Source organism: Moschus berezovskii, chromosome 1, assembly GCF_049115385.1.
Source record: "Moschus berezovskii isolate FMDL1 chromosome 1, NW_MosBer_1.0, whole genome shotgun sequence".
In the NCBI taxonomy this organism is placed as follows: Eukaryota; Metazoa; Chordata; class Mammalia; order Artiodactyla; family Moschidae; genus Moschus; species Moschus berezovskii.
Window position 1 is genome coordinate 12826897 of NC_142460.1, and position 72089 is coordinate 12898985.

Here is a 72089-nt window from a genome sequence, read left to right on the forward strand (position 1 = left end):
TTTTGTAGCAGGCAACCCTGGGCTTGTTATCATGGTGGTGTGGTTCCAAGAGGGAGAGGGCAAGAGCATCAATCTCCCTTCAAGATCAGGCCCAATACCCTCACATGATTTCTCAGCTGGCGTCTATGGCCACAGAGAGACATACACCCATCTGAGACTCGCTGGAGTGAGCTGCAAAGGCACATGATATGAAGCAGTGATCCAAGGAGCGAATAATTGGGGTGGGCCCTGTTTAGAATCAATCTACCATGCAGTGTGAGGTGGTCTCTTTTCTTATTCTTGAAAATATTTGAGGTAGAGTTCAAAAATATATATATACAGCTATACAAAATTGTTTAACATAATAAACAAAAATATAAGATTAAGTGTGGTTGGCAGAATTCTAAGATGGTCCCCAAGACTCCTGTCCCTTGGTACACATATCACTTCTAATCTTCTCCCTTTGATCTTGAGAAGGATCTGTGGATACGATGAGAGAGTCACTCCCCTGCTTGTTACATCTGATGGCAAAAGGGGTAGCAGGGCTATTTACCTGACTGTGTGACATGATGTAAGGCTGTCCGGGCAGGGCCTCCCTGGAGGCTCAGTGGTAAAGAGTCTGCCTGCCAATGCAGGCGGCACGGGTTTGATCCCTGGTCTGGGAAGATCCCACATGTTGTGGAGCAACTAAACCTGTGTGCTGCAACTATTGAGCCTGTGTGCCCGAGAGCCTGCGCTCCACAGTAGGAAAGGCACTGCAGTGGGCAGCCTGAGCCCCGTAACTGGAGAGGAGCCTCCACTCCCTGCAACTAAGAAGAGCCTGTGCAACAACGGAGACCCTGCACAGCCTGTACACGCGTGTGGGTGTTCACTGGGAGGACTGATATTGAAGCTGAAGCGCCAGCGCTTTGGCCTCCTGATGTGAAGAATTAACTCACTGGAAAAGACTCTGATGCTGGGAGGGATTGGGGGCAGGAGGAGAAGGGGACGACAGAGAATGAGATGGCTGGATGGCATCACCGACTCGATGGACATGAGTTTGAGTGAACTCCGGGAGTTGGTGATGGACAGGGAGGCCTGGCGTGCTGTGATTCATGGGGTCGCAAAGAGTTGGACACGACTGACTGACTGAACTGAACTGAACTGAACTGGACTACTTTAGACATTTCCAAAGGCCGTGAGATATACCAGTCTGGTGAGCAGAGGGAAAGATGGGATGGAAATGAAGATTTCAGTTCAGTTCAGTCGCTCAGTTGTGTCCGACTCTTTGTGACCCCATGAATCACAGCACGCCAGGCCTCCCTGTCCATCACCAACTCCCGGAGTTCAGATAGGTAGCAACTCAAACATGGGCGTGAATGAGACGGCTGAACGGGAAAGCCTCAGAGGAGGGGGTTTTGGAAGAGGCCGCGAGATGCTGTGATTATGGGAGAATCTACAGCCTCAATTTGAGAAAGTCGTCAAGGAGACCCTGGACTGGGAGGAGGATCATGTTTCAGGTAGGGCGAGCAGCCCAGAGAACACTGAGGCCAGGAGGGGAAGCCAGGTGAGCTGGAGGAGGAGGAAGGGGGCAGCTGAAGCACAGGAAGGACAAGAGAGCGTTTCTGAGGATGGCAGGTGAAGGTCGTGGACGGAAGCATCCAAACGGGACAGAACCTGGCTTAACTGTTTCCTGTGTTGCCCGTTATTAGCGTTTCAGTGCTGGCTTACTTTCGGAGTTGGCTGTAGAGCAGGTGGCTCTCCTGGACTCGGGACACAGGGTCTAACGAGCTGAAACCAGGAGAAACTGAAGACAGAGGCTGGTTTTCAGTCCGGCAGGCGCCAGGTGACGCTGCTGTTCCAGCTGACAGAAATGATCTGTCCCCCTTGTCAGGTTCTTCACTGACCCCAGATCAGATCCTCATGCCTAAATCCATGACTCTCCATGGGAAGCCACAATAACACCTGAACCCAGGATCAGAACTCTTCCCCCCAGCTTGCTTCCTTCACTTCAGTCACTCAATTGTGTCCGACTCTTTGCGACCCCATGGACTGCAGCACGCCAGGCCTCCCTGTCCATCACCAACTCCCGGAGTCCACACAAACCCATGTCTATTGAGTCGGTGATGCCATCCAACCATCTCATCCTCTGTCGGCCCCTTCTCCTCTTGCCCTCAATTTTCCCCAGCATCAGGGTCTTTTCCAATGAGTTAGTTCTTCACATCAGGTGGACAAAGTATTGGAGTTTCAGCTTCAAAATCAGTCCTATCAATGAACACCCAGGACTGATCTCCTTTAGGATGGACTGGTTGGATCTCCTTGAAGTCCAAGGGACTCTGAAGAGTCTTCTCCAACACCGCAGTTCAAAGCACCAATTCTTCGGCTTTCAGCTTTCTTCAAAGTCCAACTCTCACATCCATACATGACCACTGGAAAAACCATAACCTTAACTAGACAGACCCTTGTTGACAAAGTAATGTCTCTGCTTTTTAATATGTTGTCTAGGTTGGTCATAACTTTCCTTCCAAGGAGTGTCTTTTAATTTCATGGCTGCAATCACCATCTTCTGTGATTTTGGAGCCCAGAAAAATAAAGTCAGCCACTGTTTCCACTGTTTCCCCATCTATTTGCCATGAAGTGATGGGACCAGATGCCATGATCTTAGTTTTCTGAATGTTGAGCTTCAAGCCAACTTTTTCACTCTCCTCTTTCACTTTCCTCAAGAGACTTTTTAGTTCCTCTTCACTTTCTGCCATAAGGTTGGTGTCATCTGCATATCTGAGCTTATTGATATTTCTCCCGGCAATCTTGATTCCAGCTTCTGCTTCCTCCAGCCCAGCGTATGAGCTGACTCTTATTACCAGCCTGCAGAAATACATTCCCAGGCCTTGTTTTGTCTTGGAATTCTTGCATAGATGGTTGGGGCTAGCACACTTTGAGGACTCTCAACCTCATGAAGTTAACAACCATGATGACTTGGAGGCCTAAATCATCTGCTGGGAGCACTGCCAGCTATGTCAGTTAGCGCTGGAACTAGGATGAGGAGCTGTGCACAGGAGAACACAGCCTGGAGAGGTCCAGAACCAAAGCCAAGCCCAGAGGACCAGAGTCCCGGGTCTGTGAACTTGAGTCTGCAGATCCAGGCTCGCAGTGAGAAGAGACAGAAACAATAAGTGATAATAACCAAAATCAACATTTTGAGAGCTCATCCCGTGCCAGAACCTGTGCTAAGCTTACCCTATGGATCCCATTTCGTTTTCATAGGAATGTTCTGAGGCAGGTCTTACTGTCATCCAAACCCTATGGATAAGGAGACTGAGGCTTAGGGAGTTTAAATAACCGACTCGTGATTATGCAGCTGGCAAAGAGCAGAGTCGGATTGAAACCAAAGTGCTCTCAACCAGAGTCTGCATTTATGTCCATGATGCCATCCCCCGAGCTGTGGCTGAGAATCCTGTGGGTGTTTGGGGTCTTCTTCACCAACTAGCAGCTTCGATACAGATCTTGGCCGATGTCTTGGTGTCTGTGAGAAGCTTAATGACATCCATTCTATTTCCATTGCCTTTGTTTATGGCTCCAAATAGAATTTCAGGCAATGGTTCTGGGAGCGTATACCTGTAAAGAAGATATTGAGATTAATGGGGTAGAAACCCAATTTTAAATCACGTTTTATTATATCACAAGGATGCAGAGGATTTTGTGGAACCCAAAGATAGGCATGTGGCTGAGACTAAGAAACCAATGCAAATGGCCCTTGAGAGCTACCTGGATAGTATCTGCGAAGCCTACCTTTTGATTTCAGGCTGTCTGTCTCTACCTCTATCTGTATACCCACTTCTCTCTCTCTTCCTTTGTCTATCAATCTCTTTTTCTCCATCTCTCCAGACAGATTTTCTTCAGCCTCTCTAGTTGTGAAGTGGGGGCCACAACCTTGATCCCTGATAGTTCTGGAACGTTACCTCAGTCTCCAAATGTGGCCCCCCAGACTAGCAGCATTAGCTTCACTTGTGAAATCATTCAGTTCGGTTCAGTTGCTCAGTCGTGTCCGACTCTTTGTGACCCCATGAATCACAGCACGCCAGGCCTCCCTGTCCATCACCAACTCCCGGAGTTCACTCAAACTCATGTCCATCGAGTCGGTGATGCCATCCAGGCATCTTATTCTCTGTCGTCCCCTTCTCCTCCCACCCCCAACCTTTCCCAGCATCAGAGTCTTTTCCAGTGAGTCAACTCGTCGCATGAGGTGGCCAAAGTATTGGAGTTTCAGCATCAGTCCTTCCAATGAACACCCAGGATCGATCTCCCTTAGAATGGACTGGTTGGATCTCCTTGTGGTACAAGGGACTCTCAAGAGTCTTCTCCAACACCACAGTTCAAAAGCATCAATTCTTTGGTGATCAGCTTTCTTCACTGTCCAACTCTCACATCCATACATGACCACGGAAAAACCATAGCCTTAACTAGATGGACCTTTGTTGGCAAAGTAATGTCTCTGCTTTTTAATATGCTATCTAGGTTGGTCATAACTTTCCTACCAAGGAGTAAGCGTCTTATAAATGTAAAATATCAGGGCCCATCCCAAATCAACAGAATCAGAAGCTCTGGGATGAGGCCCAGCAGTCTATTTTAACAAGTCCTTCAGGTCATTCTAATGCATACATAGTTTGAGGACCATTGGTTCTTATCTTATAGTTTTAGCCATCTGGAGAAACACCGATCAATTTGCACTCCCAGAGTCAGAATTTTCAGCAAAGGGTCATGGGCACAGCTTGGGTCTGGTATCCACCTCTGCACTGATTAGCTGCAGCCTGAATGCTGGGTCATGATGTAACCTTCCTTGATCCACTGCAAAACCCCTGGACAGATGTGGAGATGGGAGCTGTTTCAGAAAACAGGCAGTTTGGAAAGAACTGGTGTGCAGGAAGACGTGGACAGAACCAGAGAAATGACCAGACTGCAATACCTAGAAGGCGTCCCTGGTGGCTCAGATGGTGAAGGATCTGCCTGCAGTGCAGGAGACCTGTGTTCAATCCTTGGGTGGGGGAGAGCCCCTGGATAAGGAAATGGCAACCCACTCCAGTATTCTTGCCTGGAGAATCCCATGGACAGAGGAGCCTAGCAGGCTACACAGTCCTTGGGGGTCACAAAGAGTTGGACAAAACTGAGCATCTATCACTCAATAACCTAGAACCTGAGACACCTTATGGACTGGGCATAGCCATGATGGGAGTGGTCAGGGAGGTCAATGGAACCCAGGTTTCTGTTTGCCTGGGGGCAGCCTGTGGGACCAAGGTCCATACTGTTACAGAACTTGGGTTTAACCATGCATCCCTGCAGAATCCAATACTGACAGACAGTTGTTGGGTGGAAGAAAAGATATCTTTATTGAGGAAGCTGGCAATCTTGGGGAAAAGGTAGACTCATATCCCAAAGAACCAACTCCCCATTGATGATCAGGGGACAAGAGCTTTTAAAGGGGAGTTTCAGGGGGTACACAGGCAGGGGTAGCGTAGGGGCTGCATGCAGAACCACACCGCCAGCTCCACCATTCATCTTGAGATTTGTCATGCGTAGTCTGATCAGCATCACTTTGATTGTGCTGACTGCAGTTAGTCTTCATTTCCAGGGTTGGTTTGTTCCCAGTTCCTTGAGGCCAGTTCTCAGAATTGTGTAAGATGAGCAGTTGATGTCTTGGCTACAGTCTGGTCATCATGCTGTTAGCTTTTTCCATCTGGTGGGGGTTTTGGTATCTGCAAATCAACTGAAAGAATATGGCTCAGAAGGTTATGGATAGCTCTTGAGGAAGAACTGAAGGTCTCTGACTTTGTTTAAAGGCTAAAGTCATTATATTGTCTTGTTTTTCTGCTTTCCGTCGCTTCTGCATTCCCCCCTGTTTCTCAGATTAAGTTTATTCTTCGGCTAATTTTTTTCTACAGACTAGAGGCAGGTGGAATTCCATGGGTGTTGGGGGGGTCCGTCCCAGGAAGGCCCCATAGGGCCCTGCTCTGTTATAATACTTCCTAAGTGATTGTCTTGGCCATGGTCATGGTGTAGAGCATTGAACTTCACACTAATTCATTTCTTGTCACCTTGTATCCCTTTTCCCTGAGTGGTCTCCATCCTGGTCCTGAAAGTTGTATTATAATAGTTACAGCAGCAGTTCTCAAAGTCTGGTCCCTCAGACTATTTCATGCACTGTACAGATCAAACTATTTTCACAGTAACACTGAGGTTTTATCTGTCCTTTTCACTGTATTGCCATTTGTATTGATGGTAAAATTGCTGGTGCCTCAGCGCCAAGACTGTGATACTCAAATTCTATATAGTAACGATTGTATTCATCACTGCCAGGCCCTCACAGTACATGCTTTTGAAAGTCAGTTTCACTGAAAAATGTCCTTGATAAAGAAATATTAACAGAAAGCTTACTCTCCCGACTCGTCCCACCCTGGAAGCTGCTGTGTAGAACAGGGTGCTCAGCTCGGTGCTCTGTGATGACCTAGTGGGGTAGGATGGCATGGAGCAGGAGGGAGGCTCCCAAGGGAGGGGATGTATGTGTGCTTATTGCTGATTCACTTCATCATACAGCAGAAACTATCACAACATTGTAAGGCGATTAATAAAAGTAGAAATTTTTATCAAATTAATCAATAAAATTAACCTAATTAAATTTCAGCTGTTGAGTGCATATATTTTAATGTTCTTGGGCTTCCCTTGTGGCTCAGTGTTAGGGAATCCACCTGCCAAGGCAGGACATGCAAGAGATGTGGGTTTGATCCCTGGGTGGGGAAGGTCCCCCGAGCAGGAAACGGCAACCTGCTCCAGTGTTCCTGCCTGGAAAACTCCAAGGACAAAGGAGTCTGGTGAGTTACAGTTCATGGGGTCACAAAGAGTTGGAAATTACTGAGCGACTGAACACAAAATGAGAAGTGTCTGTAAAGTACTTTCCCCGTCCTGAACTATGAAGATTGTTTCAAGAAAGAGTGCACACTGTATTATTTGAGCTGTGAGATGAATTAACCTCTATTTTTTTTGGCTGTGCAGCTTGTGGGATCTTTGTTTTCTGACCAGGGTTGAACCATAACCTTCAGCAGTGAAAGTGCGGAGTCCTAACCACTAGACCACCAAGGAATTCCCAAATTAGCCTCTTTTTCATAGAAAACCATTTCTTTATTTTAAAGAATGACTGATAGACAAGCTATAGTAGTCAGCAGGCATTTCCTTGGAAATGAAGTCAGAAAGCTTGTCACTTGAAGGAAAATAACTGTCGGTATTTGAACTTTCAAGTGAAAATTAGAATTGTGAAAGGCTTGTGTCCATCACCATGAGCCTGACAGTGCCCTAGTACTTCAGAACTTGTTTTGATGAACTCTGTGGTGAATTTAACCAGTGTGATTTTTGCATATCGTCTAATGCTGTGTCAACACTTGGAAGATCTGTATAACTCAATGAACCAATATTTTCAGAAGGACCAATTCATGCTACAAAGTTGTGTGTGGGTAAGAGTCATTGACTTCACATTCCAAGATGTCTGGCTCTAGGTCAGTGATCACGTTTTCGTGACTATCTTGGTCGTGAAGATCTTTTTTGTACAGTTCTTCTGTGTATTCTTGCCACCTCTTCTTAATATCTTCTGCTTCTGTTAGGTCCATACCATTTCTGTCCTTTATCAAGCCCATCTTTGCATGAAATGTTCCCCTGGAATCTCTCATTTTCTTGAAGAGATCTCTTGTTTTTCCTATTCTGTTGTTTTCCTCTATTTCTTTGCATTGATCACTGAGGAAGGCTTTCTTATCTCTCCTTGTTATTCTTTGGAACTCTGCATTCAGATGCTTATATCTTTCCTTTTCTCCTTTGCTTTTTGCTTCTCTTCTTTTCACAGCTATTTGTAAGGCCTCCTCAGACAGCCATTTCGCTCTTTTGCATTTCTTTTCCATGGGGATGGTCTTGGTCCCTGTCTCCTGTACAATGTCACGAACCTCCGTCCGGAGTTCATCAGGCACTCTATCAGATCTAGTCCCTTAAATCTATTTCTCACTTCCACTGTATAATCATAAGGGATTTGATTGAGGTCATATATGAATGGTCTAGTGGTTTTCCCTACTTTTTTGAATTTAAGTCTGAATTTGGCAAAAAGGAGTTCATGATCTGAGCCACAGTCAGCTCCTGGTCTTGTTTTTGCTAACTGTATACAGCTTCTCCATCTTCGGCTGCAAATAATATAATCAATCTGATTTCCGTGTTGACCATCTGGTGATGTCCATGTGTAGAGTCTTCTCTTGTGTTGTTGGAAGACCAGTACATTCTCTTGGCAAAACTCTATTAGCCTTTGCCCTGCTTCATTCCGTGCTCCAAGGCCAAATTTGCCAGTTACTCCAGGTGTTTCTTGACTTCCTACTTTTGCATTCCAGTCCCCTATAATGAAAAGGACATCTTTTTTGGGTGTTAGTTCTAAAAGGTCTTGTAGGTCTTCATAGAACCGTTCAACTTCGGCTTCATCAGCGTTACTGGTTGGGGCATGGGCCTGGATTACTGTAATATTGAATGGTTTGCCTTGGAAATGAACAGAAATCATTCTGTCATTTTTAAGATTGCATCCAAGTACTGCATTTTGGACTCTTTTGTTGACCATGATGGCTACTCCATTTCTTCTAAGGGATTCCTGCCCACAGTAGTAGATATAATGGTCATCTGAGTTAAATTCACCCATTCCAGTCCATTTTAATTCACTGATTCCTAGAATGTCTATGTTCACTCTTGCCATCTCCTGTTTGACCACTTCCAATTTGCCTTGATTCATGGTGATGGAATTCCAGTTGAGCTATTTCAAATCCTGAAAGATGATGCTGTGAAAGTGCTTCACTCAATATGCCAGCAGATTTGGAAAACTCAGCAGTGGCCACAGGACTGGAAAAGGTCAGTCTTCATTCCAATCCCAAAGAAAGGCAATGCCAGAGAATGCTCAAACTACCGCACAATTGCACTCATCTCACACGCTAGTAAAGTCATGCTCAAAATCCTCCAAGCCAGGCTTCAGCAATATGTGAACCGTGAACTTCCAGATGTTCAAGCTTGTTTTAGAAAAGGTAGAGGAACCAGAGATCAAATTGCCAACACCCGCTGGATCATGGAAAAAGCAAGAGGGTTCCAGAAAAATATCTATTTCTGCTTCATTGACTATGCCAAAGCCTTTGACTGTGTGGATCACAGTAAACTGTGGAAAATTCTGAAAGAGATGGGAATCCCAGACCACCTGACCTGCCTCTTGAGAAACCAGTATGCAGGTCAGGAAGCAACAGTTAGAACTGGACATGGAACAACAGACTGGTTCCAAATAGGAAGAGGTGTACGTCAAGGTTGTATATTGTCACCTTGCTTATTTAACTTATATGCAGAGTACATCATGAGGAACGCTGGGCTGGAAGAAGCATAAGCTGGAATCAAGATTGCTGGGAGAAATATCAATAACCTCAGATATGCAGATGACACCACCCTTATGGCAGAATGTGAAGAGGAACTAATAAGCCTCTTGATGAAAGTGAAAGAGGAGAGTGAAAAGGTTGGCTTGAAGCTCAACATTCAGAAAACGAAGATCATGGCATCTGGTCCCATCACTTCATGGGAAATAGATGGGGAAACAGTGTCAGACTTTATTTTTTTGGGCTCCAAAATCACTGCGGATGCTGATTGTAGCCATGAAATTAAAAGACACTTACTCCTTGGAAGGAAAGTTATGACCAACCTAGATAGCATATTAAAAAGCAGAGACATTACTTTGCCATCCAAGGTCCGTCTACTCAAGGCTATGGTTTTTCCCATGGTCATGTATGGATGTGAGAGTTGGACTGTGAAGAAAGCTGATCGCTGAAGAGTTGATGCTTTTGAACTGTGGTGTTGGAGAAGACTCTTGAGAGTCCCTTGGACTGCAAGGAGATCCAACCAGTCCATTCTAAAGGAGATCAATCCTGGGTGTTCATTGGAAGGACTGGTGCTGAAGCTGAAACTCCAATACTTTGGCCACCTCATGAGACGAGTTGACTCACTGGAAAAGAGTCTGATGCTAGCAGGGATTGGGGGTGGGAGGAGACGGGGACGACAGAGAATGAGATGGCTGGATGGCATCACCGACTTGATGGACATGCGTTTGAGTGAACTCCAGGAGTTGGTGATGGACAGGGAGGCCTGGCGTGCTGTGATTCATGGGGTCGCGGAGAATCGGACACCACTGAGCGATTGAACTGAACTGATCTGAACTGAAGAGTCATTGAAAGTGCAAGACAGACCAATGGTTTTGATGTACAGAGTATGAAAGCTCATTTGTATGGTTTCAGATTTTAGACTATAACTAACTTTTAAGAAACTACCACTTGTTGAATTTTAATATAATATAAAAAAGAAATACCCACAATTATCTCATATCGCTATTAAAAGCCCCCCTTCCAATTACATATCTGTGTGAAGCTGAATTTTCTTCATTACTACAATTTTCTTTCTTACTTCAACCAAACAAAAAAGCAAAACATATTTAATGCAGAATCAAATATGAGAATCCAGCTGTCTTCTATTAGACCAGACACTAAAGAAATTTTCATAAATGAAAAATAATACCTTTCTTCTCACTAATTTTTTTGTGTGGAAAATACAGCTATCTTTCATAAAAATGCTATTGATGTTAACAAATAATGGGTTTGCTATTGTTTAAAGAATGAAAAAATAAAAACTTTTCAGTTTTAATTACTGCGGTAAATACTGATACATATAACCCATTACAAATTTTTTGAGGTACTCAACAATTTTTATGATTGTAAATGGGTTTGAAGACTGAAAGGTTTGAGAACCACTCATTTGGAGTACACCTGAGCTATCATAACTGGGAATCATATACAGAAAAAAGAATGGCAAAGTGGTTCAAGTAATATAGAAATTTCTTTCTTTTTAAGCAATAGTCAAGACATCAATAGGGAAGGAGTCCATTGCAAGTAATGGCTCTGTTCCATGAGTGTTTCAGGGTCAGATTCCTTCTGTCTTCTTGCTCTAGTATCCTCTAATCTGGCGTCTCTGGGTGGAGTTTAGCATGTCTATGAACATGAGTTAGAAAACGTCTAACAGAAAGTAGTGTTTTCTTTAATCATAGGCAACAACCCATAGTGATATTTGCAAGACTAGTGACTTTGTCACCAATAGAAGGCACAGGTATTATCAAATAACATTATAGTTAATACAGTTATCCCAAACTACCATTTATATGTCTCACTTTAAAAACATAAAGTCTATAAATGCATAGAGTAAGGTATTATGTATTTATTCATATTTTATTCATATTTCATTTTGATTGTTTCCTTTATAAGTCTTATGATTTCAGTATAATTTCCTTTATAACTCTTTGTATCTTGATGTATTTAAGGCATCACCATGTTAAGGTTTTGGGGGGTTCACTAGCATGCCAAATTGGTCCACGATACAAAATTGACAAGAAGTCCTGTTCTAGGGTCAAGATTGGAGAAGGCAAGATCGTAGACGGAACGAGTCCTTCTGGTGACGTGCCCTCGGTACTTTCCGCTTACATGCCACTCTTGGAATCTTAGTCATGGGGCCACGTCTAGCTCGGAACGTGGTTTCGAGAGGGAAGGTCGTGTGCTTGCTAAAGCTCGAGAATGAGTGGGGGTTGGATTGCCGAGGGAGTCGTGAGCAACGGGGCTGAGGACAGTCCGTGGTCTGCTCCCAGGGCTCTCCGGGCTCCACTTCTCTGTTGAGTGCCCGCACTTTGTCCCTCTGCTGCTCGTCCAGCCCCCAAAGGCTGTTCTTCCTTCTCAGTGATGAGCAGGCCTGTTCCTTGCTTGTCCACCCAATCGTCTTCTCAACAGTCAATGGAATGAAAAAGAATGATGTTTTGCCACTTGCAGCAACGTGAATGAACCTGGAAGCTTAGTGAGATAAGTCAGATGGAGAAAGACACCGAATGTTTCCACTTGTATAGAGAATCTGAAAAACAAATGAACGAATATAGTAGAACAGAAACAGACTCAGATACAGGGAACGAACTAGTGGCTCCCACTGGGCAGCAGGGGAGGAGGAGCCCCATAGGGGAAGCGGGTTAAGAGGGGCAGACGCGTGGGTGTGAGCTGAGCTAGAAGGATGTCACGCACAGCACGATGAATACAGCCAGCATTTCATAAATTTATATAGAGCATGATCTTTAAAGATCTCAAGTCACTGTGTTATACACCGGAAACTAACATAATATTACGGTAGCTGCACTTAAACCAAATAAAGAAAACTTGCTCACTCGACAGATCTCAGTATATATATGTGCAAAGACACACGTGTATGTGTATATATAGTCTTTAAAACATAGTCAGGATTGTTCAAGTTCAATGCAGTAAATGTCTATAGTAAATACCTCAATCCATGTTAATTACCTGTTAAAATCCATTCCTATTGAAAAGAACATGCTAAAATTAACAAGCTGATATGTCAAAGTTAGAAAGGCTGGCAGGATGATCTTAAGACATCCTCTCCAAATAAATGCTTATTAACTACAAAGTGACAATATAGTAACTTTCCAGGAGAGAAGTCTGGTAGACAGTACCTTACTCAAGGCTACGATCACTAACAATAAGACAGTAACGGCGTGTACCCCTTGACACAGTACACTAGCAAGGCGCAGCATCTGTACGGTATTCTGCGCCTGAATCCACAACAGTAAGGTCATCATGACAAAAGGACCAGCAAGTCCAAACTGAGGGCCGTTCTACAACAAAAGTGACCCATGCTCTTCAAAGTGTCGAGAATGTGAAGACAGAGATGGAGGAGCCGCCACAGGTTGGAGAAGATGAAGGAAGCAGCAGAAACCGCAGTGAGAAGCACAGCATGAACTAACATGGTGTTGTCTTAATTTGACAAAATTTAAGTAGGGTCTGTAGCCTGATAGTATTGTAACGACGTCAGTTTTCTGGGTTCATTAATGGTACTGTGATAGTGTAAGATATAACATTGGGGGCGTCTAGTTAAAGGGCATATGGGAACTCTCTGTATGAGTTTTGCAGCTTTTCTGTAAGTTTAATGTTATTAAAATAAAAAGTTAAAGAAGACGGGCAGGTGCAGAGATCAGGCTTCCCTGGGTGGTGGCACTTTCCTGGGGTTTTTACTATTGAGTGAGGGTCAAGGAGTAGTGTATCTCCCATTTAAAGCTTTTGAAGAGGCAGCTCCAACCACGCTGTCTGTGGCCTCTGGGTCAGAGCTCCAGTGAAGCCGTTAATTCAGGCAGCGTACAATAGAGCATGAGCTTCTCTGGCTTCTCAGACAGGAAAGAGTCTGCCTGCAAAGCAGGAGACCCAAGTTGGATCCCTGGGTGGAGAAGATCCCCTGGAGAAGGGAGTAGCTTACCCACACCACTATTCTTGCCTGGAAAATTCCATGCACAGGGGAACCTGGCGGGCAATATAGTCCATTGGGTTGCAAAGATTTGTCCCTGACTGAACGACTAAACACCACACACACACACAGTAGCACATATTGGTTAGAATGACATGCTGTGGTATCAGAGGTGTAGGTTTCAACTTGGTCCCTCCTCTTAACAATTGTGTACTTTTCCTAAGGTACTTACCCTTTCTGAACCTCAGTTTTCTTATCTTTACAATGGGAGAATATAATATGCATCTTATAGGGTCATTCAGTTCAGTTCAGTTCAGTCGCTCAGTCGTGTCCGACTATTTGCGACCCCATGAATCACAGCACACCAGGCCTTCCTGTCCATCACCAACTCCTGGAGTTCACTCAAACACATGTCCATCAAGTCGGTGATGCCATCCAGCCATCTCATTCTCTGTCGTCCCTGTCTCCTCCCACCCCCAATCCCTGCTAGCATCAGACTCTTTTCCAGTGAGTCAACTCTTCGCATGAGGTGGCCAAAGTATTGGAGTTTCAGCTTCAGCACCAGTCCTTCCAATGAACACCCAGGATTGATCTCCTTTAGAATGGACTGGTTGGATCTCCTTGCAGTCCAAGGGACTCTCAAGAGTCTTCTCCAACACCACAGTTCAAAAGCATCAACTCTTCAGCGATCAGCTTTCTTCACAGTCCAACTCTCACATTCATACATGACCATGGGAAAAACCATAGCCTTGACTAGATGGACCTTGGTTGGCAAAGTAATGTCTCTGCTTTTTAATATGCTATCTAGGTTGGTCATAACTTTCCTTCCAAGGAGTAAGTGTCTTTTAATTTCGTGGCTACAATCAGCATCCGCAGTGATTTTGGAGCCCAAAAAATAAAGTCTGACACTGTTTCCACTGTTTCCCCATCTATTTCCCATGAAGTGATGGGACCAGATGCCATGATCTTCGTTTTCTGAATGTTGAGCTTCAAGCCAAACTTTTCACTCTCCTCTTTCACTTTCATCAAGGGAGAATTTAAAGACATAATGCCTCTGAAGCCAACCAATGTTCAATAAACAGCTATTGTTAATGCGCTGTAAAGAGAAGTCTGGAAAGAGTGGGACAATCACTTAAGCTTTAGCGAAGCATCCACATAAGTATTTATAAAGTGCTTCAAATATACCGCGTACGCTCCAAGTGTACTTACCATTAGTGTAAGGTCATTGCAGAGCTTTGGGCTTTAACTAAACTTATAGCACTGCTGGGGAATCTAATTTAATCGAGATGTATTCTAATTTGGGTTACATTTTTTTTCCTAATTTAATTCCTCATGCCTTGTATTTTCACATAGTTGTTAGTGTATAAATTATTAATTGAGTCACTTTGTTTGATTATATTCTTTCTGGCATTGCTCATCAGTGCTAACATGTTTAAATATTGGTCTCGGTGGTTGCTGAAAGCAAAGTTATATAGGAGGGAAACACCCCCGTTGACCCAAATCTAATAAAAGGGCTGCTTCGTTTACGCGGCTTCGCCACATAGAGCTCTGGACCTTGTGTCTGGCCACCTCCGCCTGCTGGCTTTAGCAGTGCAGTCACCCAGTCTCTTCGAGGGTCTAAAGCAGGGGAGGAGTCTGGGATGCCCTCGGAGCTTGCTCGCTTTCCTGCGCTTCACGCCTCCTGCTCCGCTCCTCGGGACCAGTGCAACGCAGCGCGCTCTCTGGACCTGGGCCAGTCCGCAGACTCTCACAGGCACACGGCAGCAATCGGGAGTGAGCTTTCAGGAATTCTGGCAGCAATTTGACGGAGCAGTCTCATGTTTGTTCCGTAAAACCAGAAAAAGGGTTTGCATTTCTGTTCTTCACTTTTTCACTTCATTTTTCAGGTAATTTATCATTATTGTGTTTGACAAAAGCGTCAGTCTGTGACAGGCTGGATACAGGAAAGACAGTCCTTGGTCCTTCCTCGCAGAGAAGAGGCACCAGTCTAAATCAGAAGGCATACCTGCCAAAAGACGACCCCAGTGTGCAACTGAAGGTAATCAGTAAAGAGGAAGGCACAGGCATCTAGCCCCACACGCTTCATACACGCAACTTGAGCGAAGGTTACCAACTGCCTGGAAGCATCTATGTACAGATGAGGAGTATCTGTCTCCATGAAATTTCCTGTAGCTTGTGACTCTGCCTAAGGCTTGGGGTGGGCTAGGGGCTGGTTTTCTGTCCAGGAACTTTGTCCTAGGGAATATAGTAAACCGACCTTGTAATAACTCCCACAGTTGTCTCCTGATGGCCCCTTTGTTCCTATCTTGGCCCACAGTTTCTCCTCCACACTATTGTCAGCATAGCAGTCTTGGCAAAATGCAGCTTTATCTTGTTACCCTGATGCTTAAAATCCCCCAGGGACTTGGCATCATCCGCAGGATGAATTTCAAATTCTTCGGCCTCCTGTCCCAGGCCCTCTGTGATGTGGTCCTGGTTATCTGTCTGGCCCCTGCATGTTAGGAAGCTTTTCCTTCCTTGTCCAGATCCTCATCCCTCCTTCTTTGAAGGGCCATCTCAAATGTCACCTTATCTGTGAAGCTTTTTATAAACAACCCCCTCACTCACTCCCTGTAGAATTGACCCCTTCCCCTTTTATGCTGTCTGCTGGTTTCTAGAACTTCACCGGACTTCCTGAGTGAGGATTTGGAGATCAGATTAATCATAACCGGAAGATCTTGTATTTACTTCTTAAATTGAGTTGGGAGTTGGGTGCTTCTCTCTGGTGGGGTTTGTAGGGGACACAGCGGACACTGATCTCCATGAAGTTCTGGAGGACACTGCAGATGTGTCCAGGGCAGTTCCCCAGCACCAAACGCCTTGTGGTTCTGGAGGGGAGCAGGTGAGGATGGTCTGCTTCTGGCCTCGGCTGTGCCCTGACTGGGGCTCTGTTTAAGGAAGGCGGTTACCCAGTTGGGTAATCAGGTTATGATTTAGCTCCCCAGACTAGTCATTTAGCTGTTTGCCGAATGACATTCTAAGACACCCAGTGGGTGTAGAGTAGTATTTACTTTTGTAACACACTCTGATGAATTAACTTTCGTGCACTCTCTTTTAAGGTTTAGGAGCTGTGTGCAAGGTTTCCTGCGATTCAGTTAAATGCAATGTCATGTGTGTAAAACGGTAAAGGCCTGTTGAAACTCTTATTCTGCGGTAGTTGATTAGGCATTTGGTTAGACACTGTCTGATATACGGAAACAGTCCCCACGCAGTCAATATTTGCGTGTGTGTATTTGAAAGAATTTTTAACTTTTTATTTTATGGTGGAATATAGTTGATTAACAATGTTGTTAGTTTCAGTTGTACAACAAAGTGATTCAGTTATACATATACATGCATCTATTCTTTTTGAAACTCTTTTCCTAATTAGATTTTTAGATGATATTGAGCAGACATCCCTCTGCCATACAGTAGCTCCTTATTGGTTTTCCGTTTTAAATACAGCAATGTGTACATGCCGGTCTCAAACTCCCTCACTCTCCGCCCCTGCTTTTCCCCTGGTGACCGTGAGGTCTCAGTCTGTGAGTCTTGCTTCTGCTTTGTAACAACGGTCATTTGTATCCCTTGTTTCTTAGATGTCATGTGATATATTTCTCTCTGACTGACTTCACTCAATGTGACGATTTCTAGGCTCATCCCTGTTGCTGCCAGTGGCATTGTTCCGTTCTCGTCAATGGCTGAGTAATCCTCCCTTGTGTACACGTGCCACATACTCACATATTCTTCCGTCAGTGGACATTTAGGTTGCTTCCATGTCTCGGCTATTATAAACAGTGCTGCAGAAGGCAATGGCAAGCCACTCCAGCACTCTTGCCTAGAAAATCCCATGGATGGAGCAGCCTGGTAGGCTGCAGTCCGTGGGGTCACTAAGGGTCGGACATGACTGAGCGACTTCACTTTCACTTTTCACTTTCACACATTGGAGAAGGAAATGGCAACCCACTCCAGTGTTCTTGCCTGGAGAATCCCTGGGACGGGGGAGCCTGGTGGGCTTCCGTCTACGGGGTCACACAGATTCGGACACGAGTGAAGTGACTTAGCAGCAGCAGCAGCAGCAGTGAAAATTGGGGTGCACGTATCCTTTTGGACCATGCAGCAATATTTGGATTTAACAAACATTTGCTCATTCAAAATCCAATTATTTATTAATAACTTGACTACCATTTAAGGTTGGCTTGAAGCTCAACATTCAGAAAACAAAGATCATGGCATCTGGTCCCATCACTTCATGGGAAATAGATGGAAAAACAGTGGAAACAGTGTCAGACTTTGTTTTTTTGGGCTCCAAAATCACTGCAGATGCTGATTGCAGCCATGAAATTAAAAGACGCTTGCTCCTTGGAAGGAAAGTTATGACCAACCTTGATAGTATATTAAAAAGCAGAGACATTACTTTGCCGACCAAGGTCCGTCTAGTCAAGGCAATGGTTTTTCCCGTGGTCATGTATGGATGTGAGAGTTGGACTGTGAAGAAAGCTGATCGCCGAAGAATCGATGCTTTTGAACTGTGGTGTTGGAGAAGACTCTTGAGAGTCCCTTGTACTGCAAGGAGATCCAACCAGTCCATTCTAAAGGAGATCAATCCTGGATGTTCATTGGAGGGACTGATGCTAAAGCTGAAACTCCAATACTTTGGCCACCTCATGAGACGAGTTGACTCACTGGAAAAGACTCTGATGCTGGGAAAGGTTGGGGGCGGGAGGAGAAGGGGACGACGAAGAATGAGATGGCTGGATGGCATCACCGACTCTGTGGACATGAGTTTGAGTGTACTCCGGGAGTTGGTGATGGACAGGGAGGCCTGGCGTGCTGTGATTCATGGGGTCGCGGAGAGTCGGACACGACTGAGCGACTGAACTGAACTGAACTGAACTGAACCATTTATTAATAACTTGCTCACCACTGATGCCAGAATATATTGTGTGTTCAAGTTGAAAGTTGAATTTTAACTTTATATACCATGCAGATTGCAGAGTTTTTCATATTAGATGGACATTACCAACTGTCTGGTCCAATCTCTTGATTTTTTTTTTTTTTAATGAAGATTCTGAGTGCCATAAAAGTGAAGTGGGTTGCCTGAAAGTCTCATATCTATATATTGGCTGAGCTATACCTGGAACCCTCATGATAAATATTTGGGTTAAATTATTTGGTAAAAATATATTTCCTGAATAAGTATCAGGATATATGTCTTAACCAAGGTAATCCTCTGGTGTGTAAATTTCTTAATGAGAAAAGGCTTCCAGAAGTGTCATATTTGTAACGCATTAAACAGAGAACGTTCACTGATGAAAACCTTGAGTCTGTCCTGGCCTGTCCGGTTTATCTTTCCTGTGGAATAAACAGCCCGGAAGGAAGATGTCTGTGATCTCAGGGTTGGTGTTTATGTCTTTGGTGTGATTTCCTGGTTCTGTCCAGCTTCCTTTTACCACCAGCTCTCCTCTGCCGGCAACCTAGACTGACACAGACCAACTTACGCTGCCAAGTTGCCAGTGGGCGTTTGAGTGTTTGCCTTTGCCTAGAGGTTGACGAGTCTGGAAAATGGAAACAAAAGGGTGGAGACCTGAACATGTAACGGGAAGGGCAAGCGGTCGGCTCAGCTTACGAGCCCCCTTCCCACTGAATGCAGTCCTGACCAGAAAGTGGCCATTTGGTCACGAAATACGCGTCTGAGTCCCTACGCCCTAACCCCCAGGCCTTGCTTTGTGTCTGGTTGTGGCCACCCCACTAGTCTTCACCAGTGCAATGTGAGTAGGAGTGATATATTATTTTCAAGTCAGCATTTTCCTTTCTGCTAGCTGAGCGCCCTAGACCATTGTTCCCCAAACTTTTTGGCAACAAGGACCAGTTTCGTGAAAGATAGCTTTTCCGCAGACCAAAGGAGTGGGGGAGGACTTGGGACGATGGTTCCGTCACTGTTACATTAGCTCTACTTCAGATTATCAGGCATGAGGTCCTGGAGGTCGGGGACCCCTGCCCTAGGGGATGGGGAACCCAGTGATGGAAGGAACCCAGGTCCCTAAAGCACCACATGGAGAAGACTGGCCTGTTAATTAGAGGAAAACCTCAGGCTTCTACATGAGAAAAACAAAAACAAGAAACCTTCAAATGTGTTTGAGTCTTTACACATTTTTGAGTTTGTTACAGCAGCCAACACTCCTCTCAATAACACAGAGCCTCTAGTTCTTAAGAATCTTGTTTCCGCTTTGAAGTTAGACATTCACCTAAAAATTAGTTCCATTTATTTTTACAAAATGTTTAATTGAGCACTCCAAGTGTTCAGAGAGGTCTCAATTTTCCCCGAGAGATTGATAAAGCAAAATGGATTGAGACAGTTGATGAAGCATCTAATAAACGATTTACTTACTTGTCTAAATTTTGCTGATATCATGCTGTTCACTTCTAAATAAGTTCACTTTTAATTTTGATATTCTTGTATAGATGTGAGGAATGTTGTTCTTTGAATATAGACTGTGATTTTTACATGTTATGCTCATTTTATGGTTGTATTTATTTACACTTCACTTCTTTCCTAAAGAGTTTGCAACGACGTGAAAAGAGACAGAAACAAGGGTAATAAAATAGAAAAACAGACGGGAAAGTACGCTGACTTCCAGCGTTCAAGTGGCTGCTGTGATTGAGTTTGGACCTTAAGTCTAAAAGCTTCTTGTCAGGCTGGGTAAGAGGGAAGCCTGATGATTTACAAATCAGCCATCAGAAAGGAGGAACTGGGTTCATCTCTCAGAGAAGGCAGAACTTCTCTGGAACCCAAGACTCAAAGAAGGGGTCCTTAGTGTTTTCTTGCGGTGGAGTCAGACCTACGAGGGAACAAATCAAAATGGCCTTTTTAACTCTCCTTAATTTTATGAAATGAGTCCTTAACGATGCTGCTGAAAAGGGCAGAGACTCCGAGGCTCAGTTCTTTCTTGTTGTTCAGTTGCTCGGTGGTGTCTGACTCTTTGCGACCCCAAGGACCGCAGCACGCCAGGCAGCCCTGTCCTTCAACGTCTCCCAGAGCTGGCTCAAACTCATGACCATTAGGTCAGTGGTGCCATCCAGCCATCTCACCCTCTGTCGTCCCCTTCTCCTCCTGCCTTCAATCTTTCCCACATCAGAGTCTTTTCTAATGAGTTGGCTCTTTGCATCAGGTGGCCAAAGTATTGGATTTCAGCTTCTTTATCAGTCCTTCCAATAAATATTCAGGGTTGATTTTCTTTAGGATGGATTAGTTGAATCTCCTTGCAGTCCAAGGGACTTTCAAGAGTCTGCTCCAACACCACAGTTCAAAAGCATCATTTCTTCGGCACTCAGCTTTCTTTATAGTCCAGCTCTCATATCCATACATAACTACTGGAAAAACCATAGCTTTGACTAGATGGACCTTTGTTGGCAAAGTAATATCTCTGCTTTTTAATATGCTGTCTAGGTTGATCATAGCTTTTCTTCCAAGGAGCAAGTGTCTTTTAATTTCGTGGCTGCAGTCACCATCTGCAGTGATTTTGGACTCCAAGAAAATAAAGTCTGTCACTATTTCCATTGTTTTCCCATTTGCCATGAAGTGATGGGATTGGATGCCACGATCTTAGTTTTTTGAATGTTGACTTTTAAGCCAACTTTTTCACTCTTCTCTTTCACTTTCATCAAGAGGCTCTTTAGTTCTTCTTTGCTTTCTGCCATAAGGGTGGTGTCATCTGCATATCTGAGGTTATTGATACTTGTCCTGGCAATCTTGATTCCAGCTTGTGCTTCATCCAGCCTGGCATTTCACATGATGTACTCTGCATATAAGTTAAATAAGCAGAGTGACAATATACAGCCCTGATGTACTCCTTTCCCAATTTGGAACCAGTCTGTTGTTCCATGTCCAGTTCTAACTGTTGCTTCCTGACCTGCATGCAGGTTTCTCAGGAGGCAGGTAAGGTGGTCTGGGATTCCCATCTCTTGAAGAATTTTCCACAGTTTGTTGTGATCCACACAGTCAAAAGCTGCAGAGTAGTCAGTGAAGCAGAAGTTGATGTTTTTCTGGAACTCTCTTGCTTTTTCTATGATTCAACGGATGTTGGCAATTTGATCTCTGGTTCCTCTGCCTTTTCTAAATCCAGATTGAACACCTCAGAGTTCTTGGTTCAAGTACTATTGAAGCTTAGCTTGCAGAATTTTAAACATCACTTTGCTAGCAGGTGAAATGAGTGCAGTTGTACAACAGTTTGAACATTCTTTGGCATTGACCTTCTTTTAGATTGGAATGAAAACTGACCTTTTCATGTCCTGTGGCCACTGCTGAGTTTTACAGATTTGCTGGCATTTGTGGGCAGCACATTAACAGCATCATCTTTTAGAATTTGAAATAGCTCAGCTGGAAATCCATCACCTCCACCACTAGCTTTGTTTGTAGTGATGCTTCCTCAGGCTGATTTGACTTCACACTCCAAGATGTCTAGCTCTAAGCATGTGATCACACCGTTGTGGTTATCCAGGTCATTAAGATATTCTTTGTGTAGTTCTTCTGCATATTCTTGCCACCTCTTCTCAATATCTTCTGCTTCTGTTATGTCCATACTGTTCTTTCCTTTATTGTGCCCATCTTTGCATGAGGGGATGGTCTTGATCCCTGTCTCCTGTACAATGTCATGAACATCCGTCCATAGTTCATCAGGCACTCTATCAGATCTAGTCCTTTAAATCTATTTCTCACTTCCACTGTATAGTCATAAGGGATTTGATTTAGGTCATACCTGAATGGTCTAGTGATTTTCTCCACTTTCAAGACCACGGTTTTTCCAGTGGTCATGTATGGATGTGAGAGTTGGACTATAAAGAAAGCTGAGTGCAGAAGAATTGATGTTTTTGAACTGTGGTGTTGGAGAAGACTCTTGAAAGTCCCTTGGACTGCAAGGAGTCTCCATCCTAAAGGAGAACAGTCCTGGGTGTTATTGGAAGGACTGATGTTGAAGCTGAAACTCTAATACTTTGGCCACCTGATGTGAAGAGCTGACTCATTGGAAAAGAGTCTGATGCTGGGAGGGATTGGGGGCAGGAGGAGAAGGGGACGACAGAGGATGAGATGGTTGGATGCCGTCACCGACTCAATGGACATGGGGTTGGGTGGAGTCCGGGAGTTGGTGATGGACAGGGAAGCTTGGCGTGCTGTGGTTCGTGGGGTCGCAAAGAGTCGGACATGACTGACCGACTGAACTGAACTTGCATGAGGTGTTCCCTTGGTATCTCCAATTTCCTTGAAGACATCTTTAGCCTTTCCCATTCTATTGTTTACCTCTATTTTTTGGCATTGATCATGTAGGAAGGTTTTCTTATCTCACCTAGCTGTTCTTTGGAACTCTTAATACAGATGTTTTTATCTTTCCTTATCTTCTTTGCCTTTCACGTCTCTTCTCAGCTATTTGTAAGGCCTCCTCAGACAACCATTTTACCTTTTTGCATTTCTTTTTCTTGGGGATGGACTTGATCACTGGCTCCTGTACAATGTCAAGAACCTCTGTCCATAGTTCTTCAGGCACGTTGTCTATCAGATCTAGTCCTTTGAATCTATTTGTCACTTCCACTGTATAATCACACGGGATTTGATTTAGGTCATACCTGAATGTTCTAGTGATTTTGCCTCAGTTCAGTTCAGTTCAGTCACTCAGTCGTGTCTGACTCTTTGCGACCCCATGAATCATACTTTCTTCAATTTAAGTCTGAATTTGGTAATAAGGAGTTCATGATCTGAGCCACAGTCAGCTCCCAGTCTTATTTTTGCTAACTGTATAGAGCTTCTTCATCTTTGGCTGCAAAGAATATAATAATATAATACAATAATATAATAATATAATATAATCTGATTATAATATAATATAATCTGATTTCGGTGTTGACCATCTGGTGATGTCCATGTGTAGAGTCTTCTCTCGTGTTGTTGGAAGAGGGTGCTTGCATGACCAGTGCGTTCTCTTGGCAAAACTCTGTTCGCCTTTCCCTGCTTCATTTTGTACTCCAAGTCTAAATTTGCCTTTTACTCCAGGTATCTCTTGACTTCCTACTTCTGCATTCCAGTCCCCTATGATGAAAAGGACATCTTTTTTGGGTGTTATTTCTAGAAGGTCTTGTAAGTCTTCATAGAACCGTTCAACTTCAGCTCCTCAGCATTACTGATCAGGGAATAGACTTGGATTACTGTGATAGTGAATGGTTTGCCTTGGAAACGAACAGAGATCATTGTGTCATTTTTGAGATTGCATCTAAGTACTGCATTTCAGACTCTTTTGTTGACTACAAGGGCTATTCCATTTCTTCTATAGGATTCTTGCCCACTGTAGCAGATATAATGGACATCTGAATTAAATTCACCCATTCCCATCCATTTTAGTTCACTGATTCCTAAAATGTCAGAGTTCACTCTCCCCATCTCCTGTTTGACCACTTCCAAGTACCTTGATTCGTGGATCTAACATTCCAGGTTTCTATGCAATATTGGTCTTTACAGCATTGGACTTTACTTTCATCACCAGTCCCATCCACAACTGGGTGTTGTTTTCACTTTGGTTCCGTCTTTTCATTCTTTCTGGAGTTACTTCTCCACTGTTCTCCAGTAGCATATTGGGCACCTACTGACTGGGGAATTCACCTTTCAGTGTCCTATCTTTTCCCCTTTTCCTTCTGTTCATCGAGTCCTCAAGGCAAGAATGCTGAGGTGGTTTGCCATTCCCTTCTCCAGTGGACCACGTTTTTTCAGAACTCTCCACCGTGACCCGTCTGTCTTGGGTGGCCCCACACAGCATGGCTCACAGTTTTTGTTAGACCCGGCTGTGGTTCACGAGCTCAGTTTGGTTACATTTCTGTGGCTGTGGTTTTCATTCTGTCTGCCTCCTGATGGATGGGGGTAAGAGGCTTGTGGAAGCTCTGATGGGAGGAATTAGCTGTGGGGGAAGCTGAGTCTTGCTCTGGTGGGCAAGGCCACACTCAGTAACTCTTTAATCCACTTTTCTGTTAATCGGTTGTGCTGTGTTCCCTCACTGATGGTAGAGGTAGTGGTGTAATGGCAACCTCCTTCAAAAGGACTTAGCCCAGCTGCGGCCCCCAGCACTGTTGTTGTCAGTGCCCATGACCCACGGCAGGCTACTGTTGACCCACATCTCCGCTGGAGACTCCTGGATGCGCACAGGTAAGTCTGGCTCAGTGTCTTGTAATTACCACTAGCCTTTTATTTATTTTTGCTTTCCACGTATCTTAACCCTTGGGAATTTTGGAGCAACTTGCAGATGATGATCTCTTATATGTTTACTTGTAAAAAGGCAATTTCAGGGACTTCCCTGGTGGTCTGGTGGTTAAAATTCTGCCTTGCAGGGGATGTGGGTTTGATCTGTAGTCGGCGAACTAAGACGTCACGTGCCCCAGAACCACTCAGCCGGCACGCTGTGCCTTCTGAGCCTGTGTGCTCTGGAGCCCACTTGCTGCAACTGCAGAGCCCTACGCTGCAACGAAACATCCCACGTGACTCAGGAAGAGCCCATGTGCCACGCCTGAGACCCGACGCAGCCAAAGGAACAGTTCGTTTAAAAAATTTTTTAAATGAATAAAAAGTAAATTTCCTTGACTTTGGGTGGGCGTGCTCTGGACCAAATTACTGGTTTGATTCTAAAAGTATTTTGAACAAGTTATGCCATTAGTCAAAGGGAATTGGTACTGGAAGGTGATTGTTTTATCTTCTGGGAGGAGGTTTGGTTTCCTCAATGTACGAACTTTGAATTTCTCAAAAACAGAGGGCTCTTATGTTTGGATTTCTAAGGATATACACTGTGCTGTAGCACAAGCCACGGCAACTAGACGTTTTAAGGCACAGGTCTTTCTCAACTTGGATTTCACGTGCCCACAGAGTACGGGCAGCTGCAGACTATCTCGTTTTTCAGATGAGAAGGCTGAGCCCAGAGTGGGCACATGGCCAATAAATACAGAGGCTGTTTCTCCTCTGTAACAGTTGACTTTCTTAAGTTCCAACTCAGTACTATTCAATGTAATACAATAAGCTTTTATTAAGCATCAGTGATGGAAAGGACCAGACAATCTCCTAAGTATTTCTGAGTTTCTTCAAATTTTTGTTTATTCCTGTATTATATTAAACCCTGGTTGTTTCCATAAAATACAGATAGACAACACAAAAAAAAATCAAAGTGAAAATACTGAAGTAAAGTGATTAAAATATTAATCTCTGATAGACTGATGCTATGTTTCAGATGGACGATACAGTATATTATCCTTCCTTCCCTTTGATTTCAAAGCACTTAACATGGCCTTAAAGCTCATTAAACTGGGTGCTGAATCAGACCTTGCATGTTAGAACTTTATTCTTATTATTTGTTTAATACCATCAGAGGAGTTGGTTCTCAGCGGGAATTTATAGCTGTAAGAGGATAAAACCTCTTCTTCAGTTTTCTAAAAGGACAAGTACCATTCAGCCAATAGTTCTCTTCCAAAAGTGATCAATGATGAGGTGGGAAAATACTAGGAAGTCACTCATACAAATTTTCTTTAATGAATAAGCTAATCTCATAATTTCAGAATGTCTTTGTAAGCTTATATTGGGTTGATCTGGTATGTGCTGCCTTATAGGACCAAAGAGCTTGTAAGATTTTATTAGTTAAGGAAGAAAAGAAGATGAAGTTCACTTATTATTTCTTACCAAATAAAAGTTAGAATTTTTTTTTTTTTCACTGCTCCACACGGTTTGCAGGATCTTGGTTCCCTGACCAATAATGGAAGCCAGGTCAAGGCAGTGACAGTCCTGTCCGCTAAGCCAACAGGGAACTCTCCAGAATGTCTTCGCCTTTAAAGTTAGCCCAATTTATTGCAAATTCTTGCTTTAAAATAAGAATTTTTTTTAAAAAATGTGAAAAATATGCTGGCCATTGCCTTTTGAAATATGTTTTATTAGTTGTATGCAATTTATATAGTCGTTTTCGATCTTTTATATTTAGGTGAATATGCGTTTCCCTTTGTTCATCAAAAAGTGATTACTTGTTTTCTTGGATTTTGTTTTTCTCAATAGAAAGTTGGCCAGAATTTGGCTAAGTTAACTAAAAACACATCTATTAGAACGTAAGAGTAACAAATGGATAGCCTGTTTGGCCCTTGCTACCTTTCGATATGCGTGGTTAACTATCAGTTAGAGACTTGTTATGAAGTCTAAGAATTTTTCGTTTTCAAAATCAAACTTTCAACTGTCTCTACAATGGCAGAGGCTAATGACATAGATGCAGTTTTGAGATATGGTAAACCACTGTGATAAAAGCTTTTGAGGTGTGGAAGACAGGCTTATATTCATGTTTGCTTTGGATCACTTGCTTTCCATGTGAGTCCTTTGGGAAATGCTGCCTGAAGTTCAAGCTTAAAAGCAGAAACACTAGTGATTCAGTAAAGTACGTCGAGATCCTGGGCTGGGTGGAGGATTTCAGATTCACTTCTGTATTATGCACATTACAAAGGCTGCACTAAAGGGGAGGGATTAATGACTGTTAATTGGTGATAACAGGTTCCATCCCGTCTACCACTGATCCACTTAGTAAGGGAGAAAGGGAGAGCACCAGGGGTCATTGGAGAAATAACTATGGATTTATGATTTGGGCATATTTCACATAGTACATTTTAAAATCCATTTTATTGTATTTTTCTTCAAGTAGTTTAAACAGGAGTAAACAGATGAAGATAAAAATCACCAAAAATTTGTCATTTAACAATAACACTATTAACATTTTGCTCGTTTAACACTGTTAATATATGCTTTGTGCATATCATTGAAAACGTTTTCTTTCAAAAATTGTACCATGTTATATATGCCATTTAAAATATATTATTCATTTAACCTCATAAATTTTCTCCATGTCAGTAAATATGCTACTAAAACATTAATGGCATTGTCTTCCATCAGTCACCATTGTACCATCATTTATTTAACAAAACCTTTGGTTTTTGGACATTTAAGCTGTATCAGCTTTTTTTCACTATAATAAAAAATGCTGTGATGAGCATCTGTACATATACATAGTTTTGTCCAATTAACTCTTAAGATGAGTTGCTAGAAACAGAGTTGTTATGTGAAAAGGTAAACAACTTTAAATGTAAAGATTCTGGTAGAGAGTGAAAACTTCCTTGCAGAATATGTATCCATTTTTATACTTGTGGACATATGAAACACTCTTTTTCTCCGAACTTGAAAATACCATTGTTCCTCCAATCTTTGCTAACTTGAAAGAACATACAGATTTCATTTTTAATTGCTGTTCTTAGATTACTAAAGATCAAATAAGCTGAAAATTTTCTTCACATGTTTTTGGCATTTTCTGTTTTTTTAATTGCCTATTTATGTTAAATGAATCTAGTTTTCTTTTTCTTAGTGATTTTAAACCATCCTTTGATACTAAGGAAAGAAACTCTTCATCTGTCTATCTCTTGCAAATTTTTTTTTCTAAATTTTCCATTTTACTTTTAACTTTGGCTAATGATGATTTTTGATATGTAGGTTTAAAAACTGTAGTTATACCTTTCATTTATGTAATTTTCAGGTTTTTTTTATATGAGACTATTGCTGACTTGCAGTGCTGTGTTAGTTTCAGATGTACAGCTTATGATTTACCCCTTGGTTGCTGATCAGTCGTTAAGTGACTCTTGGTGACCCCACTGGTAAAGAATCAGACTGCCAATGCAGGCAACGCAAGAGACCCAGGTTCGATTTTTGGGTTAGGAAAGTCCCCTAGAGTAGAAAATGACAACCCACGCAATATTCTTGCTTGGGAAAGCCAATGGACAGAGGAGCCTGGCAGGCCACAGTCCACGGGATCATAAAGAGTTGGACACAACTAAGCTACTAAACACACAGCATACATGGACTGCAGCACACCAGCCTCCTTTGTTGTCCACTATCTCCCTAAGATTGCTCAGATTCATGTCCACTGGGTCAATGATGCTCTCTAACCATCTCATCCTCTGCCACTCCCTTTTCCTTTGGCCTTCAATCTTTCCCAGCATTAGGGATTTCCCAATGATTCAGCTCCTTGCATGAGGTGGCCAAAGTACAGGAGTTTCAGCTTCAGTATCAGTCCTGCCAATGAATATTCAGGACTGATCTCCTCTAGAATGGACTGGTTGGATCTCCTTGCAGTCCAAGGGGCTCTCAAGAGTCTTCTCCAACACCACAGTTCAAAAGCATCAACTTTTCAGCACTCAGCTTTCTTTATGTTCCTACTCTCACATCCATACATAACTACTGGAAAAACCATAGCTTTGACTATATTAACCTTTGCCAGCAAAGTGATGTCTCTGTATTGTAATATGCTATCTAGGTTTGTCATACCTTTCCTTCCAAGGAGCGAGTGTGTTTTAATTTCATGGCTGCAGTCACCATCCACAGTGATTTTGGCGCCCAAGAAAATAAAATCTGTCACCGCTTCCACTTTTTCCCTTTCTATTTGCCATGAAGTAATGGGACCAGACGGAGAAGGCAATGGCACCCCACTCCAGTACTCTTGCCTGGAAAATCCAATGGACGGAGGAGCCTGGTTAGGCTGCAGTCCATGGGGTCACTAAGAGTCCGACACGACTGAGCAACTTCACTTTCACTTTTCACTTTCATGCATTGGAGAAGGAAATGGCAACCCACTCCAGTGTTCTTGCCTGGAGAATCCCAGGGACAGGGAGCCTGATGGGCTGCCGTCTATGGGGTCGCACAGAGGCCATGATCCTAGGTTTTTGAATGTTGAGTTTCAAGTCAGCTTTTTCACTCTCCCCTTTCACTGTCATCAGGAGGCTCTTTAATTCCTCTTCACTTTCTCCCATTAGAGTGGTATCATCTGCATATCTAAGGTTGTTGGTAGGTCTCCCGGCAATCTTGATTCCAGCTTGTGATTCACCCAGCCTAGCATTTCACATGATATACTCTATATATAAGTTAAATAAGCAGGGTGACAATATACAGCTTTTGGTGTTCCTTTGAACCAGTCCATTGTTTCATGCAAGGTTCTACCTGTTGCTTCTTGACCTGCTTACAGGTTTCTCAGGAGACAAGTAAGGTGGTCTGGTATTCTCCTTAAGAATTTTCCATAGTTTGTTGTGATCCACACAGTCCAAAGCTTTAGTGTAGTCAATGAACCTGAAGTAGATGTTTTTCTGGAACTCCCTTGCTTTCTCCATCATCCAGTGAGTGTTGGCAATTTGATCTCTGGTTCCTCTGCCTCTTCTGTACCCAGCTTGAACATCTGGAATTTCGTGGTTCATGTATTCCTGAAGCCTAGGATTTAGGATTTTGAGTATAACCTTGCTAGCATGTGAAATGAGCAATTGCACAGTAGTTTGAACATTCTTTGGAAATGTTTTCCTTTGAGACTGGAATGAAAACTGCCCTTTTCCAGTCCTGTGGCCACTGAAGAGTTTTCCAAATTTTCTGGTATATTGAGTGTAGTGCTTCAACAGCATCATCTTTTAGGATTTTAAATAGCTTAGCTGGAATTCTATCATCTCCACTAGCTTTGTTAGTAGAAAGTCTTCCTAAGGGCCACTTGATTTGATTTTTTTTATCCATAGATATATGTCTATCCATCCTTTTTGAGTCTTTTCTCACATAGGTTATTACAGAATTTTGAGTATTTGTACCTTTCAGCTTTTTAAGTAATTTAATTTGTGGCTTCTACTGTGAGTCTCATGGTTGAAAGCTCTTCCTCATCCTAGCGTTGAAAACCACTTCCCTGTGAATCACTGAAAGGTTTTAAGTTATATATTTAGCCTTTACATTATTATGAAATATTTCACATAGAAACTGACATGAGAAATAATGGAAGAGAGGCGACATATGTAGTCAACCAACTTCTGAGCCTGATTTCATGGGTGTTTAGAATAAGCCTACAAATTCTTTGACATTCTTCCTTTCTAAAGCTGTGGGTCTAATTTCATTCCCCTGGAGTACAGGATGAACTTGAGGACCCATTTCTAACGAGTCGATGTTGTATAAACGATGGAGTGTGTCTTGACATCAGGTTGTAAACTAATGAGGCTTCTCTTTGTCTCTTTCTCTACCTTTCTCATTTATGTCCCTCGGGGGAAGTGAGCTGTCTTGCCATGGATTCAGTCCGTCAGCTCCATGAAGATGTCTGCCTGATGGGGAGCCGAGGCCCTCGACCAGCAACCAGTGGGGAAAGCAATGAAAGCCTCAGGTCAGCAGGTACAAGGGTAGAAACAAAAGTGATCCTCCAGCCCCATGGAGCCTTCAGATGACACCAGCCCCAGGGGACCCGTTGGTACAACATCATGAGGGTCCCTGAGGAGGACTCAGCTAAACTGCTTCTGGATTTCTGGCTCCCAGAATCTGTATGAGATAAGAGATGTCAGTTGTTGAAGACTGCTAAGTTTGGCAGTAATTTGTTATGTAGCAACAGATGACATACAATAGTCACAAATCTTCATGGCATGAGATTTTTATGCCTTAATTTCCTTATTTTAAAATGGGGTCATAAAATAATTTTATTTGTAAGGTAAATCTGAGGTTTAAGTAAATTAGTACTTATAACTATGTAGTACCTATAATGGTGCCTGGTGTGTAATGAGCTAAAAGCTTTGCTATTATATAGTAAATACCCATATACGCCACCCAGCTTAAGAATAAAATGTAAGTGATAGAACTGAGTATCCATTTTTGTTCCTCTGCAAAAGCATATATGTAGCTATTCAAATATCTGGAACTACTCTTGATCATATAGCGGCACAAAGATCCAGTATAATTTTTTTTCCCAATGGATAACCAGTTTTCTCAGCACAATTTGATTAAATCATATATCCTTTTCCCATTGATTTTAAGATGAGTATTTTCTTTAAACTGACGTATAACTGCTTTACAATGCTGTGTTAGTTCTGCTGTATAACAACTTTAATGAGCTGTATCCCCTCCCTCCCCATCCTACCGCTCTGCGTCTTCAGGGCCCACTGAGCTCCTGGGTTGCAGCAAGTTCTCACTAGCCGTCTATGTTACACATGGTGGTGTGTATATGTCAGTGTTGCCCTCCTAATTTGTCGCACCCGCCCACCTGCCCCCATGTTCGACATGTCCATTCTCTCTGCGTAAAGGTCACTAATGTACTAAATGTTCACAGACACCTCAGTTTGTTTGGAGGTTTCTATTTTGCACCATTGAGTCATCTGCTGTGCCATCGGTAACGTGCTCTTTCAGTTAATGTGGCTTCGTGGCATGTTGTGATGCTGACAGTACAAGCTCCCCTTGATTGCTGGGTAGGCACTCTCTCAGGCGGCCTTCTGTGATCTCTGCTTCCTAGTATTCATGCCCCTGGTTACTCTCCTTCCCTGGAGTGTGGAACTTATTGGCCCCTGGTGAATAAAATGTGATCGAGGTAATGGCACTTCACTTCTGCTTACACGAAGATTGTGCCTTCCATCTTGGATATTTTCTTGTTTACTCACTTGCTCTGAGAAAAGCCAGCTGCCTCGTTATGAGCTGCCCTATGGAGATGGCCACATGGCAAGGACCTGAGAGAGCTCTCCTGACAACGACAAGTGAGGAACCGAGGAGCTCTGTCCAGTGCAGCATCAGTTCAGTGCAGTCGCTCAGTCGTGTCCGACTCTGCAACCCCATGGACTGCAGCACGCCAGGCCTCCCTGTCCATCACCAACTCCCAGAGTTTACTCAAACTCATGTCCATTGAGTTGGTGATGCCATCCAACCATCTCATCCTCTGTCAACCCCTTCTCCTCCTGCCTTCAGTCTTTCCCAGCATCAGGGTCTTTTCCAATGAGTTAGTTCTTCGCATCAGGTACAAAAGTATTGGAGTTTCAGCTTCAGCATCAGTCCTTCCAATGAATACCCGGGATTGATCTCCTTTAGAATGGACTGGTTGGATCTCCTTGCAGTACAAGGGACTCTAAAGAGTCTTCTCCAACACCACAGTTCAAAAGCATCAATTCTTCAGCGCTCAGCTTTCTTCATAGTCCAACTCTGAACATTCATACATGACCACTGGAAAAACCATAGCCTTGACTAGACGGACCTTTGTTGGCAAAGTAATGTCTCTGCTTTTTAATATGCTGTCTAGGTTGGTCATAGCTTAGGAGGAACCAAATCCTACCAACAACCACATATGTAAGTGGGAAGAGGATCGTAATGAGTGGAGCCATTGGAGGAAATGACAGTCAATGACAGTCCCAGCTGAGACCTTGATTGCAACTTTGGGAGGCAACCAGCTAGACCACTTTGGATTGCTGATTCACAGGAGCTAAAATAATTAAGAGTTTGTTGTTTTAAGCTGCTAAACTTTGGGCTGATTTTTTTACACAGCAATAGACAGCTAACACAATTATTCTTTTCATTTTTTTCCCTTCTTTCCCATTTATTCTTTCACAAGAACACCATTATGCTTATTCCAAAAATTTTAGAGGAGTTTGATTGGAACTGTGTAATATTTCTAAATCATTTGGGGAATCAGGTGATACCTCATGTAATGAGTTTCTAGATAGAAACATATTCCATTAAAATTACATAAGACGTCCTTTATGTTACTCAAAAATTTAGAGTTTTCTTGATACACATTTCTTTTCTAAATTTTAAAATTTTATCTGTTTATCTGGCTGTGCCAGGTCTTGGTTTCAGCACGTGGAATCTAGTTCCCCAACCCGGGACTGCACACAGGCCCCTGCATTGGGAATGCGGTGTTAGCCACTCAGCCACGGAAGCCCCGGCACATATTTCTTACTAACTTTGTTGTTGTTGCTGCTCTGTTGCTGAGTCATATCCAGCTGTTTGCAGCCACATGGACTGCAGCACACCACGCTTCCCTGTCTTTCACTATTTCCTGGGATCTGCCCAAACTCATGCCCATTAAGTCAGCCATGCTATTCAGCCATCTCTTCCTCTGTCAGCCCCTTCTACTGACCTCCAGTCTTTCCCAGCATCAGAGTCTTTTCCAATGAGTTGGCTGTTTGCATCAGGTGACCAAAGTATTGTAGCCTCAGCTTCAGCATCAGTCCTTCCAAAAAATAGTCAGGGTTGATTTCCTTTAGGATGGACTGGCTTGATATGCTTGTTATCCAGGGACTCTCAAGAGTTCTCTCCAACACCACAGTTCAAAAACATTGATTCTTTGGCACTTAGCCTTCTTTATGGGCCAATTCGTACATCTGTACACGACTGGAAAAACCATAGCTTTGACTAGATGAATCTTCTTTGACAAAGTGATATCTATACTTTTTATTATGCTGTCTAGGTTGGTCATAGCTTTTCTTCCAAGGAGAAAGCGTCTTTTAATTCACCATGCACAGTGAATTTTGAGCCCAAGAAAATAAAATCTGCCACTGTTTCCATTGTTTCCCTATCTATCTGCCATGAAGAGATGCATACTATGATCTTCGTTTTTTTGAATATTCAGTTTTAAGCCAGCTTTTTCATTCTCCTCTTTCATCCTCATCAAGAGGCTGTTTAGTTTTTCTTCACTTTCTGCTATTAGAATAGTATTATATACATATCTGAGATTGTTGATATTTCTCCCAGCAAGTTTGATTCCAGCTTGTGAGTCATCCAGCCCAGCATTTTGCATGATGTACTCTGCATGTAAGTTAAATAAACGGGGGGCAGTATACAGCCTTGATGTACTCCTTTCCCAACTTTGAACCAGTCAGTTGTTCCATGTTTTGTTCTAACTGTCGCTTCTTGACTTGCATATGGATTTCTCAGGAGACAGGTAAGGACAGGACAACAGGTCTGTTGACCCAATCTCTTGAAGAATTTTCCACAGTGTGTTGCAATCCACATAGTCACAGGCTTTAGCATAATCAGTGAAGCAGAAGTAGATGTTTTTCTGGAATTTTCTTGATTTTTCTATGATCCAGTGGAAGCTGGCAATTTGATCTCTGGTTCCTCTGCCTTTTCAAATCCAGCTTGAACATCTGGAAGTTCTTGGTTCATGTACTGTTGAAGCCTAGCTTGAAGGATTTTGAGCATTACCTTGCTAGCATGTGAAAAGAACACAGTTGTATGGTAGTGTGAACATTCTTTGGTATTGCCTTTCTTTGGGATTGGAATGAATACTGACCTTTTCTAGTCCTGTGGCCACTGCTAAGTTCCAAATTTGCCGACATATTGAGTGCAACACTTTAACATCATCATCTTTTATGATTTTAAATAGATCACGTGGAATTCCATTACTCCACTAGCTTTGTCAGTAGTAATTCTTCCTAAGGCTGGCTTGACTTCACACTCCGGGATGCCTGGCTCTAGATGAGTGAATACACCATCATGGTTATCCCGGTCATTAAGATCTTTTTTTGTATAGTTCTTCTGTGTTTTCTCGCCACCTCTTAATCTCTTCTGCTGTTATTAGATCCTTGGTGTTTCTGTCCTTTATTTTGCCTGTCTTTTCAATGAAATGTTCCCTTGGTGTCTTCAGTTTTGTTGAAGAGATCTCTTGTCTTTTCTATTCTGTTGTTTTCCTCTATTTCTTTGCACTGATCACTGAGGAAGGCTTTCTTATCTCTCCTTGCTATTCTCTGGGGCCTTCCCTGGTGGCTCAGCAGTAAAGAATCAGCCTGTAATGCAGAAGACATAAAAGACATGGGTTGGATCCCTGGGTTGGGAAGATCCCCTGGAGGAGGGCATGGTAACCCACTCCAGAATTCTTGCTTGGAGAATTCCGTGGACGGAGGGGCCTGGCGGGCTACAGTCCATGGGGTCACAAAGAGTCAGACATGACTAAAGCGACGTAGCATGCATGCACACACTTGCTATTCTCTGGCACTCTGCATTCGGTTCAGGTCAGTTGCTTTGTCATGTCAGACTCTATGTGACCCCATGGACTGCAGCACACCAGTCTACCCTGTCCATCACCAACTCCTGGAGTTGACTCAAACTCATGTCCATTGAATCAGTGATACCATCTAACCATCTCATCCTCTATCGCCCCCTTCTCCTCCCTCCTTCAATCTTTCCCAGCATCAGGGTCTTTTCCAGTGAGTCAGTTCTTTGCATCATGTGGCCAAAGTATTGGAGTTTCAGCTTCAGCATCAGTCCTTCCAATGAACACCTAGGACTGACCTCCTTTAGAATGGACTGGTTGGGTCTCTCTGCAGTCCAAGGGACTCTCAAGAGTCTTTTCCAACACCACAGTTCAAAAACATCAATTCTTTGGCATTCAGCTTTTTCGATGGTCTAACTCTCACATTTGTACATGACTAATGACCAACCTTGATAGTGTATTAAAAAGCAGAGACATTACTTTGCCAACAAAGGTCCGTCTAGTCAAGGCTATGGTTTTTCCCGTGGTCACGTTTGGATTTGAGAGTTGGACTGTGAAGAAAGCTGACTGCCGAAGAATTGATGCTTTTGAACTGTGGTATTGGAGAAGACTCTTGAGAGTCCCTTGGACTGCAAGGAGATCCAACCAGTCCATTCTAAAGGAGATCAATCCTGGGTGTTCATTGGAAGGACTGGTGCTGAAGCTGAAACTCCAATACTTTGGCCACCTCATGAGACGAGTTGACTCACTGGAAAAGAGTCTGATGCTAGCAGGGATTGGGGGTGGGAGGAGACGGGGACGACAGAGAATGAGATGGCTGGATGGCATCACCGACTTTGTGGACATGAGTTTGAGTGAATTCTGGGAGTTGGTGATGGACAGGGAGACCTGGCGTGCTGTGATTCATGGGGTCGCAGAGAGTCGGACACGACTGAACTACTGAACTGAACTGAACTGAACTGAATGGAAAAACCATAGCTTTGACTAGATGGACCTTTGTTGGCAAAGTAATGTCTCTACTTTTTAATATGCTATCTAGGTTGTTCACAACTTTTCTTCCAAGGAGTATGCAACTTTTAATTTCATGGCTGCAGTCATCACCTGCGGTGATTTTGGAGCCCCCAAAAATAAAGTCTGTCACTGTTTCCCCATCTATTTGCCATAAAGTGATGGGACAAGATGCCTTGATTTTAGTTTTTTCAATGTTTTTTTTTAAGCCAGCTTTTTCGCTCTCCTCTTTCACTTTCATCAAGAGGCTCTTTATTTCTTCTTCTTTTTCTGCCTTAAGGGTGGTGTCATCTGCATATATGACATTATTGATATTTCTTCTGGCCATCTTGATTCCAGCTTGTGCTTCTTCCAGCCTAGCATTTCTCATGATGTACTCTGCATATAAGTTAAATAAACAGGGTGACAATATACCGCCTTGACATACTCCTTTCCCTATTTGGAACCAGTCTGCTGTTCCTTGTCCAGTTCTAACTGCTGCTTCCTGACCTGCATACAGATTTCCCAAGAAGCAGGTCAGGCAGTCTAGTATTCCTATCTCTTGAAGAATTTTCCGCAGTTGTGGTAATCCAAACAGTCAAAGGCTTTGGCATAATCAATGAAGCAGAAATAGATGTTTTTCTGGAACTCTCTTGCTTTTTCAATAATCCAACAGATGTTGGCAGTTTGATCTCTGGTTCCTCTGCCTTTTCTAAAACCAACTTGAACATCTGGAAGTTCACGGTTCACGTACTGTTAAAGCCTGGCTTGAAGAATTTTGAGCATTATTTTACTAGCATGTGAGATGAATGCGATTGTGCGGTAGTTTGAGCATTCTTTGGCATTGCCTCAGTTGCACATAGCTTTCCCTTTCTCCTTTGCCTTTCACTTCTCTTCTTTTCTCAACTACTTGTAAGGCCTCCTCAGACAACCATTTCATCTCATTGCATTTCTGTTTCTTGGGGATTGTTTTGGTCGTTGCCTTCTGTACAATGTTACGAAACTCCACCCATAGTTCTTCAGGCACTCTGTCTCCCAGATCTAATCGTTTGAATATATTTGTCACCTCCGTTGTGTAATCATAAAAGATTTTAGTTTCGTCACGGGAATGGTTTTGAAAATGAGGTGCTCGTGATCTGAGCCCCAGTCAGCTCCCAGTCTTGCTTGTGCTGGCTGGATAGAGCTTCTCTGTCTTCGGCTGCAAAACACATAATTGGTCTGATTTTGGTGTTGACCGTCTGGTGACGTCCATGTGTAGCGTCATCTCTTGTGTTGTTGGAAGACAGTGTTTCCTATGACCAGCATGTTCTTGGCAACACTCTGTTAGCCTGTGCCCTGCTTTGTTTGTACTCCAAGGCCAAGCTTGCCCATTACTGCAGGTAGCTCTTGACTTCCTACTTTTGCATTCCAGTCCCTGTGATGAAAAGGACATCTTTTTAATTATTTTAAAAATTACTTTATTGTTCATTTGTCTTGTTCAGTTCTTTTTTTTTTTTCATTAAAAATTTTTTTTATTTTACAATATTATATTGGTTGGTTTTGCCATACATTGACATGAATCTGCCCCGGGTGTATGTGCGTTCCCCTTCCTGAACCCCCCTCCCACCTCCCTCCTTCCCTTATCTTCCCTCTGGGTCATCCCTGTGCACCAGCCCCGAGCATCCTGTATCATGCGTTGAACCTGGACTGGTGATTCATTTCACATATGATAATATACATGTTTCAATGTCATTCTGCCAAATCATCCTACCGTCACCATCTCCCACACAGTCCCAAAGACTGTTCTATACACCTGTGTCTCTTTTGCAGACTCGTATACAGGGTTATCATTTTCATCTTTCTAAATTCCATATATATGCGTTAGTATACTGTATTGAAGTTTTTCTTTCTGGCTTACTTCACTCTGTATAATAGGCTCCAGTTTCATCCACCTCATTCGAACTGATTCAAATGCATTCTTTTTAATGGCTGAGTAATACTCCATTGTGTATATGTACCAAAGCTTTCTTATCCATTCATCTGCAGATGGACATCTAGGTTGCTTCCATGTCCTGGCTATTATAAACAGTGCTGCAATGAACATTGGAGTACATGTGTCTCTTTCAATTCTGGTTTCCTCGGTGTGTATGCCCAGGAGTGCGATTGCTGGATCATATGGCAGTTCTGTTTCCAGTTTTTTAAGGAATCTCCACACTGTTCTCCATAGTGGCTGTACTAGTTTGCATTCCCACCAACAGTGTAAGAGGGTTCCCTTCTCTCCACACCCTCTCCAGCATTTATTGCATGTAGACTTTTGGATAGCAGCCATTCTGACTGGTGTGAATCTTTTTTGAGTGTTAGTTCTAGAAGTTCTTGTAGGTTGTCATAGAACTATTGGACTTCAGTTTCTGTGGTATTTGTGTTCGGGGCATAGACTTGGATTGCCGTGATGTTGAATGGTTTGCCTTGGAAATGAACTGAGATTATTCTTTCATTTTTGAGGTTGCAAAAAATACTTCATTTCAGACTTTTGTTGAGTGTGACAGCTACTCCATTTCTACTAAGGGATTCTTGCCCACAGTAGCAGGTATAATGGTCATCTCAACTAAATTCACCCATTCTGGTCCATTTTAGTTCACTGATTCCTAGAACTTCAACATTCACTCTTGCCATCTCCTGCTTAACTATGTTCAAGTTTACCTTGACTCATGGATCTAACATTTCAGGTTCCCATGGAATGTTGTTTTCTACAACATTGGACATTACTTTCACCACCATACACATTGGATTAAATATTCATTGTTAGCTATTTTATACTTTTCATTGGTGTTACAAAAGGGAATAGTTTATACTTGATTATTATTTTATGTAGGAAATTAATATTTTTGCACCTTTATCCAGAAATCTACCCCTTAATTGAATTCTATTACTAGTTTTCATTTTGCTTCTTGTAATTTTTATGTATATGGTCATCCACAAGTATTATTAAAATAATCTTAAAGATATGGAGAAGTCAAAATATATTTGTGTGTGTGTGTCTGTGTGTATGTCTGTGTGTGTGTGTTTATGTGTATGTGTGTGTGTCTCTGTGTGTGTGTCTGTCTGTCTCTCTGTGTGTGTCTGTGTGTGTGTGTCTGTGTGTTTCTGTGTGTGTGTCTCTGTGTGTGTGTGTCTGTGTGTATGTCTGTGTGTGTGTGTTTATGTGTATGTGTGTTTATGTGTATGTGTGTGTGTCTCTGTGTGTGTGTGTGTGTGTGTCTGTCTCTCTGTGTGTGTCTGTGTGTGTGTGTCTGTGTGTTTCTGTGTGTGTGTCTCTGTGTGTGTGTGTCTGTGTGTATGTCTGTGTGTGTGTGTTTATGTGTATGTGTGTGTGTCTCTGTGTGTGTGTGTCTGTGTGTGTCTGTGTGTGTGTGTCTGTGTGTTTCTGTGTGTGTGTCTCTGTGTGTGTGTGTCTGTGTGTATGTCTGTGTGTGTGTGTGTTTATGTGTATGTGTGTGTGTGTCTGTCTCTCTGTGTGTGTCTGTGTGTGTGTGTCTGTGTGTTTCTGTGTGTGTGTCTCTGTGTGTGTGTGTCTGTGTGTATGTCTGTGTGTGTGTGTTTATGTGTATGTGTGTGTGTCTCTGTGTGTGTGTGTGTGTGTCTGTCTCTCTGTGTGTGTCTGTGTGTGTGTGTCTGTGTGTTTCTGTGTGTGTGTCTCTCTGTGTGTGTGTCTGTGTGTATGTCTGTGTGTGTGTGTTTATGTGTATGTGTGTGTGTCTCTGTGTGTGTGTGTCTGTGTGTGTGTGTCTGTGTGTTTCTGTGTGTGTGTCTCTGTGTGTGTGTGTCTGTGTGTATGTCTGTGTGTGTGTGTGTTTATGTGTATGTGTGTGTGTGTCTGTGTGTGTCTGTCTGTGTCTCTGTGTGTGTCTGTGTGTGTGTGTCTGTGTGTTTCTGTGTGTGTGTCTCTGTGTGTGTGTCTGTGTCTGTGTGTGTCTGTGTCTGTGTGTGCCTGTGTCTGTGTGTCTGTGTGTGTCTGTGTGTGTGTGTGTCTGTGTGCTTCTGTGTCTCTGTGTTTCTGTGTGTCTGTGGGTGTGTTTCTGTCTGTGTGTGTGTCTGTGTCTATGTGTTTATCTGTATGTGTTTGTGTTTGTGTGTCTCTGTCTGTGTGTGTGTCTGTGTCTATGTGTTTATGTGTATGTGTGTGAGTCTCTGTGTTTGTGTGTGTCTGTGTGTTTATGTGTATGTGATTGTGTCTGTGTATGTGTGTCTATGTGTTTATGTGTATATGTGTGTGTCTCTGTGTGTGTGTGTCTGTGTTTATGTGTATGTGATTGTATCTGTGTCTGTGTGTCTGTGTGTTTCTGTGTATGTGTGTGTCTGTGTGTGTTTCTGTGTCTGTGTGTGTCTGTGTGTGTTTCTGTGTATGTGTGTGTCTGTGTGTGTGTTTGTGTATGTGTGTCTCTGTGTCTATGTGTGTGTGTCTCTGTGTGTGTCTGTGTCTGTGTGTTTCTGTGTGTGTGTGTGTCTGTGTGTGTGTTTCTGTGTCTCTGTGTGTGTGTCTCTGTGTGTCTGTCTGTGTCTATGTGTTTATGTGTATGTGTGTGCGTCTGTGTGTGTGTGTCTGTGTGTGTGTTTCTGTGTTTATGTGTATGTGATTGTGTCTGTGTATCTGTGTGTTTCTGTGTATGTGTGTGTCTGTATCTATGTGTTTCTGTGTGTGTGTCTCTGTGTGTGTGTGTGTCTGTGTATGTGTTTGTTTCTGTGTATGTGTGTGTCTGTGAGTGTGTGTCTGTGTGTGTGTTTCTGTGTCTGTGTGTGTCTGTGTCTATGTGTTTATGTGCATGTATGTGTGTCTCTGTGTGTGTGTCTGTGTTTGTGTGTTTCTGTGTTTCTGTGTTTGTGTGTTTCTGTGTATGTGTGTTTCTGTGTGTGTGTCTGTGTGTGTGTGTGTGTATCTATGTGTTTGTTTCTGTGTATGTGTGTGTGTGTCTGTGTTTATGTGTATGTGTGTGTGTCTCTGTGTGTGTCTGTGTGTGTGTTTCTGTGGGTGTGTGTGTGTTTCTTTGTGTGTGTGTGTGTGTCTGTGTGTTTCTGTGTATGTGTGTGTGTCTCTGTGTGTATTTCTGTGTCTGTGTGTGTGTTTGTGTGTGTTTCTTTGTGTGTGTGTGTGTGTCTGTGTGTTTCTGTGTATGTGTGTGTGTGTGTCTGTGTTTCTGTGTGTATGTGTGTCTCTGTGTGTGTGTCTGTGTGTGTCTGTGTGTTTCTGTGTATGTGTGTGTCTGTGTGTTTCTTTGTGTGTGTGTGTGTTTCTGTGTTTGTGTGTGTCTGTGTGTTTCTTTGTGTGTGTGTGTGTGTTTCTGTGTCTGTGTGTGTCTGTGTGTTTCTGTGTCTGTGTGTGTCTGTGTATGTGTGTGTCTCTGTGGGTGTGTCTGTGTGTTTCTGTGTATGTGTGTGTCTGTGTGTGTGTGTCTGTGTGTTTCTGTGTCTGTGTGTGTCTGTGTGTTTCTGTGTATGTGTGTGTCTGTGTGTTTCTGTGTCTGTGTATGTCTGTGTGTGTCTGTGTGTGTGTGTGTCTGTGTGTGTGTGTGTCTGTGTGTGTCTGTGTGTGTGTGTGTCTGTGTGTGTGTGTCTGTGTGTGTGTGTCTCTGTGTGTGTGTATCTGTGTGTGTGTCTCTGTGTCTGTGTGTGTGTGTGTCTGTGTGTTTCTGTGTGTGTGTGTGTGTGTCTCTGTGTGTGTATCTGTGTGTGTGTCTCTGTGTCTGTGTGTGTGTGTGTCTGTGTGTTTCTGTGTGTGTGTGTGTCTATGTGTGTCTGTGTGTGTGTGTGTCTCTGTGTGTGTGTATCTGTGTGTGTGTCTCTGTGTCTGTGTGTGTGTGTGTCTGTGTGTGTGTGTGTCTGTGTGTGTGTGTGTCTCTGTGTGTGTGTATCTGTGTCTGTGTGTGTGTGTGTCTGTGTGTTTCTGTGTATGTGTGTGTCCTTGTGTGTTGGTGTGTCTCTGTGTGTGTGTGTGTCTTGTGAATGTACCATGTGCTGAGGGAGAGCCAAGCACTTGGAAAGAGATGAAAAGTGAGTAGTTGCGTTTTACTCATTTCTTTCTCTGCGTCGTCTAGTGCAGCTATCAGGATGCGGAAATTGCTGTGTGTATGGGAACTGAGTGATTGAGTGAATGATCTGAACTCCTCCTCGCTTGTTTTGCTCAGTCTGGCCTTCTTGTCTGCCCGGGAGCCAGCTCTCCGTGGAGTCCAGTCGTGCCCTGACCTGAGCCCTTGTTGGCATGGCGTCTGCAATGTTCTCAGAACTCCACTAGCGTGGTCTGAATGTAATCCCACTAAGTAAGTGGATCACTTTCCTCAAAGACCTGATGAACTGCTGGGTTGGCGGGGCAACAACATGAGCACACAAGGAATCATTAGAGAACAGATCAGTGCTAGATCATGAGGTTGTTCCCTGGGCCCTCATGATGCTGGTAAAACCTAACCAGAGGTGCCTCCCATTTGAGGAGCATTTACGAATAATTCTACCACTGAACACAGGTGGCTCAGTGGTAAAAAATCCGCCTGTCGGTGCAGGAGACGTGGTTCAGACCCTGGGCTGGGAAGATCCCTTGGAGGAGGAAATGGCAACGCACTCCAGTCTTCTTGCCTGGAGAATTCTACAGACAGGGGAGACTGGTGGGCTACAGTCCATGGATTGGCAAAGAGTCAGACACAGCAGGCACACAGTTGCAAATACAGGAGATTCACGGGTCCATGAAGAAGATGCTGAGCCTACATTGAACTAGGCTGCGTTTGTAAAAAGGTGGCGTTTGAGAGGCTGTCAGGATCCCATGTTAAGGAGTGTATTGGGTGCCCAAGGCAACAAATCTGAAAACTGGATGGACAGAAAGACTCAAGAATGTGTTGAGACAGATGTCTTAGATACAAACCGGTGGTAACATAGGGACCCGGCATTTATCTGGTGCTTGTGCGTGACCAGGGATGGGAGTGGGGGCAGAGACTCTGAAGGGCCCTCACAGGACTGGGCTGCACTGACTGCCCAGGAAAGCGTTACTCAGAGTAGAGAAGCGGAAGGCATGGGCTCTGTGGGAGCGAGAGTCTGTTCAAGGAGCGAGGGAAACCAGCGCAGGCTTTTCAGTTTAGGAGTGACACGGTCTGACTTCAGTTCAGTTCAGTTCAGTTCAGCCACTCAGTCGTGTCCGACTCCTTGCGACCCCATGAATCACAGCACGCCAGGCCTTCCTGTCCATCACCAACTCCCAGAGTTCACTCCAACTCATGTCCATCGAGCTGGTGATGCCATCCAGCCATCTCATTCTCGGTCGTCCCCTTCTCCTCCTGCCCCCAATCCTTCCCAGCATCAGAGTCTTTTCCAGTGAGTCAACTCGTCGCTTGAGGTGGCCAAAGTATTGGAGTTTCAGCTTTAGCATCAGTCCTTCCAAACAGCACCCAGGATCGATCTCCTTTAGAATGGACTGGTTGGATCTCCCTGCAGTCCAAGGGACTCTCAAGAGTCTTCTCCAGCACCACAGTTCAAAAGCATCAATTCTTTGGCGATCAGCTTTCTTCACAGTCCAACTATCACATCCACACATGACCACTGGAAAAACCATAGCCTTGACTAGACGGACCTTGGTTGGCAAAGTAATGTCTCTGCTTTTTAATATGCTATCTAGGTTGGTCATAACTTTCCTACCAAGGAGTAAGCGTCTTTTAATTTCATGGCTGCAATCAGCATCTGCAGTGAATTTGGAGCCCCCCAAAATAAAGTCTGACACTGTTTCCACTGTACCCCCATCTATTTCCCATGAAGTGATGGGACCAGATTCCATGATCTTCGTTTTCTGAATGTTGAGCTTCAAGCCAACCTTTTTACTCTCCTCTTTCACTTTCATCAAGAGGCTTTTGAGTTCCTCTTCACTTTCTGCCATAAGGGTGGTGTTATATTTCGTTTGCAGTATTTCAGGTGTCCAGCAAAATGATTCAGTTATACATGTGCTTGTCTGTATATATATATTCTTTTTCATATTCTTTTCCATTATACGTTATTATAAGATATTGAGTATAGTTCCCTGTGCTATGTAGCATGTCCTTCTTGTTTCTCTGTTTAATGTATAGCTGTGTGTATATGTTTATCCCAAACTTCTAATTTATCCATCCCCACCTTTCCTCTTTGGTGGCCATAAGTCTGTTTTCTGCCTGTGAGTCTGTTTCTGTTTTGAAAATAAGTTCATTTGTATCAGTTTTTTAGACTCCACATGTAAGAAACATCATATACTATTTGTCTTTCTCTGTCTGGTTTATTTCAGTTAACCTGACAAACTCTAGGTTCTTCCATGTTGCTAACAATGGCACGATTTCATTCTTTTTTATGGCCGAGTAATATTCCAGTGTGTGTGTGTGTGTGTGTGTGTGTGTCTGTGTGTGTCTGTGTGTGTCTGTGTCTGTGTGTGTGCGCGCCACAGCTTGTTTATCCACTCATCTATTGATGGACAGGTAGGTTGCCTCCATGACTTACATTTTCACAAGGTCTTTCTTTCCCAGCATAGACTGAGTGAAACTAGGGAAGAAGAATGGGATTTGAGAGAGGCGGTAGGAGAACACTGCAGTGAGCTTGGAGAGGGGGCCTGGCCCGGAGCAGGTTGGTGGTAGAGATGAGTGTGCTGTCCACTGGCCACTGAGTCCTAATCGGAGGTACACGGTAAAGAAACATTTTTCTATCAGGACTTTAAGGTCTCTTATTCTCACTCAACCAGACTTCTTTGTCATTCTGGTGAGGTTTGAAGAACTCAGGCTGGAGGGGAGACACTCCAGTAGTCTGGCTGATTGTGCGATTTGAGTGGAATTTTTGGGGATTCATTAAAAGTAGTTCTAGTATTGGGAAGGGTAGTTTATGGCTCTGTGAATAGATTTCTCAGTGCTAACAAGTATTTTTCTTAACTCTTTAGGTATATTTTATCTGTAGTATTATAACATACATTTATTGTAATAAAAATAATTATTTCTGATACTTCCAAGATAACCCCATGCAGAAATGTAAGGTAAACTTTATATAAGAATTGATGCTTTTGAACTGTGGAGAAGACTCTTGAGAGTCCCTTGGACTGCAAGGAGATCCAACCAGTCCATCCTAAAAGAGATCAGTCCTGGGTGTTCATTGGAGGGACTGATGCTAAAGCTGAAACTCCAATACTTTGGCCACCTCATGCGATGAGTTGACTCACTGGAAAAGACTCTGATGCTGGGAGGGATTGGGGGCAGGAGGAGAAGAGGACGACAGAGAATGAGATGGCTGGATGGTATCACTGATTCGATGGACATGAGTTTGAGTGAACTCTGGGAGTTGGTGATGGACAGGGAGGCCTGGCGTGCTGTGATTCATGGGGTTGCAAAGAGTTGGACACAACTGAGCAACTGAACTGAACTGAAGCAACTGTTCAGCTGTGTCCAACTCTTTGGGACCCCTACCAGGCTCCTCTGTTCATGGGATTTTCCAGGCAAGGGTATGGGGTGGTTGCCATTTCCTTCTCCAGGGGATCTTCCCAACCAAGCAACAGTATAAGAAAATGTCTTTTAAATAAATGCATAACCATGCTGAGAAATTTAGAAGTTTTATGACCTGTTTTTAATATTTTTCATTTTAATTGTTTTCCTTTTAATTCTAATATATTCTGTAAAAAACTATTACTGCTTTCCTGCCTGTAGTTTAGCCTATTATAAATCTGGTGAAATTAATGCAAAGTTAATGGCTATATTTTAGAGTAACCTCTTGAAATGTAATAGGTTTATTGGAACAAAACTATTTTTGCCAAAATTATGTGGAACTAATGAAAAATTAATTACTTTATAAAACGCTGGCTTTTATCTAAAACTAATAATTCCTGTACATCTCTTAATCCTCCTGCAAACAGTTGGCAGGAAATAAAATCTAAGTTTACTGGTTCAAATTCCCTAAGATCCTCAGAGTCATTTTTATTTTTGCATGATCCAACCTTTTAACTTTTGCACAACTTTAATCTTACAAAAACAGATTTCTAATTAAATTCAGCCATATCATTCCCCTAAAGGGGATTTAGGAGCACCAAGTCCAGCTTAGACTAGGGACCTGTGAGTGAACACTTTTCCTTTCTTTCCAGTTCACACTGGCATTTCCTATATGTCTCCCTCTAATAAAATGTGATGACTTTTGTACTTAAAATTGACTCCTGGGACTATGCCTTTTCTCTATTGTTTATTGTCTTTCAATGCATAAATAAATCATGCAACAGAATACATTACTGAATCCTGTGTTTTATTTAGAAACATATTCAGGGATAGATGCACGAGGAACATCACGGGATTACCTCTGAATTGCTCACACTTTTATGACTGTTGCGTCATATTTGAACACCATCAAGGCGTCCCATGTATAACAATTTTACACAAGAGCCGCATTTGAAGATTTTTTAAGTTTTTGCTACTTTTTGATTATGTTATGTTCGAATATAACCCCCCCAAACTATTGGTTGTCATCAGCATTTGCCGTGATTCTATTGTTTTAATAATAATTCATTCTAGTTATAACTATTTAGTAATTAAATTATTAATTCCCAGCTACTGTTGAAAATGAGACCACAGGCAACTGCTTTATCCCTTGCTTTATGCTGAGCAGTCCTTCCTGTCTTCATTTAGCAGAAGCAGCTTTCTTAACACTCTGAAAGAGAAAAACAAAACATTACTCAACTTAATTTGTTTATTAAGCTCTTTTAGCATGAAAGGGAAATAGTCCAAATTTCAAAACCGGTTTGGAGAATGTGATATGTGTGTTATCGAGAAGGCTTCTCTTCAACAGACTTCTCCCCTCAAAAATGCTTTTTTCACACAGAGAATGGACTCTTGTTTCTTAGGTTAATTGCTGGAATAAAATGAGGTTTGGTTGCATTTTTAGTAATTTCCAGATTCTATTCCAGGACATTTGGGATAGAGCCCAAGAGCTTAGCATGTTTTCCTTTTTTCATGGTAAAATTGTGCAAATATGCATTAGAGTGTGAAAACAAACAGTCTAATACATTTTTGCAAAGCTCTTTATGTTTACTGTTTATTGCAGATACCAGATCCTAATTAAAATGCGCTAACAAAAGCCAAGATACAAAGAACAAAGATATAACGAAACTTCATCTTTATAAAATATTTGTGATTAGTCCTGGGGGATGGATGTCCTCACAGACCTGCAGTGGAATTCTAAAAGGTTTCCTCAATGAACCAGGAGGGCAAGAAGATCCAGTATGTCTGCTGGTTCAAGAAATACAAACTATTCTTTGGTTATTCAGGGGTGCTATATACTTCTTAGAGAGGTTCTATTAATTCTTTGATTCAAGATCTTGAGTTCTTTTTCAGCTATACATTTGAAATAAATAGCAACTAACTTCAAAGAAGTAACCAAAAGAAGAGACATTAAAAGCATATTTTTGGGGGAAAGATGGATTAAATCTGTGTTTTTCACTTGGAAGTTTCTGCATGAATGTGGGAGAAATCATTTTTTGTTATTTGTGCATTTAGGAGAATTAAAACGCTGAATGGAAATATGAAGGCCAGTATCAACTAATGGCAAGGCTAAGGAAATGGCAACCCACTCCAGTGTTCTTGCCTGGAGAATATCAGGGACGAGGGAGCCTGGTGGGCTGGCGTCTATGGGGTCGCACAGAGTCGGACACGACTGACGCGACTCAGCAGCAGCAGCAGGGATTTGGGGCCCAAACACCTGAATTTGAGTTGGGATTCTGCTTTCTCACTTTGTGCTCTTAGGTTAAAGACTTAATTTCTTGGAGCCCCAGTTCTTTAACACGGGGATAATAATAGTGATTTTGTAGAGCTGTGAGAATAAAAGAGACAAGCTAGCAAACACACCCATCTTGTTAGAGGCAAATACTTTCATTTCTGCAAAAGGAGGTGCCTACCACAACCCATGCCATGAGGTTGGAGGAAAGAGGTGAGGAGAATGCAGTGGATAAGAAATTCGAAAAACCACTTACCCTTTATGTTTGCATTTACAATTTTCTCTTGAACAGCTTCCCTCCCGTTCTTTCCTTCCTTCCTCCCTCTAGCCCTCCTTTGCGGGTTGCAAAGGAAGGGTACTAAACATTTTCACAGACTGAGAAATCTTGTGAAAATCTTTCATGTCCTGCAGCTACTGCTGCTAAGTCGCTTCAGTCATGTCCGACTCTGTGCGACCCCATAGACAACAGCCCACCAGGCTCCCCTGTCCCTGGGATTCTCCAGGCAAGAACACTGGAGTGGGCTGCCATTTTCTTCTCCAATGTATGAAAGTGAAAAGTGAAAGTGAAGTCGCTCAGTCGTGTCCAACTCTTCCGACCCCATGGACTGCAGCCTACCAGGCTCCTCCGTCCATGGGATTTTCCAGGCAAGAGTACTGGAGTGGGGTGCCATTGCCTTCTCTGTTTCAAGTCCTAAGTAGTCTTCAAAGTGCGTTCCTTGACCAAATATATCAGCATCACCAGGAAACTTATTAGATATGCAAATTCTTGGGCTTCAACCCTCAGACCTAGGGTGTCTGGCCCTGGGGCATCTGTAGGTTAAGTCTTCCCAGGTGATTATAACACAAATTAAATTCTGAGAACCACTGATGTATCAAATGTTGTAGTTTTCCTTTCTCTGTAATAGCAGCCTTATTAATGCACAAGTCCTCACCCTCAACAGATGTCTTCCTTGTACATGCCAAAGTGATTTTGACAGACAGTATATCATGGTGTTTAAGAATACAGGATGTAGGCCAGACTATCTTGACTTCTATCCAAGCTCATGACCGATCAGCTGTGCTTCTTGGGCAGGTTTCTTAACCTCCCTGTGCCTTGGTTTCCTCTACTCTAGGACGGAGGTAATAGTAGTATCTAGCTCACAGAACTTCGTGAGAATGTAGTACGCTTAGGACAGCAACAGACAAGGAGAGAGCTCTGAAGAAATACGAGCTAGCATTTATTATCTGCTGAATATCATAGTTCAGTTCAGTTCAGTTCAGTTTCTCAGTCATGTCCGACTCTCCGCGACCCCATGAATCACAGCATGCCAGGTCTCCCTATCCATCACCAAGACCCTGAGTTCACTCAAACTCATGTAAACAGAGTCGGTGATACCATCCAGCCATCTCATTCTCGGTTGTCCCCTTCTCCTCCCGCCCCCAACCTTTCCCAGCATCAGAGTCTTTTCCAGTGAGTCAACTCGTTGCATGAGGTGGCCAAAGTATTGGAGTTTCAGCTTTAGCATCAGTCCTTCCAATGAACACCCAGGATCGATCTCCCTTAGAATGGACTGGTTGGATCTCCTTGCGGTACAAGGGACTCTCAAGAGTCTTCTCCAACACCACAGTTCAAAAGCATCAATTCTTTGGCGATCAGCTTTCTTCACAGTCCAACTCTCACATCCATATATGACCACGGGAAAGACTATAGCCTTGACTAGACGGACCTTTGTTGGCAAAGTAATGTCTCTGCTTTTTAATATGCTATCTAGGTTGGTCATAACTTTCCTTCCAAGGAGTAAGCGTCTTTTAATTTCATGGCTGCAATCAGAATCTGCAGTGATTTTGGAGCCCCAAAAATAAAGTCTGACACTGTTTCCACTGTTTTTCCATCTATTTCCCATGAAGTGATGGGACCAGATGCCATGATCTTCCTTTTCTGACTGTTGATCTTCAAGCCAACCTTTTCACTCTCCTCTTTCACTTTCATCAAGAGGCTTTTTAGTTCCTCTTCACTTTCTGCCATAAGGGTACTGGACGGAGGTTCGTGACATTGTACAGGAGACAGTGACCAAGACCATCCCCATGGAAAAGAAATGCAAAAAAGCAAAATGGCTGTCTGAGGAGGCCTTACAAATAGCTGTGAAAAGAAGAGAAGCGAAAAGCAAAGGAGAAAAGGAAAGATATAAGCATCTGAATGCAGAGTTCCAAAGAATAGCAAGGAGAGATAAGAAAGCCTTCCTCAGTGATCAATGCAAAGAAATAGAGGAAAACAACAGAATAGGAAAAACAGGAGATCTCTTCAAGAAAATTAGAGATTCCAAGGGAACATTTCATGCAAAGATGGGCTCGATAAAGGACAGAAGTGGTAGGGACCTAACAGAAGCAGAAGATATTAAGAAGAGGTGGCAAGAATACAAAGAAGAACTGTACAAAAAAGATCTTCATGAGCAAGATAGTCACGATAACGTGATCACTGACCTAGAGCCAGACATCTTGGAATGTGAGGTCAAGTGGGCCTTAGAAAGCATCACTACGAACAAAGCTAGTGGAGGTGATGGTATTCCAGTTGAGCTATTTCAAATCTTGAAAGATGATGCTGTGAAAGTGCTGCACTCAACATGCCAGCAAATTTGGAAAACTCAGCAGTGGCCACAGGACTGGAAAAGGTCAGTCTTCATTCCAATCCCAAAGAAAGGCAATGCCAAAGAATGCTCAAACTACCGCACAATTGCACTCATCTCCCACGCTAGTAAAGTCATGCTCAAAATTCTCCAAGCCAGGCTTCAGCAATATGTGAACCGTGAACTTCCAGATGTTCAGGCAGGTTTTAGAAAAGGCAGAGGCACCAGAGATCAAATTCCAACATCCGCTGGATCATGGAGAAAGCAAGAGAGTTCCAGAAAAACATGTATTTCTGCTTTGACTATGCCAAAGCCTTTGACTGTGTGGGTCACAATAAACTGTGGAAAATTCTGAAAGAGATGGGAATGCAGACCACCTGACCTGCCTCTTGAGAAACCTGTATGCAGGTCAGGAAGCAACAGTCAGAAATGTACATGGAACAACAGACTGGTTCCAAATAGGAAAAGGAGTGCGTCAAGGCTGTATATTGTCACCTTGCTTATTTAACTTATATGCAGAGTACATCATGAGGAACACTGGGCTGGAAGAAGCACAAGCTGGAATCAAGATTGCTGGGAGAAATATCAATAATCTCAGATATGCAGATGACACTACCCTTATGGCAGAAAGTGAAGAGGAACTCAAAAGCCTCTTGATGAAAGTGAATATCATAGAGGATGCCACAAAATGTAGAGTCAGCACAGCAGCAGTCCAAGAGGTGTTGAGTCTCAAATGATGGCTTACTTTTCTCTAATCATTCATTTTTCTTCAGCAGACATTTGCTGTCGGCTCAAGCCCCTCCAGTACTCTTGCCTAGAAAATTCCATGGATGGAGGAGCCTGGTAGGCTGCAGTCCGTGGGGTCGCTAAGGGTCAGACACCACTCAGCGACTTCACTTTCACTTTTCACTTTCACACATTGGAGAAGGAAATGGCAACTCACTCCAGTGTTCTTGCCTGGAGAATCCCAGGGAAGGGGGAGCCTGGTGGGCTTCCGTCTGTGGGGTCACACAGAGTCGGACACGACTGAAGTGACTTAGCAGCAGCAGCAGTACAAGCCAGGCATCCTAAAAGGTAGTGGAGATACGGCAGAGAATGAGAAAGACCTGGCCTTGACTGTGTCACCCTCAGCGGAAGAGAAGAGGCATTAAATACATGTTCACGGATAATGGATCGGCCACAGTTGCGCTGAGTGCTGCGAAGGCAGAGGAGAGCCAGCTGCGAGCATGTCTAGACGCGGGGCGCAGCCCAGCCCGGGAGGAGACGGGCCGTGAGTGCCTGGGCGGAGGGTCGGGGTGGTGGTGGGAGGTCGTGATCTGAGCCCCAGGGGTGACTGGGAGCTTGCTGCGGGGAGGAGGCTTGGGCCTCGGCGGTGGGGCCGTGGACGGGCGCTGGAGGCGCCGACCTGCCGCAGAAGGTGGACAGAGCGGTCCAGGCCGGGCACCGGGGCCGCTGCCTTCAAAGAGGTGCCACGGAGGCGCAGGTGTGGGCAAGAACACAAGTTCAGCTCAGCACGAGGGACCCTGAGCACCCATGAAAATGCAGAGCGCGGGCACCTAGTGTTCTGCATCTGGTCCAGAGCTGGGGCTCTCTCCAGAAAACGGCGTGATTGGCATGTGCAAGGTGACGGATGGGAGTGGACATCCAGGCAGACTTCCCGCAGAAGGGTCTGGGGCTGACCCAACAATACCAGCATTTACGAGTGAGGCAGAGGAGGAGCAGACCTTGAAGGAGGAGCGGCCAGATGGGTGGAAGACCCAACTGGGATGTCGGGAAGCGAAGGGAAGAAGGCGTCAACTGGGCCAAGTGCGACGGGAGCTGAAAGCGTGCTTGGGTTCGCTAAAGAAACGCCCCTGGTGCCCTTAGAGCAATCGAGGGGAAACGGCTTGTGGCTTGGACGGGGCATGAGGAAATCACGAAGTTGGACATATTAAGAGGAACAGGAACAAACAGAAAGAAGATGGTAATTTCAGAGTGACGTGGAGGCCAGGTTCAGTTCAGTCGCTCAGTCGTGTCCCACTCTTTGCGACCCCATGAACCACAGCACGCCAGGCTTCCCTGTCCATCACCAACTCCCGGAGTTCACTCAAACTCATGTCCATCGAGTCGGTGATGCCATCCGGCCATCTCATTCTCTGTCGTCCCCGTCTCCTCCCACCTCCAATCCCTCCCAGCATCAGAGTCTTTTCCAGTGAGTCAACTCATCGCATGAGGTGGCCAAAGTATTGGAGTTTCAGCTTTAGCATCAGTCCTTCCAATGAACACCCAGGACTGATCTCCTTTAGAATGGACTGGTTGGATCTTCTTGCAGTCCAAGGGACTCTCAAGAGTCTTCTCCAGCACCAAGTTCAAAAGCATCAATTCTTCGGCGATCAGCTTTCTTCACAGTCCAACTCTCACATCCATATATGACCACGGGAAAAACCATTGCCTTGACTAGACGGACCTTTGTTGGCAAAGAAATGTCTCTGCTTTTCAATATGCTATCTAGGTTGGTCATAACTTTCCTTCCAAGGAGGAAGCGTCTTTTAATTTCATGGCTTCAATCAGCACCTGCAGTGACCTTGGAGCCCCAAAAAATAAAGTCTGACACTGTTTCCACTGTTTCCCCATCTATTTCCCATGAAGTGATGGGACCAGAAGCCATGATCTTCATTTTCTAAATGTTGAGCTTCAAGCCAACCTTTTCACTCTCCTCTTTCACTTTCATCAAGAGGCTTTTGAGTTCTTCTTCACTTTCTGCCATAAGGGTGGTGTCATCTGCATATCTGAGGTTATTGATATTTCTCCCGGCAATCTTGATTCCAGCTTGTGCTTCTTCCAGCCCAGTGTTCCTCATGATGAACTCTGCATATAAGTTAAATAAGCAGGGTGACAATATACTCCTTTGACATACTCCTTTTCCTATTTGGAACCAGTCTGTTGTTCCATGACCAGTTCTAACTGTTGCTTCCTGACCTGCATACAGGTTTCTCAAGAGGCAGGTCAGGTGGTCTGATATTCCCATCTCTTTCAGAATGTTCCACAGTTTATTGTGATCCACACAGTCAAAGACTTTCGCATAGTCAATGAAGCAGAAATACATGTTTTTCTGGAACTCTCTTGCTTTCTCCATAATCCAGCAGATGTTGGCTATTTGATCTCTGGTGCCTCTGCCTTTTCTAAAACCTGCTTGAACATCTGGAAGTTCACGGTTCACATACTGCTGAAGCCTGGCTTGGAGAATTTTGAGCATGACTTTACTAGTGTGTGAGATGAGTGCAATTGTACGGTAGTTGGAGCATTCTTTGGCATTACCTTTCATTGGGATTGGAATGAAGACTGACCTTTTCCAGACCTGTGGCCACTGCTGAGTTTTCCAAATTTGCTGGCATATTGAGTGCAGCACTTTCACAGCATCATCTTTAAGGATTTGAAATAGCTCAGTTGGAATTCCATCACCTCCACTAGCTTTGTTCGTACTGATGCTCTCTAAGGCCCACTTGAATTCACATTCCAAGATGTCTGGCTCCAGGTGAGTGATCACACCATCATGACTATCTTCATCATGAAGATCTTTTTGTACAGTTCTTCTTTGTATTCTTGCCAACTCTTCTTAATATCTTCTGCTTCTCTTAGGTCCATACCATTTCTGTCCTTTATCGAGCCCATCTTTGCATGAAATGTTCCCTTGATATCTTTAATTTTCTTGAAAAGATCTCTTGTTTTTCGTAGTCTGTTGTTTTCCTCTATTTCTTTGGATTGATCACTGAGTTAGGCTTTCTTATCTCTCTTTGCTATTCTTTGGAACTCTGCATTCAGATGCTTATATCTTTCCTTTTCTCCTTTGCTTTTCGCTTCTCTTCTTTTCACAGCTATTTGTAAGGCCTCCTCAGACAGCCATTTTGCTTTTTTGCATTTCTTTTCCATGGGGATGGTCTTGGTCCCTGTCTCCTGTACAATGTCATGAACCTCCGTCCAGAGTTCATCAGGCACTCTTATCTATCAGATCTAGTCCCGTAAATCTGTTTCTTACTTCCACTTACTTAATCATGTTTCTTACTTAATCATAAGGGATTTGATTTAGGTCATATCTGAATGGTCTAGCGGTTTTCCCTACTTTCTTCAATTTAAGTCTGATTTGGCAATAAGGAGTTCATGATCTGAGCCACAGTCAGCTCCTGGTCTTGTTTTTGCTGACTGTATAGAGCTTCTCCATCTTTGGCTGCAAAGAATATAATCAATCTGATTTCGGTGTTGACCATCTGGTGATGTCCATGTGTAGAGTCTTCTCTTGTGTTGTTGGAAGAGGGTGTTTGCTATGACCAGTGTGTTCTCTTGGCAAAACTCTATTAGCCTTTGCCCTGCTTCATTCCGTGCTCCAAGGCCAAATTTGCCTGTGACTCCAGGTGTTTCTTGACTTCCCACTTTTGCATTCCAGTCCCCTATAATGAAAAAGACATCATGTTTGGGTGTTAGTTCTAAAAGGTCTTGTAGGTCTTCATAGAACCATTCAACTTCGGCTTCTTCAGCATTACTGGTTGGGGCATAGACTTGGATTGCTGTAACATTGAATGGTTTGCCTTGGAAACGAACAGAAATCATTCTGTCATTTTTAAGATTGCATCCAAGTACTGAATTTCGGACTCTTTTGTTGAGTATGATGGCTACTCCATTTCTTATAATTTATTCCTGCCCACAGTAGTAGATATAATGGTCATCTGAGTTAAATTCACCCATTCCAGTCCATTTTAATTCACTGATTCCTAGAATGTCGACGTTCACTCTTGTCATCTCCTGTTTGACCACTTCCAATTTGCTTGATTCATGGAGCTAACATTCCAGGTTCCTATGCAATATTACTCTTTACAGAATTGGCCCTTGCTTCTATCACCAATCACATCCACAACTGGGTATTTGTTTCACTTTGGCTAAAGGGGAGGGTTATTCATAGAAGAGAGAGGTCAGCAGGTTCTGAGAGTGACAGGAAGGAGATCCGGGGAGGGGAGGAGGTTGAAGAACCATGAGGCGGGTGTATTGGTAGTGGGGGTATCTGAGGAAGCAAGAGTGGGGGACCCCTGCATAGATGGAGGGTCTGAGACAGACTTGGAAAAGTCAGGCAACTCCTCTGCGGTAGCAGGAGATCGAGGATGCGCTGGGTGCAGACGCCAGTGGGTTTGTCGGCTTGGCAGTGGGAAGTCGGAGGCTCCTGTTGGCTGGCTTCTGTTTTCTCTGTGAGGGAGTGGGCACGGCCGTTTGCCGGGTGTGATCAAGGAGCTTGGAGGTTAAGGATCTGAAGGAAGGGGAGACCGGAACAGTCACCGGGAGCAGAAGAGACAGAGAGTCACAGCTGGTTTCTGCGGGAGTCCAGCAGCCAGGCCCGAGGGCGGCTCCCCTGTGCTGGGCGTCCGGAGGGGTGAGCCCGCTCGCCCGAGGCTGCCCGGCAGGCAGGCACGGGTGGCTGCAACAGCGACGCCGGAAACCAGGCGCGGAGCACTACGGGAGGCTGGAAGTGGCCGGTGTCTACTAGGGACCTACAGGCAAGCGAGCACAGCCAGGTGAAGAGGTGCTGCGAGCATTCACCAGCAGAGGACGGAGGGAAACGCTGGAGGCTGGGGCAACGCGGCTGCCCTGGGGAGCTGAGGGATGTCCGTGGGTGGAGCAGTGTGTGAGAGTTTGGGGGCCGTAGAAGTGAGCGCTTTGTAGGAGGCTTTGGGTGGGAGAGGGCTGGGGGATCCAGCATCTTCTGAGGTGCTGGCTCACAGATTTGGTCCCTGGACCAGCCCCGCCCAGCAGCACCAGCACCACCTGGGACCTTGTCAGAGATGCAGATCCCTGGACGCTGCCCCGGACCTAACATGTCAGAGGCTCTGAGAGTGCGGCCCGGTGAGCTGTGTTTAGCAAGTTCTCCAGGCCATGTCATGTGCATGCAAAACTTGAGAACTGGGTTTGAGCAATGGGGAGGTTGATTCAAGTGTCTTTTTAGCTGGAGAAGGGCATGAGCAGAGGCAGGTTTGTGAAGATCTCTGGTCACAGTGTGGAAAATGTAGGGTCCCGTTTGTGAATCCAAGCCAGGGACCTCAAGGGGACCAGGTCTTCATCCGGGTTACTGACCCTGGGGCGGTGTTCCAGCCCAGGTCTCCGTGGTGACCAGGACCACCGCTCCAGCGGGTCTCTGCTGCCCCCCTCTGTTCACAGGTCCCAGGCCTTAATCAACCCAGTTTCAGCATCTCCCTGTCTCCTGCACCCTCATCTTTGCCAGACGGATGGGCTTGGCTCATGTCAATGCAGTGCATGAATTAGATGCTATCGTTTGAATGGATGGGTCTGGAGAGCCGGGGAAACAGTTACCTGAGATATCTCTGGGATAAGGTTTGCTTATCCCAGAATTTTATTATTTGAAATAAAGCATTACCTCATACCCCCCTGTGTTTCTGGGAAACACACTTGTGTGTTTTCTTAATATATCATGCTGATATCTCTTCAGAAAAGCTCTTTCAGAAGACAGGATCAGACTTATTTCTGGGGTAAAAAAAAAATCTATTTGGAGATATTTTCCCAAGACCAGTATGAGGACAAGAACACTGGAGGACCTGGTGTGGCGTCGGGTGATTCCATCCAGTCCCACCAGCCAACCCGCCTGTGTTTTTTTAAAGCATATTTATTTATTGGCCAAGTGTCATGTGGGAGCTTATTTTCCTGGCCAGGGATTGAATCTGCACCCCCTGCATGGGAAGCGTGGAGTCTTAACCACCAGACCGCCAGGGAAGTCCCTCCATCCCTCCTTACAGTTAAATTTTCTTGGTGAGTTGGCCAGTCTGCACTTCATTTCATTTGGAGCCATAGAGAAAGATGATTTTCCTTCAGGTACAGAGTGGACTAGCACAGCTGCTCAAAGATGATAAAATCATTTCAGAGAGAATGATACAGGCTGCCTCCCATCCAATGATAACCATTCAGAATAAATATGCTTGCGTGTGTGTGTGTGTGCTTAGTTAGTCAGTCATGTCTGACTCTTTTACGACCCCATGGACTGTAGCCCACCAGGTTCCTCTCTCTATGGGATTTCCCCAGGCAAGAATACTGGAGTGGGTTTCCCTTTCCTCCTCCAGGGAATCTTCCTGACTTATGGTGTTTCCTAAACATGCATGAGTTCACCCTCCCAGCTGTGATGTCCAGAAGAGGAAGTTGCATGGCATTTGGACTCAGTCAGATGGGTGTTGGAATCTTGGTCTCACCAATCACCAAAAGTAACTTACCTTTGGCAAGTTACTTAACCTCTCTGGGTCTCCATTTTCTCTATTGTAAGATGGGTTGTTGTGAGGATCAGAAAGAACAACATAATCTAGGGTATTTAGTAGGTGACACTAATTATTAGGTTTTGTTGTCTGTTTCACCGCAAAAATACATGAAGCTAAGAAACAATGTCTGACCAATGGATAAGAAAGCTGTGGTCCATGCACACAATGGAATACTACTCAGCCGTTAAAAGAGCACATTTGAATCAGCTCTGATGAGGTGGATGAAGCTGGAGCCCATTATATAGAGTGAAAGTGAAAGTGCAGTCTGACTCTTTGCGACCCCACGGACCCCACCAGGCTCCCTCATCCATGGGACTCTCCAGGCAAGAATACTGGAGTGGGTTGCCTTCCTTCTCCAATACCGAGTGAAGCAGCAAGTCAGAAAGAAAAACGCCAATACAGGAAATTAATGCATATATATGGAATTTAGAAAGATGGTAATGACCCTGTATGTGAGACGCAAAAGAGACACAGATTAAAGAACAGACTTTTGGACTCTGTGGGAGAAGATGAGGGTGGATGATTTGAGAGAATAGCATTGAAACATGCATATCACCAGACGTGAAATAGACGACCAGTCCAAGGCTGATGCCTGAAGCAGGGCACTCAAAGCAGGTGCATTGGGACAACCCAGAGGGATGCGGTGGGGAGGGAGGTGGGAGGGGGTTCAGGACGGGGACACGTGCACCGTGGCTGATTCATGTTGATGAAACCGCCACGATATTGTAAAGTCATTAACCTACATTTAAAATAAATTAATTAAAAAAAGAAACAGCATCTGAGAACTCTTAAGAATTTCATGATTATGAATGTCAATTGCGGTGCATACTTTGGGCTAATGATAAATCGCTGAAAACAGGATTGTAAGCAACAGAATCCCAGGAAGGCTGATAGAACAGCACTAGAACGTACATGACTGAGGTCAAGGTTGATGGTAGAGTCTAGTCTCTTCAAACTTGTTTTGCATCTCAACTTGTCTCTGACCTTCAGTTGGTATGCAGATATCGATAGTTTATTATTTTTCCACTGAGACTGCACACTAACAGAAGCCTGTGATAAGTATCACGCCAGAAATTCAGTGAGGAAAAGGGTAGTTCAAGAACCTGGAGGAGGAAGAGGCCGTTTGGGTCCAGAATGCTCCACAGTGTGCTAACACATGGATTACTTGACCGACCACGTCCGGGACAGCCTATTACAAGTTTTAAAGCTTCAGGAAGGAGATAGGACTTGAGCTGAGATGTGGAATCTGGGGGAAGGGATTCTGCTAGCTGGAGAGAAGGGCGAGAATAAGGGAGGGAAACAGCACCCTAGGGCTTCCCTGGCAGCCCAGTGGTAAAGAGTGCGCCTGCCAATGCAGGAGACGTGGGTTCAGTCCTGTAGTCGGGAAGATGCCCTGGAGAAGGAAATGGCAGCCCACTTCAGTGTTCTTGCCTGGGAAGTCCCATGGACAGAGGAGCCTGGCACTCTTTGCCTGGGGTTGCAAGTAGTCGGACATAACTTAGCAACAAAACAGCATCAGCATGCAAAGCCAAGGAAACAGAGTCAGAGGGCCCCGGACCCAGGGACAAGGAGTATACCTCTTTGGTCAGAGGAGAGTTGGAAGACAAGTGTTGTTGGAGCAGTGCACTGGGTTGTACTGAGAAAGTCTTTAGGGAGAGTAGAGAAAGTGGAACCATTTTCCAATAGGAAAATTAGAAAATACACTGTGATGTCTTGGAAAGAGTAGTCAGCTGTCTGGGTCCCAGCTGGGAGAGTAGAAAGAAGGTTCAGTTCAGTTCAGTTCAGTTCAGTCGCTCAGTCGTGTCCGACTCTTTGCGACCCCATGAATCACAGCATGCCAGGCCTCGCTGTCCATCACCAGCTCCCGGAGTTCACTCAAACTCATGTCCATCGAGTCGGTGGTGCCATCTAGCCATCTCATTCTCTGTCGTCCCTGCCTCCTCCTACCCCCAATCCCTCCCAGCATCAGACTCCTTTCCAGTGAGTCAACACGTCGCATGAAGTGGCCAAAATAATGGAGTTTCAGCTTTAGCATCAGTCCTTCCAATGAATATTCAGGACTGATATCCTTTAGAATGGACTGGTTGGATCTCCTTGCAGTCCAAGGAACTCTCAAGAGTCTTCTCCAGCACCAGATTTCAAAAGTATCAATTCTTCGGCGCTCAGCTTTCTTCACAGTCCAACTCTCACATCCATGCATGACCACAAGAAAAACCATAGCCTTGACTAGATGGACCTTGGTTGGCAAAGTAATGTCTCTGCTTTTTAATATGATATCTAGGCTGGTCATAACTTTCCTTCCAAGGAGCAAGCGTCTTTTAATTTCATGCTGCAATCAGCATCTGCAGTGATTTTGGAGCCCCAAAAAATAAAGTCTGACACTGTTTCCACTGTTTCCCCATCTATTTCTCATGAAGTGATGGGACCAGATGCCATGATCTTCGTTTTCTGAATATTGAACTTCAAGCCAACCTTTTCACTCTCCTCTTTCACTTTCATCAAGAGGCTTTTGAGTTCCTCTTCACTTTCTGCCATAAGGGTGGTGTCATCTGCATATCTGAGGTTATTGACATTTCTCCAGGGAATCTTGATTCCAGCTTGTGCTTCTTCCAGCCCAGCGTTCCTCATGATGTGCTCTGCATATAAGTTAAATAAGCAGGGTGACAATATACAACCTTGACGCACTCCTTTTCCTATTTGGAACCAGTCTGTTGTTCCATGTCCAGTTCTAACTGTTGCTTCCTGACCTGCATAAAGGTTTCTCAAGAGGCAGGTCAGGTGGTCTGGTGTTCCCATCTCTTTCAGAATTTTCCACAGAAAAGAAAAAGAAAGAAGGTAGGTAGGATTATTAGGAGGCTTTGGCACCATCTGTGTGAGTTGTGGAGGCTGTGTACAAATTCACACGGGGATGGGAGGATGGAGAGACAGCGGGCCCCAGAGAACCTCCAAGTCTAATGAGGGCCGGGGGGAAGGACGGGGTGGGGAAGCGAGGGAGATGCCATGCTGAGCTGCCCGCAAGACGGTCTCCCAGGGGCTCTGGGTCCCGGAGGCCCCATCTTTGTGTAGTCTCCTCCCATCAAGTGAGGGCCTCTAACCCATAGAAAGTAGCACGTGTGATGGGCTGTTACTTCTGAGATCAGGTTATAAAGAGACCTGGGCTTCTGCCTTGCTTGCCCTCTTTCACACACTGATGGAAGACCACGGCCATCTCATGGGCTAGACCATAGACAGAGGTGGCAAAGACCTGGGGGTGGCCTCCTGCCAACAGCCAGCAAGGAGCTGAGCCCTCAGTTCAACAGTTCAATAACTGAATTCTGCTGACAACCTTGTGAGTACACATGGAAGCGGATCCTTCCCCACTCAAGGAATTGGAGCCAGGAGGAGACCATGGTCCTGCCTGATGCCCTGTGATTATGGCCTTGTGCTGTGCAGCACATTATCCCCAAAGAAAATAACGTATATGAATTATTTCACAGTTTTTGTGGGTCAGGCCTCCCAGTCCTCTCTGCTTGGGGTCTCTCACAAAGTAGCAGTTGTAGCAAGGCTTGACTGGTGAGGATCCACTTTCTTGCTCACTCACATGGTTGTTGGCTGAATTCAGTTCCTCCTGGGTTATTGGGCTGAGACTTTGGCTCTTTGCCATATGGGTTTCTTGGAGGGCTTCACCGACTCGATGCACATGAGTCTGAGTAAACTCCGGGAGTTGGTGATGGACAGGGAGGCCTGGCGTGCTGCAGTTCATGGGGCACAAAGAGTCGGACACGACTGAGCGACTGAACTGAACTGAAAGAATCTACCACACGGAGGGTTGCTCTCCCAGAGTGGGCGGGGAGAGAACACCGGCGAGACAGAACTCAGTCGTGGGCCTTTGCTTTCACTGCAGACTGTTCTCTAGAATGGATTAGACTCCTTTAGCCATAGGTCTGGCTCACTTTCAAGGGAGGAATTCACCCAAGAGCATTAATACTAGGAGGTGAGGATTGCTAGGGACCCTGTCAGAAGCTGCCTACTGCAGCGATGGGCATTTATTATCACAGTTTTCGTGGTCTTCAAAGGGTGTTAGGCTCTCAGAGCGGCCTTGTGCTTTGTATGTAAGTGCTTAACAAATATTTATTGAATACCTGAGATGATGCTTGCAAAGACTCTTAAAGGTCTCTGAACAGTAATTTTCAACTTAGATGTTAAGGCATTGGTGGTCTCTTCAATGGGTCAACAGTGTAATAGGGATATAGTGAACTTTAAGGACAAAATTCTGACCCTACATACAAAAACCTACTTCACTTCAGTGGGTTTAAGAACTCAGGGCTGAACTGTGTAGCCGTGCTGCCTCCAAAAGTGCCTGAGGGATGGGGGTGCCTCTCACTGAGCTGTGTGCCCTGGCTGGGACCGCATCAGTGGGGATGGAAGCGTGCCATTTGGGAAGATGCCCACCTTCAGGGGATGCTGTTCTGTAGGTAGCACATAGGCCACACCCGTGGTTCTTTGCGGATGTGTCAGCCTTCATGCCTCTTCTCCCATCTGCTTTCACCTGTTCTCCTCCAACTGCACCCGCTGAATTGGACTTTAGGGAGGAGGGGGACAGTGTCCCATCCACACCAGACTTCGGGGAGGATTAAATTCTGTTTGAGAAGGCCTTTGAGAGTCAGGGAGAGAAGGAACTGCACAAATGCAGACACATTCCACCATCCTTATTAAATTGCCAAGAAAATTCTACACAGACAGCCATCCCACCCTCTCCCTGAGTGCTGGGTCTGACCTGACAATAGCAGACAAACAGCAGGCTGTGATCTGCTTTTAATTCCAAATGAAAATCCACCCCAAATAGAAGCGAGGAGAAAAAGCAGCTCGGCAACAATGTGTGCTTTGGCTGAGGACCCCAGGAAGCCTTGCTTCTGTGAACCTCAGCCCCCTTCCCTCCCCGACTCACAGTGACTCCAGAAAGCTCAGCTCACACCCCTGGAATGGTGGCGTATTGAGGATAAGGATGTTGACAATAGGGTTTAAGCTGCATAAATAACTGCAAATTGCTGTTTGGCCCAGTGACTGCCAGCCAAAAAAGAATAAAATAAATAAGGAAAGAGATGATACTTTGAGTATAAGTTGTGGGGAGGGGGAACGGGGAGTAAGTCAGAGCTGGCAACCAGCTCTGGGTGTGAAAGACAGTCTGACAAGGTGATCACAGGCCACCCACAGTCGTTAGGCAGCTATAAGAAGTTATTTTGACAGGGCATGCGGCATACTTCAAGCGGAGGACTCAAAGCCCAAGATGATCGGGGACATGTTGCCGGAAGGTTCTGGCTTAAAGAACACGCTACTCTAATAAAATTCCAGTGGTCATGTATGGATGTGAGAGTTGGACTGTGAAGAAAGCTGATCACCGAAGAATTGATGCTTTTGAACTGTGGTGCTGGAGAAGACTCTTGAGAGTCCCTTAGACTGCAAGGAGATCCAACCAGTACATTCTAAAGGAGATCTATCCTGGGTGTTCATTGGAAGGACTGATGCTAAAGCTGAAACTGCAATACTTTGGCCACCTCACGCGATGAGTTGACTCACTGGAAAAGACTCTGATGCTGGGAAAGGTTGGGGGTGGGAGGAGACGGGGACGACAGAGAATGAGATGGCTGGATGGCATCACCGACTCTGTGGACATGAGTTTGAGTGAACTCCGGGAGTTGGTGATGGACAGGGAGGCCTGGCGTGCTGTGATTCATGGGGTCGCGGAGAGTCGGACACGACTGAGCTGAACTGAACTCTAAGGACTGAGGTCTGCACTAGTGGGGCTTCAGGTCTCCTTTCTGTAGCATCCGGGTCCTCCGGTTGGCACCGGTGTGCAGAGCGGGGAGAAGGAATGACAGGAGCGTGTTTGCAGCAACGAGGGAAACACCGCTCCGTCGGCCGTTTTGTGCCCTTCAGCTCTCGGGCTTTCTCTTGGTAACATTTTCGGTGGCTTCTGCAACACCCTTCCTCAGAGAGCTCTGCCGGTGCTGGAAAGTTAGTTCCTCCTCGAAGACCTCTGCCCAGGATGCAGCCAAGGCAAGGAAGACTGGAGCAGCCGTACGTGTGCCCGCTTGAGTCCGGCGCTCAGGCCCTCCCGCCTCTCCTCCCTCCTCTCCAGCACACGCCTCACCTCGTCGTCTCACTTCACCACTCATGCTAATGAGTCCTCTGCTTGAAGCCAGTCTTTCCCTTTCCCAGTCCTCTTTTCAATCTCACCAGCTCCAGAAAGGCATTTTTGTTAAGTTGTAGCAGAGGAGTTTTACTGTGTTGTGTGTTTATTTGGCTGCACTGGCTTTTAGTTTTGGCCTGCGGGATCTCCGTTGCAATAGGTGGGATCTTTAGTTGTTTCATGTGGGGTCTAGTTCTCTAACCAGGGATTGAACTTGGATCCCCTGCATTGGGAGCGCAGAGTCTTAGCCACTGGACCACCAGGGAAGTCTCTGTAGCAGAAGAGTTTTAAGTGAGAAAAAATAAAGAATTCACTGGATAGAATGCTTGCTGAGTAAAGGGCTGAAAACACAGCTGGCAGTTAGGGAATTTCAGACTCTGGTGTCCCTACTGATCTGTGTGCCCAGAACTCTCCCCAGTCCCTGCCCCAGCCTTCTTCTGAGAGCCATTTCTCCCTTCACTTTCAAACATGTATAGAAGATTCAGTTTTCTTCCATGGTCACATGTCCTGGTCATAGATTATTGGTGTGGGAGTGGTCATCTAAATAAAACTGGGTGTAGCAGCTAGCTTATGCTGCCTAACAAATTACATCAAAATATGATGTCTTCAGATAATACTTATTTTTGTTCAAGAGTCTGAGTGTTGACTAGATGTCTCTACTTCATGCTTCAGGTCTGCAGATTCCTGGGATGGCTCTGTTCACTGCATATTCATTCTGGTGCCCAGGCTGAAGAAGCAGGGCCTACTTGGGGAAAGTGTCACTCACAGGAATGGCAGAAGTGTAGGATGGAAGGTGAAGCATATGATGATTTCCTCTTCATGTGCTCCTGTCTCTCTGATCTTACTTGGGCCAGCTTATTTCCCATTTTTCTACAATTTTCTTCCTCTGTGAGGCTGGGTGGAATTAGAAAGTAAGGTGAGAGGTCCTCCTGTGCCTTATCAAATGAGATGTTTAGAAAAAGAGAAAAATATACTTGCAAAGAGTGCAAGGAAGCTAGACTTCAGAAAGACTGGCTGGTCTATCAAAAACATAAGTAGTATTTAATGAAAAACTGCAAAATTATCAGTTACCAAGCTTACATTACTCCTGTTGTTTAATTGCTCAGTCATATCTAACTCTTTCTGACCCCATGGACGGCCGCACACCAAGCTTCCCTGTCCTTCACTATCTCCTGGGGCTTGCTCAAACTTGTGTCCATTGAGTCGATGATGTCATCCAACCATCTTATCCTCTGTTGTCCCCTTCTCCTCCTATCTTCAATCTTTCCCAGCATCAGGGTCTTTTCTAGTGAGTCGGCTCTCCACATCTAGTGGCCAAAGTATTTGAGCTTCAGCGTCAGCAACAGTCTTTCCAATGAATATTCAGGACTAATTTTGTTTAGGATTGACTAGCTGGCTCTTCTTGCAGTCCAAGGGACTCTCCAAAGTCTTCTCCAACACCACAGTTCAAAAGCATCAGTTCTTAGGTGCTCGGCCTTCTTTATGGTCCAGCTCTCACATCCATACATTATGGTGAAAACAGCAACTTGCTCACATGATAATCACATCCATCTAGGATATGATACATCTTAAAATATCTGCTTAGCCAAAGTTGGGGATAAAATTGTTTTTGTTGCAGAGTCACAGGTTTACAGGACATATGCAAAAACTTTTTCTTTGAGGGACTAGAAGCATATGAGGTGATCATGATGGCTTTAAATTATGTCTACAAATTCTCTGAAACTGTCCCTTCAAAAGGTGGAACCTAATTCTTCTTCACGTAAGGCCAGACAGTTGCTTCTCAAGAAAAGAATGTGGGAGAAGAGATGGTGTGTAGCTCTGGAGACTAGGTCATTAAAGGCATTTCAGTTTCTACCTGCTTGTTCTTGGGTCACTTTCCCTGGTGTGACCAGCTGTCATGTCATGGGACACCCTGTGGGAAGGTCCACGTGTGTGAGGAACAGACTTTCTACCGCACTAACTCCTCAGACCTACGTGAGTCACCTTGAAGGCAGATCCTCCCGCCTCATTTAAGCCTTCCGATGACTGCAGCCCTAGACAACGTTACCTGCACCCTCATGAGACACCTTGATGAAGAACAATTATCTAATCCCCACCTGGGTCTCTGATCCAAGAAACTGCATGGGATAATAAGTGTTCATTGCTTTAAGCTCCTGAATTTTGGGGTGATTTGTTATGCCTCTGAAGAAGCAAATGCCAGCTCAGTCCAGTATTCTTGCCTGGAGAAGTCCCTGGACAGAGGAGCCTGGTGGGCTATAGCCCGTGGTGTCAGAGAGTCAAACAAAACTGAGTGACTAAAATGTACAGTTTGTCACGCAGCCATAGAAAAAGAATGCAGCCAGCCAACCTATTGTTTTTTGTCCATCGCAGGGTGTAGGGTGTTGTGCTGGTGGTTCTTTTTGACTTGTGTCGTGTAAATGCTCAGACATTGGAGAAAGACTGAGTGGCCTCATACGAGCAGTCCCAGCCTTCTTGTGAGGCTCTGTATTGGAACACAAAGCACCGGTGCCTTCTGTAAGTTTTTAACCTACATTCCCACCAGCGGTACACGAGACTGAGGTGCTGTGGAGCAGCTACCCCAGGCGCTGCAACTACTGAGCCTGTGCCCTAGAACCTTGAGCTGTAACTTGGAAGCCTGTGTGCTGGAGCCTGTGGGCCACAGCAAGGGCAACCACGGCAGTGAGAAGCCCGTCACCAGAGCGACGAGAAGCAGCTCCCACAGCCGGAGAAAGCCTGTGTGCAGCAGTGGAGACCCAGTGCAACCAAAACTAAATAAAGTTAATTAATAAAAAAGATGTCAGTTAAAATACACGAGACTGAATGCATAAATGAAAACAGTGCACGTATTTGTGTAGTAGCGATCCATTTACCCGCTGTGACCTTTATAGGCAGCAGAAATCACTGGCCTGGCAACATAAGGCATTGTGGTCAAGTAGGATGAAGATTGATGCTTATTGGCTCCGTTAGGACCAATTTAATCATCAGACATCATAGGCTGAGTGTCCATAGACTGGGAGAATTTCAAAGATCTATACAAGTGTTTGAGAAGTGAAATAATTTATTTACCCAACCATTTGTTGATGGACATGTGTTTTGTTTCCAATTTCTTGTTAGAAATAAGGCTGGTGTACGTATAACTGATTCACATTGCTGAAAACTAACACAGCATTGTAAATCCAGCATACTTTAATAAAATTTTTTTAAAAAGAAAGAAGGCTGAAGTGAGTAACTGCGTACTTATGTCATTTTGTCTGGGTACCAGTACATCTGTAGGGAAATGCCTAGATGAGAAAATGCTGGATCTGTTGTTTCATGAATTTGAGATTTTGATCTAACTGACCAAATCGCTTGTTTTTCCTCAGTTTTACCAATAGAGAGTGTTATCAAACTTTTAATTTTTTCCTGTTCAGATAAGTGGGCCCTTTGTGCTTGAGAAATTCATAGCTTTGTCTGGCAAAACACTATCACTTACTTAATGTATGCTTTATTAATACAAAATGAGTCTGAGAACAACTTTAGGAGAATAAAAATACTTATTTTTGAATATCTGTGCATGTTTCAAAAAGATTCCAAGAACATCTATGAATATATTTACAACAACACAGGGTAAAAACATACAGAGATTGAAAAATTAGGTAAAGAGTAAAAGTGGGAATGGAATTCTTATAAAGATTTGGTTATGACACAAGTGTTTATGTCATTAGATCCTATGTAGTTGCTGAGAGAGTATTGTAAATTTGACTCTGAGTTCCCTGGCAGCCAAAATAAAGATGAAAATGTGGTTAGTCATAAGAGTCACAGTGAATATGAATATAATATTAATAATAAATTTGTAATTTTTAAACCCTTCTATGTTTGTGACACTTTATCCCAATTGATTTCAGGTAGATATAGTCTTGTCTTCATTTTACAAATGAGAGCCCAAGGCACAGGTAGTTAAGTAACTTACCCATGATTGTGTACCTATTAATAAGAGGTACCTGGTTTGGCATTTAGACAGCATGGTCCCGAGTCTGCAGTTTAAATTATTATGTAATTTTTAGTGACCTCTCAACTGAGCATGAGCCCTTTAGGCAGTGGCTGTGATGAGAGCATCGTAAATCCTCAGACATTTACTATTCATTTCCATCCCGTGAACTGTTCATACCTAGGATATGATTTGATAGACCTGTTAAGTGCCAGAGCTGCACATACCACAGGCCATTACCCCTCCATTCTGGGGAGTGGTTTAGATTAATCCTCAGATCTTGCCTCTTTCTTGTCTTTTTTCCTAACTTTTATAGCTACTGAGGGCTTTGAAAGCCTAAGACAGTTGTCATCTCCTCTATTTGGTTCTACCTCCATTTCCGGAAGGAGATTCCCAGAACAAACTGTGTTCAAGTCATATGTATCTTTTAGGTCATTTTTAGGATTGCTGGAGTTCAAAGCACTGGTCTAAGGCGAGTCTTTCAATTTGCCAATTAAAGGAACTTTCTGAACATGTTTGTGGTTGACCACTGCATTGAATTGTCCCAGGAAAGACGTCAGAAAAACATTTTATGTATTTTAGAGTTGCCAAAAATTGGTATATAAGAATATAGACTTTCCTGTCTTGTTAAATCTATTCAAACTCAGTCAAAAAGACCTAGGCAATATAATGAATAGACATTTTATTCAAAAGAAGAATTGCCAAATAAGTAGGCACAGTGAAGTTATAATCATTCTCTCTTTGAAAATTCTACCATGACCACAATATGCCTTTTTATTAGCTTTATGCACACTGTGTGACTTTGAGAATTTTCCATAATCAGTATTTTCTCCTTCAGTTCCCTTAGAAAATAGGAATATTCAAATTGTGGCTCCTTAGATATCTACGAAGAATAATCACAATGTCTAAGATGCTACCTGGGGGAAAAGCATCTTCACATTTTCTTCAGGAACAGAAACACTATGATGTTTCTGGCATGTTCACATGATAGATATGGTCACTAAGATGTCAACAAGTCAGCTTTAGATATTCAAACTGTTAGGGATCACCTCTTCAGATCTGTTTTCCAGAGGAAATAATGACTGCAGTGCTTTTCTTCCACAGTTTTCAGAATACTTTCATTGGTGGTGGTGTAGGAAGCATGGGAGATGTCTTACAGGAACGGGGTATTTTTATCCTGAGAGTCACATTATGGGTTCCTCCTCCACACAGTAAAAACCTGCTGCTCTGTGTTAGTCATTAAGATATTATCTCTAAGCTCTAAACTTGTCTTTTGCTTTGTGATCCTGAGGCTGGGACTCTGCAAAACACAGATGACTTTATAAACTGATTACATGCAGGCTCTGCCAGTAGGGAGCACTAGAGGGAGATGGCCAGATCCTTCTGTCCTGGTTTTGCTTCTCGTTCCTGTGACTGTAACCATAGCTGTTGCAGAGAGGAAGCCAATTCTGACTCCATGTTGGAAACTGTTTCTTTGACTTGCTTTTCGTTGCTTTTGTTATTATAATCACACATAATAGCCTGCCTCAGAGGACACTGCCCCTCTGCCTAAAGTGAGTAAAGTCGTTCAGTCATGTCCCACTCTTGGCGACCCCATGGACCCCATGGACCTCATGGAGCCTACCAGGCTCCTCCATCCATGTGATTCTCCAGGCAAGAGTACTGGAGTGGGTTGTCATTGCCTTCTCCAGGGGATCTTCCCAACCCAAGGATTGAACCCAGGTCTCCCGTATTGTAGGCAAACACTTTACCATCTGAGCCACCAGGAAAGTCCCGTCTGCCTAACTGTAAACTAGAGTGCCTTTGTTCAGCTTATAGAGAGATAATCTGATCCTGCCCACCTGTGAATGCCTACAACAAAAATAAGAGGTTAACACACCCCTTCCAGAGGTTGGGGATTCCCAGAGATGCTTTGGAAGACTGAAGACCCTTTTCTTCCCCATCACGTCTCCCTCTCTATTCTGCCTTTTGACTTTAGATCCTCACTGCGTTTCTCTCTCTGACTCTATAAAAGAACCTGGCATCCAGGCCCTGATAAGATGGTTACTCTGAGACATTAGTCTGCCATCTTTTTGGTCAGCCAGCTTTCCGAATAGAGTCATATTCTTTGCCTCACCACCTCATCTCTCGGATTCATTGGCCTGTTGTGTGGTGAGCAGAGCTAGCTCGGACTTGGTAACATAGCGATGCTTGTTCACCCAGGCAGGGGGAGTTCCTTCCTAGAACAGCACAGGACTCTAGCTTGCTGCAAAACCTTTATGGCTCCCTCTCAGAGATGCCAGCGCTAGTTGGCTAGAGCCACCTCCTCAGAAATCTGGGTCCTAACCACCAGGACCGTCCTCTGGACTCAGGGACACCAGGACCATATGAGCAGTGCCCCCTGCTCAGTGGCCTGAGCTTCAGCTCCATGGAGCCCCCTTTTGAAGCCAGTTTTAATAATTTGAATTTTAATAGTTTCAACCTTTTCTCTTTATTCCCTCAGTCCTAGGAGCAGTGGCTATTTCCTGAAGTTGTTACCTCCAAGATACTTTACAGTTCTTTCTATCCTTTTATTTAGTCAGTTAACACATACATTAAAATTTCTGTTTGGATAACTGGTGTCATTTTTGCCTTTGGAGCAGATTCTGACTGATACATTCCTGCCTCAGAGAAGCATCTTACGAACACTGATATGACTTCAAATTCATAATGTAACGATCAAATGGGGGTGCTGAGAAATAATGCTTTTGAATTTGTAAGATCCATTCACAAGCAAGGGAAAGTTTAGATTGATGATAACAATGACGAAATCCTTTGAGAAGTCTATAGGACTACAGTGATCAGGATTGGATATATTGGGAAGAGGGTGAAAATCTCAAGACAGGCTAAGCTGTGTTGTCACTTCTTTGGGAGATTACCCTCTAGCAGCTCAAAGGTCACTGCTATGAGACTGACTAGTTACTTTATAAGTTTGTGCTATAGCAAACTGTAAACTGTTGCATATTATAGAAAGGTAAGAGCCAATCATTTTCAATAGCTGGAAAATTTCTGTTGTTGTAGGGGCTTCCCTGATAGCTCAGTTCGTAAAGAATCTGCCTGCAATGCAGGAGACCCTGGTTCGATTCCTGGGTCAGGAAGATCCACTGGAGAAGGGATAGGCTACCCAATCCAGTAATTCTTGGGCTTTCCTTATAGCTCAACTGGTAAGAATCTGCATGCAATGTGGGAGACCTTAGTTCCATCCCTGGATTGGGAAGATCCCCTGGAGAAGGGAAAGGCTACCCACCCCAGTATTCTGGCCTGGAGAATTCCATGGACTGTATAGTCCATGGGGTCACAAAGAGTCGGACACGACTGAGCGACTTGCACTTTCACTTGTTTAGTCACTAAGTCGTGTCTGACTCTTTTGTGATCTCATGGACTGTAGCCCACCAGCTTCCTCTGTTCGTGGGATTTCCCTGGCAAGAATACTGAATGGAAAGTTTATTTGGAGGAGGGGGAATTTTCCTGCTCCCCTGAAAATTGCCTAAAATGGTGGTAACCTACCATGCTTATGTGCAAAAATTGGTCCTGATTTTATGAATTTTTAAAGTTTGGGAGATATTCATACATTCTTATTTGTATTCATTTATTTTTATTATGTTTTTTTAAAACAACTATCAGGAAGGAAAGTTATGACCAACCTAGATAGCATATTAAAAAGCAGAGACATTATTTTGCCAACAAAGGTCCATCTAGTGAAGGCTATGGTTTTTCCCGTGGTCATGTATGGATGTGAGAGCTGGACTGTGAAGAAAGCTGATCGCCGAAGAATTGATGCTTTTGAACTGTTGAATTGATGCTGGATAAGACTCTTGAGAGTCCCTTGGACTGCAAGGAGATCCAACCAGTCCATTCTAAAGGAGATCAGTCCTGGGTGTTCATTGGAAGGACTGATGCTAAAGCTGAAACTGCAATACTTTGGACACCTCATGCGACGAGTTGACTCACTGGAAAAGACTCTGATGCTGGGAGGGACTGGGGCAGGAGGAGAAGGGGACAACAGAGAATGAGATGGCTGGATGGCATCACCGACTTGATGGACATAAGTTTGATTGAACTCCTGGAGTTGGTGATGGACAGGGAGGCCTGGCGTGCTCTGATTCATGGGGTCGCAAAGAGACACGACTGAGCAACTGAACTGAACTGATCAGTAAAGATCATTTAGAATAAAAAAGTACCATGATCTTTCTTCATAAGGCCAATTCTCCC